Genomic DNA, 72,089 nt, shown 5'->3' on the forward strand with positions numbered 1-72,089 from the left:
TCCGGCAGATCGAGATCGGCCATTATTTTATGTGGTAGATGCTGTACATCTTTCGAAGTGTATCAGAAACAATTTGCTGAATCAGAAAAATGTGGGGACTTGCTTTTTCTACCCACGCTTTGCGGTTTCAAACAATGATGTTCGTCCTGAATGCTAAATGACTGCCTTATTTAAAAATTTGAGAGATTTACATAAAGAGGAGTCATCTCTACTGATAAAGTCTGAGTATGGCTTGACATCCAAGGCACTTAATCCGAGCAACTTGGAACGGCAAAATGTGCAGCTGGTACTGCAGGTTTTTAATCCGCACGTAGCCACAGCCATGGCAGCTCGCAGTGGTGAAGCTGATTTTCAGCATGCGGCAGCAACAGCAGATTTCATCAAAATCATTCTTCGCTGGTGGAGTATTGTCAACGTAAAAGCGCCAAATAAAGGCTTCCATCATCGTACTGTTTACGAAGAACCCATGTCTTGCAGTACAGATGACCCAAAAGTAGCTTTTCTGAATGGTTTCATTACCTCGATTGATGTCTGGGAATTTTATGGGCATGACACTGGGGTCCTTACCCAAGACACACTGAGTGCCCTAAGGCTATCTGCTTAATCCTTACTGGCATTGGCAAAGTACTGCATAAGTGAACTTCATTTTAAGTACGTCCTACTAGGGAAAGTTCAAACGGATCCTCTCGAGAGTCGTTTTGGACAGTACCGGCAAATGGCTAGGGAACAGTACCACATATCTGTTCGACAGCTTTGTGAGACAGAGGGCCGGATTCGCCTTCAAAATGCCCTGCCAAAGATGAGCACTGATGACTTCAGAAACATCGAAGAGGCAAACAGTGTCAGAGATGTAGGAACCTCCTTTGGTGTTCAAGTTGTAGACGCTGACCTTGATGCACTCAGAGAACGAATGCCAGTTATTGGTTATGTTGGCGGGTATTGTGCGCATGCTACAATGAAAGTTTTAAAGTGTGAAAGTTGCCGAGGGCACTTGGTTGTTACCGGAAGTGAGACGGAAATGGAAGAAGACACCCATTCCTTCTTCGCACAACTGGACCGAGGTGGACTCAAGTTTCCCTCTGCCCTTGTGATTGCAATAGTCATGTACACGGAGGTTGTAGTTACAAAGCTTGTGACACCCAGTGCCTGCACACAATTTATCCATGGGCCCAACCAAAGGAATGTCTTTTCGGCAACTGACGCTCAACTCTCTACCGAGGCTTGAGGAGATAGATGCATGTGAAAATGAGCATGCCTACGAGCTCCTTGTCACACTTGTTGCAAACTGTGCAGCAAACATAATGCTTAACAACTTATGCAAACAAAGGAATGATCAACTTCATATTATAAAAGAACAGAAGGCAAAAGCAGAAAAGCCCAAATCTTTCTTGAAAAGTAATTTTTCATAACTTGTACACCGCACATTTAATTACTTTAAATTGCACTGCAGGTATTTTATTGCAGTTTCCTCATGTGATTTCTTTGGCGAACTTCTTCCTGTTGTAGTGCAATGAGCCTTCTTTTGTTTGCGTCATGCATGCTTTCTAGCCCAGAGTTTAAATGACAGTTCTTTGTTTTCAATCTGAAATTTTAATATATTCTGGCAATTCAGTGCAATGTTGTTTTTTTACTGAGCTGAACCTCAGACAGTGCCTGCTGTGGTAGGTGAATGACTTATTTGTCACACCTTTTGTCTGTATGTGCTCTTCTTGTGCAGTGTCTATTATTGTACTATTGTTGCAGTGTCTGCATGTATTATTTTATTAGTGTCTGTATTATTGCGCAATGCAGTTTTTTCAGTGGATTCCTTGTGCATTCCTGTACCTGCAGCAGTGAAATAAGTGGTTCTTTGTGTCACTTATTTATTATAACCTAGTCCACAGTTTAGTCACAAGTGTGTTAATTGTACTGTGGTTTCTTTGCATGTCTTCGACTCTACAAAGTAATATGTTGTGTTTTATTCCATTGAAGGGCGGCCACCTACTCTGAAAAATGGATGAAATAATATTTTCTTCTAACCTACAGTTAAGCTGCGAGTATGGTTTTCGTTTTCTACCTCTTGGCATTGCAATGTGCTATGTTCTGCTTCCTCTCATTCATCTGAAACTCGTACCGTGCCACAGGGCCTACTTTAATATAGAGATTGGTATTGTAACTGTGGTGCGTATGTCTAATTGGTGCAACAACTTGTTTCGGCTGTCAGTTGTTTATGGTTTTATAGCACGCAGTATAAAAGGCAACATCCGTCTACATTACAGCGCAATATCGTTTTCTTTCTGTCATGTAATTTGGCCGCGAACGATGTGTGGTCGTAAAAATCTGTAAATACGCCTACAGACAGAGTCTGCTGTGATAAATAAATATGTATAGTTCTGCCCGTGATCTTAATTATTTGTCTTTGCCCTGATAAATCGCGCGGACCTGGCGGTCGACGAGCCTGTCTGTGGTATCAGTTCCCGCGAGGCGAGCGCGCGGCAATCGCTCGCTGCCCTCAGCCGGCGCGCAGTGAGGTCGTTGACGTCGCGTCCCGTTACGCGCAGGCCTGAAAGCTGTTCAGGTGGTAATGGCCTCCGCCGCCGCCGCCAACATGGCCGCCATGGCCGACGAGCACTGCTGTGTTTATTGCACGGAAATGTTATTATCGTGGAAATAAACGCTTAACCAGACATGAAACGTCACTTCTTTTCAGGAACACTGTTTCAGCCCTCGGTTTCAGCGTGAGCGTTCACTCCTGGCTGCAACACTCCGCCGTTTAGATCCTCGGCCCCTTACTGAAGCCAAGGTTCTGGGTCTTTGGAGTAAGCCTTCATCGCAGAGGACAGCTTTGAAGGCACTTTTCAAGTTCTTGGAGGACTCAGGACTGAGTGCGAGATTGTGAACTATCAGTGTGTGCCCTGTGTACCCTGCAAGTAACGGCCAACGGACATGTGGAAAAGTGATCATATCCCTTTGTTCTCTCTCCTTTCTATCTCTCCCTCTGTTCCCCTTCCCACGTGTAGGGTAGCATACCGGGCGCTGCCTAGTTAACCTCCCTGCCTTTCTGTCTTTCTCCCTCTCTCTCTCTCTCTTGTCATTTACATAGAGAAGCAGCAAAGCCAATGCAAGTAAACAGTTCTGTTCCTTCAGGTCCACAAACGCGTAATTAGGAAAACATACGACTGTTCAGTAGCATTTAACACCGCAGATATTTTGCCGTTTATTGTTACATTTACCATCATGATCAAATTTACCATGCGAATACGAAAATTACGAGGACATAAATAACCAATTTGACTGACCTTGCTCATTGAAAGCCCGGCTCACACGGCTTTTCCCAACAGACACTCTCGGATATTGGGTAGATCAACTTGTTGTTGCCGACATGACACGTACCCACGACAGTGGATTGGCCAGGGTTCAGTGGGGAGACCCCACAGAATAGGCTAGACTGGTGCCAAGCTAATGATTGTGCCTTGGGTGAAATTTCAGAGTAATTAAAAAGAAAATTAAAAAAATATATCGGCAGAGAATATCTGAGAATTATGTCTCATCATCTCTGGATTTCGTTTGTCCTTTTCTTTCCTTTTTTTCAGCTACCTGCTTTTACTTCTTTCTTGAACCAGACCAATACCCTTCGTTAATTTTCTGTGCAGAATGTTTCTTGCCGCTTTGCAGGCAGCTAAAATACACATTTTCGTATTTATTTCTATCCATATGGTGCTGTCGCGACCGCACATATAGCACAAATACATGGCAGGATTTCTGCGATCACAGTTTTATTCTTGCAGGATCGCCTGTCTTCCTATGCGTGAAGGTTACGTGATTGCGCAGCATGTTTATTTGACTTGTTTGACATTTTATATACAGCAACTTTAACTTAGGTATTTAAATTTATTAGAGAATATATGTATATTTAAATATCTTCTTTCCATGTTTTGTGTATACTTGCAGTGAACTTTGTTTCCAGTGACGCTTTTTTGCCCTTTCTCAAGCTGTATCTTCGAATTCATGATACTCCATTGTAGCTTCGCATTTCTAATATATATTTTGCAGAATTCCTGCTGTTTATATGTGATCTCTGTTGCGACTATAATTTCGGAGCAATTACTTACAATACTAGGCCGGTGAGAGCTGCGTCCACGCAATACGTTGGAACGAAGGACAGCGTCGCTGAGATTTTTTTTCTGGCCATTGCATTAGTGCAAAATCATAAACAAGGTTATTGAATGACAAAGATTCGTTAAATTATTTGTCCTCAAACTTGATTATTCATATCAGGGACACGCACTGCTTTGCTGGTTTCCAACTTATATAGATCTAAAATTCATGAGACATTTTCTTTACTTACTAAATAAACAAAAAGATGGAATCATTTATATCAGTTATTTCTGCCACGGTTTTTGTGGCATACGAGTATGTTCTTTTATGAAAAATACATATTTTACTTGTCTTGACAGTGTCTGGCGTTCAAAAATTCCTCCACTTTCCATCTAACTAGTCACGTGACCAAACTAAACGTATCAACCTAGGTTTATACATTAATTACATTTTTTGTACATGTAAAATGCCCGTGAAGAAAGTTTCTTATAGCAAGCATTTACTTTAATGCTTACTTACAAATTGCAGCGAAAGTGATGCGTACATTACAGCGAGCCAATGAGCAGTGGCCTGGCTGGGTTTGCGCTGAAAAACACGCACGTCAACCAAGGTCTGATTCGGCGAGCACAACTGGCAGCAGCGTCCAGCAGACTAAGGGCAACCGACCGTTCTGCAAGAAGATGGACGAAGCCATCTGAAGACCGCAGAAGACCAGCGAATCTAGAGCTCAATAAAGCTTTTCGCTCACAACTCACTGCCTCCCTGTGCATTTGTGACATACGTTGGAACCAGTATCCCCATCCCCTTCATAGCTGGATGGATGGATGGACATGGCTGAGCACTTTAAATCGGGCGGTGGCTCACGCCACCTAGCCATGACTAATGAAATTTTACTCTTACCTTGAATTTAGCCAGCAATCAGATAACCTTCGCTTGGTTATTTCTACCCGCTTAAATTTTACTTTCCCTTAGCAACAACCACCACCACCACTACTTGTCTTATTATTAACCTAGTACAGAACGATGCAAATATGACATTTCTTCAAATCCTAGCGGTGAATATTTTGTTTGCGCGCATGCAGGCGTGAGACTTTCTGGAATCTTTGCTAGGCAGATGAATACTCACAACATAGACAAATTACAAAACTATTACATCCTTGTAGTAAAAAAACCGACACCATCTTGCTCAACAGAATAATTGTACCACCAAGCCGCCCGTATCGCAGAGTGACTGTTGGTGTATTCGGCTGACGGCACTCGTGGAGTTTTCCACGCACTCGTGCAGTGCCCCACGTTCGGCTGGATGCCACTCGTGCAGTGCCTTACGTTCGGCTGGGACGAGCACGACACGAGTGCGCGCCACCGCGCCACCGTGGAGACCGACGGTGGTGCGCGGTGCAATCCCGTCGTGCAGCTCGCGCTAGCAGACGTCGCGGCCGGACGATGCTGTTGGCGCAGACAATATCACTACACAGTGGCCGATAGGAAGCATCAACGAAGTGGAAAAAACACGAAGCATCACAAGTGGGCATATTTTAAAGAAATGTTGAATGTTGTAGCGGCTGCGATGCATTTATTCGCGCTGCTATCATGCAGCCACTGGCCGGCGAGCGCTGTGCCTTGACCGTCTGAAAAAATTAAAGGTTCGTCAATATTTTTAGTGCGGCGAACGGCAAATGCGGTTCATCTGGCACGCATGCACTTTATGACATCATACTTTTTGTCAGCGTGAGCATAGGTTAAAAGATATATCAATACAGTGACAATGTGGGGAGCTGAGATTGGATTGAGGATCGTCGGCAAATATTTCCGGAAGTCACTATAGCTGCTCTAAAGCGTATGCGTCAAAACCAGCAAGCATAACGCCGTGGTGTGTCTGACAAACCTGCACAAGCACAGTCGCAGTATTTCATGAGCATGGTCGTGGTTCCCGCATTGCCCACCGTTGCTATGAACGCCGGTCCTGCGCGCTGTTACTGAAGAGGTTGTTGCTAACTGTACAAATTGCTGACTGCAGTCGGCGTCGGCCGCTCGTAAAAATGGCCTCTGAGATCTGTGAAGGTTTCAGAGGCCACGGTGAACAGAGGGCAGAAAGAGCAACGGCACTGTGAATGTTTCGCACGTTCGGCTGGGGTGCAAGTGGACGTGCCACTCGTGTAGTATTTGACGTCACTTCCTAAGCACCGGCACGCAGGCAGTGCGGCTCAGCCGAATACACCATGCGTCTACATGCCTGAATTATGCAGGAAGGATAGCCTACATCAACATCCGATGGATACCACCACATTCGAAATTCTAATTAAGATCGTAAAGTATTCCTAGGATACCTCGATCGCAGCGACGCCGGGGTGAAGACAACTTCAGCGGCGCCGCCATAATGAATCAAACGGGATCAGCGGCGCTAGCGTTTGTAACGGGCTGTTCATGCTCTAGGCGCGCTTCAAAGTGCTTTAACTTGAACAGCCTTTTGTAGCGAGAGCTACACTGGGCTACCAGTCGAGCATTTCGTGGTACATGGGAGAGGCAAGTTGTGATTCATTATGGCGGCGTCGCTAAAATTGTTTGTCTCCACCCGGCGCTGACATGATGCACAAGTTTTAATATAACCTTCTTGCAGTGTTGCCAGATGGCGCGAAGGGCCGTAGCCAAAGTATAGAAAAATTGTAGCCCAAAAATAGCCAACCACAAAATCAGGCCAAGAGAGTTAGTAGCCAAAATGCAGCCAACATGGCCCATCGGAAAGTGAGAGGAAGTTTTTTTATTCGGAACTAAAAATTCGAACAGAAAACAATAAACTTGTGACTAAAAATACCTACGGTTGACTAGAACAAGTGAAGCAGCAGAATGCGAAACATATCGCATTTGTAAAAAAACGAGTTGACTAGGCTATAAAAATCTTACCCGCGTTGACACATGGCGACTCAAGGAACATGTTTCAGATTACCGCACACCAGTTTATGCCCTTCATTCATTCACATCACTACTCGTACATGACAGCACTGTTAAACTTCTCCAAGAAACGCGGGCTTGGTTCAAAATTGTTGCAGCACCCGTACTCCTTTAAGCCACATCGCACATGGAGTATCATTTCCAAAGTACGCACGCTTAATTTGTTTCGGTGGTCTGTTTTAGTTACGGTGACCTGACTGAAAACTCTCTCTACAGCGGCGTTTGACACTGGCAAGCACAGAAGTGCGAAGGCAACTGCCGACAAGTTTGGAAAGAGAGGTTCGCCTGCACTGTTAGTGAGTTTCGTGACCGCTCGCCAGAATTCACTCACATTGTCACTCAGTGCGAGAGACTGGAGCATCGACTGCAAAGTTCCGTACTCGTTTTCAAGGGTTGATGTGCTATTCGGTGCTGCAACAATGGAAATGACTCTTTGAAATGTACGAAACGGCGTGTCACGAATGCATCTGGGCCTCAACAGTTTGAAGTTCTGGAGTAGCTCTAGGTTGTCAGGCAGCCTTTTGAGCAGTGATTTGATACACGCCACAAGGTACACACGACAGCGGTCCAGCATCTGATCCTTCTCGCCGTCTGAAAGCGAGCTCTTGTGAAAGGCGTCAGAGAAAACGGTTCCGTAGTTACACGCACGTACGTGTAGCAAGTGCTTCTCCCAATCTGCTGTTGGACAAGCATGCTCCTTCAGGACCACTCTAAACAGCATCGACCTGACATGCATATCTAAATCTTCAAAAAGCTTAACTGGATCAGGATTTTCCGATTGAAATAGCCTACTGACTCTGTCGAATTCCGAGATGATGGGCTGAATGAAAAGCATGTACAGATAATTTTTTTCGTCTCGAAACATCTCGTGCAGTAGTCGTGCTGTATAACACCGCTCTGTGCTTTGAGCTAGCTTAAAATGCAACCGCAGCTCCGTCCACTGGTCGATAATGCGATTCACAGCTACAGCAACACTCAGCCACCTCGTGTTCGCTATGCTGACCAACCTGATTGGGTCAGTCTCATTGATAGCAGAGTAGATAAGGCGATACTGCTCTCGTCGTTTTGGTGAACATGAAAACCAATTATAGCACTCCCGCACAAGAAACTCAATGTTAGCAGGAAGAGCAGCGGTTGCTTCACTGCAGGATAAGTGGAGGGAATGGCAAGTACACTTCGCAAGAATCAGTTTTGGGTTTTCCTCTTTTAGCAGAGAGTATAACGAGTGGTGCCGGCCGCACATCACACTGGCACCGTCCGTACCAATGCCAACACATTTAGTTAAATCTAGGTTGCATAACTCAAGGAAAGATTTGAGTTCCGCAAACATGCCGTTAGCAGACGCATCAGTGATACGAATCAGTCCCAAAAACCTGGTTTGAAAATCATCTGCTTTCATAGAAAAGTACCGAACGACAACGCCCATCTCTTTTTCGCATGAAATGTCCGTGCTCTCGTCGATGATAAGTGAGTAGGGCTGCTCTCCGATGTCTTCAAGTAGCATCTCGCGGAAGGTAGGTCCAAGAACCTTTGAGACCAGAGCCGTGCACTTGGTGCGTCCTAGCGTTACTCCGACCGCGACATTTGACTCGGGAAACGTACTCGCCAACAGCGGAGCCAAGTGATCCGCAGAGCACAGCGAGCTATGCACGGCGACATGCGCTGCCAGGCGCAGCTCTGCAATCTTCAACTGAGTTGATGTTGGTTTCGAAGGCCCGGGCTTGAAGTGCGACTCGATGGGCCTGGTTGCAGCCGCAAGCTTCATCGATTTCATGTTTTGAATGTGCTTGTGCCTCGTAACATGGACCTTGAGGTCCTGCACGTGCGGCCTCAGCTTGCACTTGCATGCTTTGCAGTATACCATGTCGATGGCGTCTCCGTTGCCCTCCTGTCTCGAAGGCATGATCCAGTCTATTTAAAAAATAGTAAACTGTGAATTTATGCCATAAATCTGTCGTAAACTATAAATCAGCTAATAGCAGATACCTACCTTTGAAATCTGGATTCTGTTCCCATTCTTTCTGGTATTTCCTCGGGTATTTTGCCCACTTCCCCATTGTAAACAGGTGAAGAGGCGAGACAAACACACAGAGCGAGCACAACAGCAGCAGCTTTCAAGCATGCATGGTTTCACTAGGCACTATAGTTTCACTTTCAAGCAAGCGAGCCGGAGAGCGGCTTTGGCTAAAAGCGCCGTACGCAGAATCCCTAGCCAACAAATGCCGCGACGGTCACCATGGAAACACGCCACGTAGACGGAAGCAAAGAATGCAAGCAAACCGCGAAAAAGCTGCAGCAGCTACTAATAAAACGTAGCGCACTTCCCAAAACACGTTTTTTTTTTTTTTGCCATTCAAATGTTCTGGGAGCGTATAGCCCAAAAATAGCCGCAACGCCAAATTATCTAAAAAGCAGCCAGGAAATATTTTAAGTAGCCCAATTTGGCTATAAATAGCCCAATCTGGCAACACTGCCTTCTTGATGCACACTAATATAGATAGATGGATCGATGAATGGAAGTTAGAAGCGTCCCCCTTTGAAACGGGCAGTAGTAGTTGCCACCATGCTCAGTTTTTACTTTATTTTTGTTTATTCTGCTGAAAAGTGTTAACAAAATTCAACATTTTCTTTAAAATACGTCTTTCTACACTTTAAAACTTATGTCACCTCTCTGCTTTTGAACCACCAATCCTCCAATCGCTTTCCCTGATTAGTGGCGCACCCAGGCGGCGCCCTCATGTTCTAACTCGTAACGGTTTATGAATAGCCGTATGTCCGCGAATTCAAATCCCGCTGCACGTCAGTGACGTCAGTCGCAGAAAGCACCGGTCATTCAGTAGAAAAAACCAACACATACTTGCAGGTTGCGGATCCCGGCAGTTTCTCCGTGCTGTTTGCCTGCGTTACGGTATCGTGAAGGTCATTGTGGCAGTTGTCGCAGCTGCATTTTACTGCTGTGAAGTGCCATTTGGCGTCCGAAAACATGTGAGTGCTGTTGAAAATATTTAGCGCCAGACCGCGTTTTCTTACCCGCCTCTCTATTGTAAACCTCGTAATTAAAGACGAAAAGTACAGCTTCTCAACATAATGAGATGTTTGTTATCGGGGCGGTCTCGTTTGATCAATGTATTTCTTGGACTTTTGGGTCAACGCAGTTTTCCAATTTGAAATTATTGCTACAGATTTCCGATGTTTCACGCAATGGTGGGACTGTTGAAAACACGGCTGATATAACAATCAGATCTTGTCTGCAGTTCGTATTTTTTCTGTCTTTGTTTCAATGCGTTACCATTTTTTGACTTGCAGGTCTGTCAAGGAGTGGTGCCTCAAAGACTTTGAGATTGGTCGGCCGCTGGGGAAGGGCAAGTTTGGCAATGTGTACCTCGCCCGAGAAAAGGAGACAAAGTTCATTGTGGCTCTTAAGGTGGGTTGAACTAGTCTGAAGTACCTTTTGACGTTTCAAGTATTTGCGCAACTTGAGAACATACTGTGGATGTGGATATCAAAATGGTGGTTTAGGTTTGGATTATGGGGGTTTAACGTCCCAAAGCTACTGAGTCTATGAGAGACGCCGTTGTGAAGGGCTCCGGAAATTTCGACCACCTGGGGTTCTTTAACATGCACTGACATCGCACAGTACACGGGCCTCTAGAATTTCGCCTCCATCTAAATTCGACCGCCGCGGCCGGGATCGAACCCGCGTCTTTTGGGCCAGCAGCCGAGCGCCGTAACCACTTTGCCACCGCGGCGGCTAAAGCAAACACTTAAATATTTCTAGCAGTTGCCATTTCATTACATCAGAGCTGGTGAAGGAACAGTTGAGAAGTTGCAAGTTTATATATACATATATAAAAGAAAAATTAAAATCTGTCGATGGCCTTCGATTTCTTATTACAATGTTGGCCCTTTGAAATCTAAAGCAGAAAGGTTTATAAATTAATTTTAGTTAATTAATCGTTTCTTCACTGCACTCTATCATGTACATAATGCCCACTTTGCTGTACAACCCACCTGCACAGACCGTACTGATGTATCTCTCAGAGTTACAAAAAAAGCAACTGTAAACAGTTAAAGAAAATGCCCGGTATACCCGTTTAACTACATTCATATAAATGGGCGGGGACAAATAAAACAAGTTGCATATAGACACTAAATTGGTGCTAAATTTTGCTTCTGTAACAAGGCTGTTTCACTGATAACTATTTAAGGCGTGAAGTACTATTCACTTCTGAATATGTTGTGTTGTACATTTAGCATCTTAATGTTTGTTCCATTGCACAATTCAGCATGTTGCATCATGAATGCTTCCCTGTGAAATTGTTTTTGAAATTAGTAGATAGATGCTGCTAGCTTGCTTTCTGTAAGAAACTAAATTTCGTCTGGTGTAAGCCACAAAAACTTTGAAAGTGATTCTGATGGTCACAACCCATTGCATTACCCTTCTAGACACTTAAGTATGCAGTTGTGTGCGTAGTGTCTGATTTGTGTGCTTATAGCCATGAGAGAGAGAGAGAGATAAAACATTTATTATTTCATTGAAGTGTTATTGCCATGGACAATACTGAACAAATGAAATGCGAACAAGAAAACTGAAATGCCAACACCAAACACAAACACATTAGCTTTATGAGAGGAAGCACAAACAAGGCTAATTAACATTTCTAAAGACACAATATTCACACCTTCAAAGTGAAATTAACCTGTTCTGTTATAGAGCTTCCCTCGGCTAAGATCTCCTCACTTTGTTGTTTGTGTCATTTGTCTTGTTCACGATTCATTTTTTGAGCATAGTGCAGTTTTGAACATAGTAAACTTTCAAAGCGAACATACAGATTTTCTGAAGCTGTGCTAGGCCTGGACATGATTTCTTTGTTTAAGGCAAATTCACTTCTATTTATATTGTAACTGGATGCATTATTTTTTACATTTGCATTACCTTTGACAGGCTGAAGTGCTGGCACACATGTGTATATTCCATTCTGATGGAATTAAAAACAGTTGTTGTAGGTAATTTTCACTCGCTTTAATTATGCAAAACGCCCGCAGGTTGCGAGAGTTTGACATAAAAGAAAAAGATGAAACTTACTGCTAGAGGCGATGCAAGTTGACTCACAACCTGGGACTTTGGTGTCTGCATTTGTGTGTGTGTGCATGCATGCATGCATCAGTAGATGGAGCCACAACCCCAGTGTGCACCAAACACATGTTGGATTGACATGTGCACCGTGAGTTCTGAGGAGATGCTCCCCCATTATTGATCCATGGCAGGGCACCAGCCTATGTAATGTACAGTATGTGATGAAACCATTGTTCTGTGAACGAAACACAACACATTTCATGCTGTTGTGCACTCTGTGGCAATGGGCAACTGCCGCCATACTGTCCCCCTGAGCGAAGAATGAGCAGGGGTACTTGTGCCATGCTCCCTCACCCCTCTCGCAAGTGCGTCTGCTCTCGGTTCCACCTGCATTAAGTGACCATTGGTGGCATGTTCTCAAGAGCACCCCCTCTCTGACATGCATGTTTCTTATGGCTCAGGTTTTCCCGGATAACAACTGCTTTAGCCAGCAGGAGCATTAGAGCTACATTAGAGCATATACTGCCGATGCAATGCTAAGTCAGCGGAGGCAACACACCACTGTGGCCCCTGCTTTTTGTAGACGGCACCTCCGGCCTGACCTGACCGGGGAAAATCTGCAGTCACCTTTTGCTGTCCTCTCCTTCACTGTTTATTTTCCTACCATCTTTCTCAGAATTCCCCTCTCTCCTCCTCTCTACTTGGCTTTTCCTTTTTTCCTTGTGGCTTGGGTTAACCTTGTGTGGCTAACTACCCTGTGTTGTGCCATATTGGGATATAGCTAGGATGCACAGCTGGCTTCAACAGGGCTTGCTTTCAAGGTCATGTCCGATCCCCTCGTTTGGCTCCATGGTGGGTGGCTGGCATTGTGGCCAAACTATACACACGTTTCGTGGTTCCCCCTTTCCCACAAGATGATTGCCGTCACAATAGAGGGAGGACAAAGATGAATGCGCAGTAATTACAGCAATCGACGGAAACTCTCAGAAAATTCCACGTTCTACACCATGAAGAGACAGAAAAAAACTGTCCGAACAATATCTCCATTCTTGGTAGCAAAAAGCCTGACTGCTGCCTTGGGCATGGGCTACAAGGTTAAAAATGTGCCTAGTGGTGACCTGTTACTCGAGCTGAAAGATAATGCCCAATATTCAACACTGTCCACCATAATGTCGATTGGGGAAACCCCAGTTTCAGTAACTGCTCACAGATCCTTAGACACCATCCGGAGGGCAATCTCAGAAGCAGACTTTTCGAACTCACCGAAGAAGAAATACTGGACGGTCTCAAGAACCAGAATGTCATCAATGTTTACTCTATCACAATCAGTATAGAAAACAACGAACTACTGACAAAGCATCTTGTCCTCGCCTTCAACTCAAGTACACTCCCCAAAGCAATAGCAGTTGGTTACTTGGGAATAGATGTCTGCCACTACAAATTGAACCCGCAACAATGTTTTAACTGCCAACGATACGGTCAAGACTCAGAGTTGCCATGGCCGCAAAACTTGAGCGAAATGCGCCTCACATGAGCATGCTTCTGAGAACTGTGAAGCGGCACCGTGCTGCGCTAAGTGCGAGGGAGATCACCCCACTTATTCAAGCTCTTGCCCAACATGGAAAACAAAAAAAAGCTATGAAAACAAAGGAAAACATTTCGTTCAGAGAAGCACATCAACGACTCTTGCATTCCATTGGCATGTTCTCTTTCAATTCCAAAACAAAATTCTCTGATGTCGGGGCACCTCACCGGGGTTCGGCACCTGCCCAGGCCACATACAGTGAGCGTGTGGCAGGGCCATCTGTGCCCCCAGCAGACGTAGCAAAGGCCGCCCTGCCATCTCTATAAAAGGGCCCACTGACCCTCGAGTCAGCAGCCCAAAAGATTCTTCCCCCCCCCCCCCCCCCCCCCCCCCCTCCTCCCAATCGGAGGAGGTGTGCATCTCGCTCACTGCCGGCTTCCCCGCGAACCTCCAGCGCCTCCAGTGAGGCAATGGACACAATCTCCAGCAAGTCCACGATGCAGTGGTGGCGCAGCTCACTTGAGCTTGCCAGGAGACAAAAAACTTCAGTAATAGGCCCCAAGAAGCCAGGAGCCTATTTTCCTAACCGAATCTCCCAAAAAACAGTAAAAATGGCATTCCTAATTCATTAGAACTGTCGAGGACTACTGAACAACTACAGCGATGTAATAGACCTCTTCAAACTCAGTTTCTCCCATGGCTCTTTGCACAGGAAACAAACTCAGGACCTAAACATAAAAATATTTTCTAGTAATATAGTCTTCCGCTGTGACAGGGAGCACTCAAGTAGGCTCCCTGGATGCGTCGCTATTATAGTGCAGAGCGATGTTGCAACTCACGAAGCTGAGCTTAAAACTACATATGAAGCTGTTGCAGTCATTGTTTTACATTTTAAATCACGTACAGTATGTTCTATGTACCTCGAGCTACACTTAAAAGTAACACTCCATTATTTAGAAGCACTTTTTAAACAGCTACCAGAGCCATATCTCGTAATTGGAGGTTTAATGCCCTTTCTGGTTTTTCGAGAAATGAACAAACTGTCACTAGAGGTCGTAATTTAATTTTATTCTATGCAGTAATGTCTGCCGGCTCAATACAGGGAAACCCATGTACAGCTCTCCAAGTTCTGGAAGAGTGAGCTTCATAGACGTGTATTTTATTTATTTTATGCGGGGTTTAATATCCCAAAGTGACTCAGGCTATGAGGGACGCCGTAGTGAAGGGCTCCGGAAATTTTAGCCTTTAGCCACCTGGGGTTCCTTAACGTGCACTGACATCGCACAGTACACGGGCCTCTCGAAGTTCTCCTCCGTCGAAATCCGACCGCCGTGGCTGGGATCGAACCCACGCCTTTCTAGTCAACAGCCGAACGCCATAACCACCGAGCCACCGCGGCGGCCTAGACCTGTCTTTTAGTACACCTGCTTTTATCGATTTTAAATGGGATGTTCTGAATAACCGCTTCGGAAGTGATCACCTTCCTGTGGTAATTAACTTGTCATCACCACCATCAATCATTCCAAGTAAACCACCTCATTGGAAGCTCCTTGTAGCTGAGTGGGTGCTATTTCAGGAAAAGGTCACACTGGAGAAACTTTTTTCAAGTGATCTCAGTGTCGATGAGCTCAACAAAATATTCACATCCTGTATCATTACTGCTATGCCTAGCCATTCAGTGTTCGGGAGTGGTACGACAAAACCACAAGGTTCGGTACAAAAAAGATTGCAGAGAAGCAAAAAGAAACGAAATATAGCCAGGGGAAATTATTCACAGGTATCAGACAGCTGAGAATGTTACAAATTTCAATAAGGTGAGAGCAACCGCACGACATATCCATCGCAATGCAGAGAAAACTTCATGGAAAAGCTACATATCATCCATAAACAGTTCCATAACATCCAAAAAGATGTAGAAACAAGTTCGTAAACTAAATGGCAGCTTCTTCCGTTTCACAGTTCTCTTTCTCACAGCCCCTTTTCACAAACAAGTATAGAGGAACAAACTGACATCTTAGGTGAATAGTTCTCTAGCGTTTCTACTTCTTCTTGCTTCACAGAATTATTTTTAAAACACAAAAACACAGCAGAGAAACAAAGACTTCCAACAAGTGGCAGCACAAACTAGCCGTACACTAGTTTAATTACAGTTGATGAAATAAACAGAGTTATATCTGCCGGCAAACAGACTGCACCCTGCTCTGATCAAATTCATGCTGGCACATCTTTCTCAGCCTCTGTAGAAGCACTTTTGAAAATTTTTAACCAAATATGGGTGTCAGGAAATATACCCAAAGAGTGGAGAAAGCCCGTTATTGTACCATTTTTGAAACCTGGAAAACCACCAACTTGCCTTAGAAGTTACAGGCCCTTACAAGACCTTATAACCCTTACAAGCGGTCTAGCTAACTATTTTGAAAGTGTTGCAAACATTAGGCAGATGTTTGTTCTTGAATCTCATGAATTTCTTCATATCCATCAGTGTGGTTTCAAAAAGCCCGGTTCATGAACTCAACATCTTGTCCGCCGTGAAAATGCTGTCCAAAAAGCTTATACTCAAACTACACTGCCTTGATGTATTTTTTGATCTGGAAAAAGCCTACGACACTACATGGAGGTTTGAAATCCTATGCGGCCTAGCAGACCTAGTATCTATGGTAGGATGCTCAACTACTTGAAAGATTTTTTGACTGGTCGTTCATCTCATGTACGCCTTGGTTCAACACTTCTCAGGAACTTTGTTCAGGAAAATGGGGTACTACAGGGGTGTAGTTAAGTACTACCCTGTTTGTCGTGAATCTGAATTCCATAGCTAAGATCACTCAAAAGTCCACTATGTATTCTTTATATGTTGATGACCTTCACATTGTATGCACATCTTCCTGCTTGTCAACATGTGGGAGACAGATGCAACTCACACTGAACAAGCTAGCGATTTGGGCTCACAGAAATGGGTTTAAGTTCTTCCCACAAAAAACAGTTGCTGTTCTTTTCTTGCTCAAAAGAGGCTTACAGATTGATCTCAACCTGCACTTAAATGAAATCATACTTCCAATAAAAGAACAAATTTTTGGGCGTAACATTTGACAAAAAACTCTCATTTCTACCACATATAAACATCATCAAAAAGAAAGCTTCTCAATCCCTGAATATACTCAAAGTACTGTCACGAAAACGCTAGGGATAAGATAGAACATGTCTTTAACAAATCTGCAAGTCTGTAGTCCGCTCTACCGTAGACAATGGATGCATTGTGCATGGGTTATGAGACCATCATACCTGAAAAAACTGGATCCTGTACAAAACCTAGGTTTATGCCTCACAACCAGCGCATACAGAACATCCCCCATGAATGGTCTGTGTTGAAACCAATGAACTCTCCCTTGCAAACAGAACTGTGCTCACATTCACATGTCCTGAAAATCCTTTCACTGGCAAAACACGTCTGTTATACCATAGTTACCTAGTGCACCTCCAGAACACTGTTCAACTGTAAAACCCAGTCAATCAGACCTCTGCTTCTTCGCTTTGAGGATAGTTGCCAAAACATGGAAACACTGGACACCTTCGATGATGTCGCCTCAAGGCACGACCCGCTGTCCCCATGGTACAGCCTTCCCACTGTATGTGACTTCATATTAACACACTTTCGAAAGAAACAAACACCACACTAACACATATTACAAGAATACCCGGCACTACAAGAAAAAAATGTGTGAGCTACACAGAATTTTATACTGACAGCTCAAAAACAGCAGATTATGTCGGAAGCGTGGCAATACGAGAGAACTGGTAAAAAATATTAAGGCTGTCAAACTGTGCATTCATTTTTACTGCCGAATATTGTGCAGTCTCTGTAGCTATAGGCAGAATAATGAATGACAGTATTGAAAACAGCTTAATCTCCATGGATTCACTTACCCTGCTCTCGGCACTACATTCCAGAAACCCAGTCGAACCCATGGTAGGAAACATAATGCACTACATAAAAAAAGTCACAACACAGGGACATAGGATAAAATTCTGCTGGTTGTCCAGCCACATTGGAATAGATGGGAATGAAAGAGCAGACTTATGTGCTACGCAAGCTCGCAGTCGTGAAATCATGAAAGTCAACGCATCCCCTAGAGACTGCATGAGATTAATACACTGTAATTTGGTGACTAAATGATAGGAAACTTGGGACAATGAAGTGAATAACAACTTCACTTCGTAAAGCCCATAGTAAAAAGTGAATGGGAAACCTGTAGGGACCAGGAACATTTCATAGAAGTAATTTTATGCTGTCTCCTTATTGGACACACACAGCTCACACACAATTTCCCGCTAACAAAAGAAGACAAACCTGTTTGTGAAAGTTGTGGAGGCAAACTAACGGTTAATGACATTCTATTCTCATGCACGAAACTCAAAAACTAAGGACAAAGAACTTTGGTCAATTTTATAATGAGCGCTTCCCTTGTCATCCAGCGTTGCTCTTAGGTGACAGTGCAATTGTTAACATTTCTTGTTTTTTTTTAGCTTTTTAAGAGAGGCTGGCTTTTTTGATAAACTGTAAATTTGACCCAGTGCCTCACTTGATTTTGATACACCTCAGCCACTTTCTGATTCCTGAGAAGAAGGCTGAGGTCTTTATTTGATTGGTTGAGAGCCTCAAGATTTTTGCCCAGCCAAGGATGGCCGGTGAGGTTGCCCAACCTCCTTTAAAGCTTTTACTATTAGCCATTTCTAAAATTTTTTCCTCTTTCATTACTAGCAAGTACAAAATAACTTTTTAGGCCCTCTGTTCCACAAGTGCTTTTTCACATTTTTTGTAAAATTCCACGGAAAAGAGTTTTGGTATACCTTGAGCTTGGCGCATGGTGGCCTTAGATGCTTACGCGCCACTATACCCAACACAAAGCAATGCTAAGCTGGTGTTGCTGATAGCTGGCAACAACGTCAGACACTTGGTTTTAACGTGCTGTGGCAGTACCATTTAGCCCACAGATAATCCCCATGAAAGAAAAGTTATGTGGAAAACGTCTCTGCAGGTGATGTTCAAGTCACAGCTGCAGAAGAACAATGTGGAGCACCAGCTGCGGAGGGAGATCGAGATTCAGTCTCACCTCAGGTGAGGCTGGTCTGCTTCCTGTGTGCGGACAGTGAATAACAGTGCAGAGACAAGGGACAGAGGAAGCAGACAAGATCGACGCTGTCTTCTTCCGCAGTTTCTTTTCTCTGGGCTGTTATTCACAGTCAGTGTGTAGTACCAACTAGCTCAACTCGCCGTCTTACTGAAGTTTACTTCCTATGTGCATAGCTGGGGGATTGAGCTGGCTGGGGATAGATTGCAGCGTATTGTGCTGCATTGCATGGCACTTGATGCATGAAGGTTGTTGCACCACTTGTTTTCTTGCTTTTTTAATTTCCATTTTGTCCTCATCCTTATTTTGTGCTTCTTGAGCAGTTTACTGATCAAAGGTGAGTTCTTGAATGTTTTTCTTGTTGCATTCAGATATTTGTTTACTTTCCTTGTGCAGTAAAACACGTTGTTGGGCTAGGGTGTGCGTTGCAGGCTCCCATGTTCTCTTGTGCCTGAGTGCGAAGAAAAGCACCAGTGCCAAGCCATGACAAGGGAGGCCACAAGTGGTCTCTTATATGCACCATGTGGCCCACAGCCTAAAAAAGGTTGCTGGCATGTATGACAAGCTTGTAGTTTTCTCAGCCCCGAGAAAGCTGAGTGGCTTGTGCGCACATATTGGGCGAAGGAAGAAACCCCAGTGTGAAAAGAGGCATGGCAAACCCTTTGTCGACTGTGCAGTTCGTGTTGTATGAAATACCACTGACTTGCAGCGGTGTCTATATAAGCCAAACGGGTCGCTGTATTAACGATAGAGCGTGGGAGCACTCTAAGTCGCTAGAAAAGGGAACTGGGTCCAATTTGCCCCTACACTGCAAAGAGCGCAAATGTGAGCCGGTGCTTGATGGTATCAAGATTCTGGGCAGGAGTCCTGATAAGACAGTGTGTGAGATTCTAAAGGCCTTTCTGATTGCAAAGAAAAAATGTGCATGCTGTAGTGATTGTTCCATTGTCTTTCGAAGTAAGGAAATCTCCTTCATAGAATCTTTTTCATTTGATGATGAATGTGTGTGTTTTAAGAATGAAAAATTCTGTTCTGCATGTTGTTTTTATTGTTTGATACTTATATGCTGAAAGTGTTCCAATTTTTGCTCTTTTTTGGTTTTATTGCATATGACTGTTTTTTGCCATGATTATCTGATGCTGCTTTGCAAAGATGATTTTTTTTTTTTTTTTTTGACTAGAAGTAGACACAGTAACTGTGACATCATTTGTAAGATAGAAGGTGTTGCGGTCACTGTAAATTTTGTTTCCACGACGAAAGGTTGATGTGAGAGGGTCATGTGACTAAGTGGCCTATGTATATTTGAGCCCTGAACTCTCGAATAAACAGCTCATAGTTCAGCCTTTTTCCTTTCTTCCCCTTCTTCTTAGTTTACCTGTGTGCGTCTTTTTTTGCTACCTTAATTTCTTAATAAATAAATTTTCTTGTACAATTAAACTTTGTTGCTTTGGAAGAGTCACAATATAATTTATCAGAAAGGATAATGTGTTGCACGTGATAGCAGTGTCTACAACACATTCAGGCTCAGTTCGGCAGTAGGAATCTTGCAGTTTCCGTGCGGCCTCTGCAATGTCCTGAGCCAGCAGGCGCTGCTAGGCTGTTTAATTGCCATAGAAGTTGCCGGAAAAAGAATCTAGGTAAAAAACTAGTCTGTTAATTGTATTATGAATGAACTCTAGTTTCAAATCTCCTCCAAAGCTGCCGGTTTTTTTTTTTTCAAACAAAACTTTTCATTGGGCATCATGAGTCCTTTTGCAAATTCTTTGCTTAGTTATACGGTCACCACATGTGCATCTTGGCACCTACCAAACCTTGTACTGTGTGATCTTGCCCTGGATGGCTTCACTTGTAATTAGGTAGTGTGCGTCATCAATATCTGTCTCTGGTGAATGTTCCATTTTGCATTTCAGTTATAGATTATGGTGCACTCTTTCGGGAAGCCATGAGAAAGTCCCTCCTTAGTATCACCAGTGGTGGGTAAGGCTGTGCTGTTTGTGGCAGACTGCACCATTGCATTGCTGTGTGCTGCTTCATTGCTGCACTTAAGCACAGCTCCAACAACAAGAAGGGCCACACCCAGGTTCTCTAGCTGCAGCTCTGTGCTAGCTGATCTTGCATGTAATGACCAGTGGGAAATGGTGCAGTTCCTTACTGACCACTAGCTTAATTCGATTCAGAGCTGGTTCACGGCACCAATCCTGAAAAAGTGTCGCTGGTGGCAGCGCAGTGCGTCAGCAGCGCCGCACCTTATTTGTGACAATTTTGAATTGAGCACGTGCAGGCAGGTCTTGTCGTCTGCTCGCTGTAGAGGTGTTCAGTGGTTCAGTTCTCTCTTGTATTTTTTGTGTGCGGTCGATTTCGTGCATAACTAGACTTGCATAATCCATGGAGTTCGAAATGGTCGACGACGAGGATATCACATAGTTCCTTGTTATGGAGTAGTTCTACTCTTCTGACAGTGCAATACAAGGAAACCGACTCCTTGCTGTCCTTTGCCACAACTCACTTGGTTGGACCGATCACAGCCGAATTCTGAAGTGCTGTCATGAATTTCGAATGTTTGGGGCTCTTTATACTCTCTAGAGAGTCGTTCGAAGAACTTTCGGCGCGTTTCAATGCCCTGTTCCCACAAATTACCGTCGAGAGCCCACCTCGCTCATTTAGCTCTTTATAAGCAGTTTAAAAGCTACCTCGCTGCTTAGCGTCAGCCCCGGCATCTCCGTAGCTGCAGCAGGATGTCTAGGCAGCGGCGAACCAGCAGGCAGAGGTAACGGCGCCGGCAAAGCACGCCCGGATTCGCCCTGCCCATATTTTTCCAACAGCCCACACATCATTGTTGCGCCGTCTGAAAAAAAAAAAGAAAGTTTTATGTGAACTCGCACGCACACCAACAACTTAGCTAGCTGTTACAAGTAGCAGGTACAACAAAAAACAGAAAGTTACCTGCTGTCGCGTATATTTCAGCATCATTTTCTTGCAAAATGACATAGGACCCGTCGACGGCAGCGAAGACCTCCCTCAATTCACCTTCAGTACTTACGAGCATGTTAGCGTCGTTTGCTGAAAGCTGTCTGCACGTGCACAACTTTTTTGCACCTCCTTGATGGCTGGTGCCATGGTACCTTGCAACAAAGCGGCACCACGGCTGCACCCCAATCAATCGCGGACGGCGGTGCAGAGGGCGCTGTGAATCGAGGGCTTTGGTGCAGCACAGCATGAACTGTGCAGGAGGTGCAGTGAACCACGGCTGAATCAAATACAGCTACTGTGTCCCTGGTGCAGGCACCCAAACATCCTGTGCTTGTACAACTGGTTCCATGACGAGACGCGCATCTACCTCATACTGGAGTATGCACCCCAGGGGGAGCTGTACCGCCACCTCACCAAAGCGAAGCGATTCACCAACCAGAAGGCTGCGACGGTGAGCACCCTGTGTGGCCCTTTCCACTGTGATGTCTTCTATGTGATCCCAATGAGACTACGCAGCTTTAATGCCATCCAATTTTCCTTCTTAGAAAAAATCTCTTTTGTGGCTCTTCCTGGGCATGATGCTTGTCCGGTAGCAAAAGGTGCACTTATTGCAGAGAAAATTGCATTTAAAAGCTTCCGCCACTCAATTAAATCTGTTGACACCTACACCGGAAAGAATTCCATGACCACTGTTTCGAAGTGAAAGGCTGTGTAGCCTAACCTCTGGAATCAACGTCCAGACAATTGTTGGTGCACCACAGTTTACTTGCGAAGTTGCCTGGAGATGGTAACGTCTATATTTTATTTTTAGACACCTTTGAAGCAGTGAGGAAACATCTATGCATGTACTTAAATAGGAAATGTTCCAGTTCCCCGGAAATCTACATTCTGGTTGTACCGCAAAAATGCATCCAGTTTATTGAATGTTGCGAATGTGCTTTAGTCTTCTGCTCTGAACTGAAACATGACAATATCTCCATGCAGATGAGAGCTGTCATCTGATGGTACAAGATTCAGCTCACATGTGCTACCCATCCTTCACTTTTTAAACAATGCATGTGGCTAACTGAGGCCAGTGAACTGAAGTCCTCCATAACTTGCTCTGTGTCACTTTGCTGTTCCCAAGAGGCCTGTCAAGTATGTCATGCAGCTAAAACCACATTGCATAGTAGGTAAACCGTGGTTGACCGCACTTTTCGACAAAAGTCCAAGAAATACATGGTTGAAATGGTGCCACCACCTCCAAGCGTGACCCATGAATGCTCCCCTGACTGTGACACCTTTGGTGCTTTGGTTTCGGTTATTTGTTGCTCCATGCAGTCCACTGGTGCTGGCAGCTTGTGACATTCAGTGCCTCACAAATAATCCCTGTACTTGTAGCCAACAAATCCATGTTTTGGCTGAGTTTTTCCTGCAGAAGTTTGGAAATTGCCTGCACTTTTTTTCCTGTTTTGTTTTATAGTATTTCCCTATTACACTACAGGTTGCGAGTACTTTTGTCGGTTTTTATACACTCTATTTCAAGCAGGAGCAACCCATCAAATATGTTGGCCAGCATCACCATCCAAGGCTACATGTTAAAATAAATTTTTTAAAACCGGTTTTAAGCCTAATTAAGTAAGCCTATTCTTAATGGAAGCAAAGGAAACAAGCACACAAATGATTGCTGAACTTGATCTCATACGGGACTTTTGCAAGGCAGGCTAGTGTTAGCTCCACACGGCTATTGTAGTTACTCTGAAATTGGTCAGTTCATCATGTAGGTTGACATTCTAGCTTCCTGAACTGGAAAAAAAAAAAAAAATTTTGGGTTGGATTGTTGTATAGGTCACCCAACAAAAGCTCCAAGCTGCAAGATGTCACTGATGCACTGGCGCTGTAAGAAATGAGTCACTGGAGACAGGACAGTACTTGCATATAGTGCAGTGACAATAGTAAAGACACGTGAGAAGATAAATAAAATCAAACTGCCATCTTTTTATTCTGTTAATTTCCGGCAGGCAATATAAATGCCTGCAATGTTACTGGTGTTTCACCTTAAAGGCACTCTGAAACACCTGAAAAGAGCCCGTCAAAACTCGTTCAATCATTACGTTGCACTCGCTGCGGCAGCTCAGTGGTTAGCACACTCGCCTACTGAACCGGAGTTCCCGGTTTCGAACCCTGCCGTCTTGATGAAGGTGAAGGGCAGAAGGCGCCATCACATTAAATGGTTGAAATTATTCCTCCACTAACCTCTTCTTTGTTTCTTCTCACTTCCTCATATATCCCTCCTCTTAAAGGGCCGTTCAGGTGTCCATTGAGATGTGAGACAGGTGCAGATACTTTCCTCAAAAGCCAGTTTTCACTACGTTATGTTGTCGTGAACACCTGGGCCAAATTATACACTTCTACACATAGCAGAGAGCCCACAATGCTGGTGAGCTCTTTCTGGCGACTTTTTCATACTCGCGCCCTCCCTGGCATGCTGTGTGTGCTGGCCAAGAGATGACTGTTAGATTCTTTCTCGGGCAGCTACCTTGGCCACTGCCAGTCAGCCTTGTTGTTCTGGCGGGTCAGGAAGCTCTGCCCATGGGGGAACTCCTGGGTCCATCCGCAGTTGTGGGGACCTTTGAACAATCAAAAAATGATGAAAGGAGAGGGAAAGGCACACAAAGGGCTGAAATTCAAATTTTGGCATAGTTTTTCTTTTGAAGACGATGTACAGTCAGAGATTTGTGCCATCTACCAAGCATGATAGCATAGCAGTGAACCGAAGTTTCTCGTTTCCTGTCGTGCGAAGCTTAACCTCGTGAGCTCTCCTCACGCTCACTGTTGTGTTGCTCGTCATGTCGAAGTAGACGAAAGTCTGGTCCGCATTGCCGATTTGGCCGAGCAGGTATCGCCGCGAGTCGCTGAGCTTGAGGTAGTGCCTATGGAAGGCGAGAACTTTCTCCTCGTAAGCAGCAGGCAGCTTCTGGCATACACTAGTACGCTGACGAAGAGAGAAGCCAGCCCTCTTCATAAATTTCGAAGCCCAAGCCCTGCTGGCTTTGAAGTCTGTTCGGAGTATTCCAGCTTCCGCAGCAAAGACCTGGGCTTGTCGCGTGATCATTTTGCATGTCACTGGAAGGGACCGATCATGTATTTCGGTGACATACGCTGCAAGCTTGACCTCCAGCTCCAGAAAGCGTCCCGACTTCGGCCTGCGGAAACCTCTTGACTTGGAGTCGCAATCGAAAATTTTGTCTCGCTGCTTCCGCCACTCCCGCACCAACCGTTCAGAAACGTCGAACTTGCGGCCCACCGCGCAGTTGTTGGTTTCTTCGGCGTAAATGATGGCCTCCCTCTTGAACGCTGCAGTGAATGAGCACCGAATGCTTTTCGAACCTGGAGAGCTCATGGCGAAACACACGGCCAGCAGTCGAGTCAAAAGCACCAACTCCAAGCACCACCAAACAAAGAGTGATCGGTGTCGGGGCGTCGGCTCTTTCCAGCAAACATCGGCATTCCCCAGAAGCGCCGCTGTTACGTATTGCGCAACCAACTGAAATAGCGGCTCTTCCATCAGCTAGCGATACTCCCGGGCGCTGACGCAGACTCCGCGATTGGAACAGCGGGACAGCGGCCCTTCCCGCTAGTGAAATGAAATGAAATTGGTTTTGGGGGAAAAGAAGTGGCGCAGTATTTGTCTCAAATATCAGCGGAAACCCAGTTGTAAAGGAAGAGATAAAGGAGGGAGTGAAAGAAGAAAGGAAGAACGAGGTGCCGTAGTGAAGGGCTCCCGAATAATTTCGACCACCTGGGGATCTTTAACCTGCTGTACTGACATCGCACAGCACACGGGCGCCTTTGCGTTTCGCTTCCATCGAAACGCTGCCGCCGCGGTCGGGTTCTAACCCGGGTATCCTGTTCAGTAGCACTGAACCATCCCAGTGGGTAACGGTGTGCGCAGTAAAAACAAAAAAATGAAATATCCTGGCCAAAAAGCCCGCGGAATTCCTGAATGCTACGCTTGGAGCCGTAGAGCAAACAAAAACTTCTAACATCGCAGTAGCGTCCCTGATAGCTTGTTTTTCTTGCTTTTATTGGCAGTTCAAGGAGTCAACCCCCACACTTCAGAATTGTAAATTTCAAAAAAAGGGTTGACTTACAATCGTGTAAATACGGTACGCGCGCTCTGGGTTTGAGCCCCACTACTCTGGATCAGTAGCCCAGTGCCCTAACCACGGAGCCACCACGGCAAGTTAGCTAGCACTAATGTCTTCATTTCAGGCAAAATCAGCGTACTTCACTTAGCAGATGAATCCTTTTTTATGTCAGCTAGTGAATGTCATTATTTTTTCTGGATTTCTTGCATCATGTTCATTTTTGAAACGCAGAATTTCCCCGTAGGGGGGCGTCTGCAGCTTGCAGGCGTTGGTGAGTGGCGACACCAGGGGTTCCCGCGCATCTGCAGGGACATCCCTCCAGGGGGATGATGTTGAACAGTGCATCACCGCGGACCCGAGCACCCGCGCCTAGCCGTGCGTGGCATTGCCATGTGTGGGGAAAGGGGGATCCTGGTGGTTGAGCTGATGCCGAGCGTTTGGACCTTAAAGGCCCCTTGGCGTAGGCAACACACCACTTTGGCCCCAGCTTCCTGTAGACGGCACCTCTGACCTGACCCAACCGGGTGAAATCGGTAGTCGCCTTTTCTTGTCCTCCTCTCCATCTTTTACTTTCCTGACTACTTTTACTTTTCTGACTACTGTGGTGTCTCCTGCTCGTTTCCCAGTTTTTTGTTTCTTTTTCGTTTCTTCTTGGGTGGCTAGGGTTAGCGTTGTATGGCGAACTACCCTGGGTTTCGTGATATTTGGTTATAGTTGAGGTGTACAGCTGGACGTGGGCAGGACTTGCGTGCAAGTTCCTGTCCCTTCCCCTTGTTGGGCTCCGTGGTGGGTGGCTGGCACCATGACTGAAAAACTAAATTTTTTTTATGGCTTCCTTCCATTCCAAACCTGATTGCTCTCTAAAAAGAGGGTGGAACGATGAAGATTTTTTTCAAAAAACAAAAGTGTCATTCCCAAAATTTCATGTTATTCATAGCAAAGCTGAAGAGCAACAAGCAAGACTGAGTTCCCCCTTCCTGGTGGCAAAGTGCCTGACAGATACCTTGGGCTTTGGGTACAAGGTATCAAAAATGGCTAGTGACGACTTACTGCTCGAACTACGTGACACCGTCCAGCACTTGAAACTTGCGAGCATTGTATCGATAGCGGAGTTCCTGTCTCCATCACGTCACACCGATCTTTGAACACAGTCCGAGGCGTCATATCAAAAATTGATTTTGTTCACCTCTCATGAAAAAGAAATGCTTGAAGGCCTTGCCGACCAAGATGTCATAAATGTTCGGCGGATAAAGATCCGGAAGGATAACAAGGAAATAGATACAAAACACCTGATCCTCACTTTCAACACTAGCACTCTACCTGAAAGCATTGAAGTCGGGTACCTGAAAATAAATGTAAGGCCATATATACCCAACCCACACAGATGCTTCAATTGCCAGAGGTTCGGCCAAGGCTCAGAGAGTTGTCGGGGCCGCAAAACTTGCGCGAAATGCTCTTCGAAGGACCACCAGTCAGATGAATGTGTTGCTGCCCCGCGGTGCACAAATTGTGAAGAAGCCCATGCTGCATACTCCGGGGCTTGTCTGTCATGGAAGAAAAAAAAAAAAATAATTACTCTGAAAACCACTGAACACATCTCTCAAGGAAGCAAGAAGGCGATACGCCGAAACAAACAGATTCTCCTTCACTGCAAAAACAAACTTTGCCGATGTGGTGCGTGGGCGCGGCACATCACACCAGGCTTTGGCACCTGTCCAGGCTGCATGCAATGGGCCTATGGCAGGGCCATCTGCGCTCCATGGTGGAGTAGCTGACACTACTCCGCCAGCCACAATGCAGGCTGCGCAGACCCCCGGGTCAGTGGGCCTCAAGACTTCTTCCCACAGGTCGAGGTCTAACTCAAAAGTCAGCATGCGTCCTGCACGGTCATCCAGCGCCTATGCAGAGGTGATGGACACGACCCAGGGCAGCCCCGTGCCGTCCACGTTGGACGGACGGCGGAGCTGCTTGGATCCATCAAATAATGTGAGACTACGAGTCACGGGGCCAAATCAAAGTTAATCTAATTTTATGTGCACACACGCACACAACATTAAGATGGTTTTCATAATACACTGGAACTGCAGAGGTCTCATAAAAACTATAACAACATAAAAGACATTTGAAACACAATTTCTCCTATTCCTTAATGTGTGCAAGAAACGAATCTAGGCCCTCAGCACACAAAGGTGCTAAAGAAGTATACTGTCTTCCGCCGTGACTGAGAGGGGGCTTGCGTACTCTCGGGGTCGTAGGCATCATTGTACAACCTGGAGTAGCAGCTGGCGAGATCAAACTGAAAACTAGATTCGAAGCCGTAGCAGCCACTGTGGCTGGTTACAAAACCATTACACTTTGTAGCATATATATCCAACCACATCCCGAAGTAACACAACATGAATTAGAGAACCTTTTTTAACAGTTACCGGAGCCATACTTGATAGTTGGCAATTTTAATACACACTCTTGTTTTGGGGGCAGTGAGAAAATCATAGCAGAGGTCAGGTTATTGAGGATTTTATACTATCCAACAATATTTGTTTATTGAACACCGGTAAACCTACTTTTTGCTCCCCTAGTTCGGGAAAAATAAGTGTTTTAGATTTGTCTTTTAGCTCTCCACCAGTTTTTAGCGATTTTAAATGGGATGTTTTAGACAACCCATATGGAAGCGATCATCTCCCTGTTGAAATCTGCCTGTCATCCCCACCATCAGTCACCCCGACAAAACCACGGCACTGGAAGCTCAATTTAGCAGACTGGCAGCATATTAGAACAGCAGCCGCGTTAGAAAATATTGCGTTAGAAAGTCTTAATGTCAAAGAAATAAATGAAAAGTTCATAAATTGTATTGTTGCTGCCGCACACTTGGCTATCCCCCAATCTTCAGGAATAGTACAACGCAACCATAAAGTGTGGTGGACACGAGATTGAAAACGAGCAAAAAAACAACAAACTAAAGCTTGGGGTATATTTTGCCGAAACCCCACACAGGAGAACCTTATAAACCTTAAAAAAGCAAGAGCAAAAGTGCAGTACGTACGTCGAAATGCCGAAAACTCATCTTGGCAGCGTTTCATTTCCTCGATAAACAGCTAAGTCTCATCAAAAAAAATGTAAGAGGCAGTACACAAACTGGATGGTTGCTAATCTCCGTTCACAGTTCCTCTTCTGACAGCCCCTTGTGTACAGACAAATATCAAAAAAACAAGCTGACATATTATGTGAACATTTTTCCACGGTATCTAATTCCTTTCACTATACAGAATCATTTTTAAAATATAAAAACAAAGCTGAAAGATAAATACTGCCGATAAAGGGCAGTGCTCACAAAGCATATAATAGCCCATTTACACTACCAGAAATTAACAGCGTACTTTCTTCCGATAAACAGACTGCACCAGGACCACATGGGTCCATTACGAAATGCTCGCTCACCTGTCCGAACCCGCTGTAGACTCGCTTCTAAAATTTTTTATCAAAATATGGTTATCAGGGGAGATACCGGAGGCTTGGAAAAAAGCCATTATTGTACCGTTGTTAAACCCGGGAAAGGTACCTACCTCCCCTGGCAATTATAGGCCGATAGCCCTAACAAGCGTACTTGCCATATCCTTTGAAAGCGTTCTTAACATTAGAATAATGCTTCTATTACAATCACGTGATCTTCTTGACATCTATCAGTGTGTGTTTAAAAAGGCATGCTCTACAACCGACCATCTAGTCCGCCTAGAGAACACAGTCCGAGAAGCATTTATACACAAGCAACACTGTCTTGCGGTCTTTTTCGATTTAGAGAAAACCTATGACACCACATGGAGGTTTGGCATACTGCGGGACCTTGGAGACCTCGGCATCCGTGGTAGAATGCTGAAATGCTTGAGTGACCTTTTGACCAACCGTTCATTTCAAGTACGCCTGGGTGCCACTCTTTTCTAAGAATTTCATTCAAGAAAACGGCGTGCCTCAGGGGTGCATTTTAAGCACAACGCTTTTTATAGTAAAAATGAATACCCTAGCAAAAATAATCCCAAAATCTATCATGTATTCAGACTATGTCGACGACCTCCAGATTGCTTGCACATCCTCTAGTGTTACATCCTGTGAGAAGCAAATACAGCTGACAGTAAATAAACTAACAACATGGGCAGATGAAAATGGTTTCATGTTTTCTACGCAAAAGTTCATAGGTCTTCTGTTCTCGCTTAGAAGAGGACTGCACACTGATCCATCCCTTTATCTAAATGAAGTCACACTACCGGTTACAGATGAGCACAAATTTCTAGGAATAACTTATGACAAAGAGCTCACATTCCTACCACACATAGACACCCTCAAAAAGAAAGCTTCTAAATCTCTGAATATACTAATAGTACTTTCACGAAAACACTGGGGCTCCGATAGGACTTGTCTTTTACAGATTCATTGCTCTATAGTACACTCTACATTAGATAATGGATGCATAGTATATGGGTCACCAAGGCAATCGTACCTTAAACGACTGGATCCAGTGCATAATTCGGGTTTGCATCTTTCCACCGGTGCATACAGGACGTCACCCATAAACAGTCTTTATGTGGAAACCAACGGACCATCACTTACAGACAGAACCAAGCTCACATGCTCGTACGTTTTAAAAATCCGTTCACTGCCTAAACATATAAGTCACCAAATAGTCACAAAGTGCCCATCTAGAACACTATTTAACAACAAACCATTAGCTATACGGCCACTTCTGCGTTTTGAAGAGATGTGCCAAAACCTCGGCGTAATGGATCCATTACCTGGCATTGCTCAAAGACGAGGTCCACTGCCTTCATGGTACAATTTTCCTGCAATCTTTGACCTCACTCTTACACATTTCCGTAAAAAGCAAACTCCACAGCAACATATAATACAATAATAGAAGAAGAAGAAGAAAAATTTTATACTGATGGATCAAAAACATATGCGTAGGAAGCACAGTGGTGCGAGGGAGTTCGGAGGAAATAGACTACCACAGTGTTCCTCCATCTTCACCGCGGAGTGCTACGCAGTATGTGTGGCTATAGAAAAAATACTAAGTGAGAACCTCAAAAATGCTATTAATTACACAGACACCTTAAGTGTACTTACATCTCTCCGTTCTAAAGATGCCAGCACCCCTCTGCTTGGTTTCATCATACACAACATAGTGTCTGCCACAGCTAAAGGACAAAATATAAAACTGTGCTGGGTCCCGAGTCATTTGGGAATAAAAGGCAATGAGAGAGCAGATGTGTGTGCTGCTAAAGTTCGTGGCAAGGAAATAAAAAAAGTAAATATACCATTTAATGATTGCATGAAATTAGTAGCAAGGAAACTAAGGAAAAAATGGCAGTCGGCTTGGAACAATGAAGTAAATAATAAACTGCACTTGGTAAAACCAGTTTTAGGTGAATTTAAGTCGTGTGTGCACCAAGAACGTTTCAAGGAAGTGATCATATGTCGTCTCCGAATAGGCCACACGCACCTTACGCACAACTTCCTACTAATAAATCAAGACAAACATGTTTGCCACTAATGCTGAGATGAACTCATGGTTAACCACATTTTATTCTCTTGTGTGCAACTGGAAAAGCTAAGAAGAAAGTATTTTACTCAATTTTATAATTAATGCATACCTTTTCATCCAACACTGCTCTTAGATGATAATGCCATTGTTAACATACCTTCTATTTTTATCTTTTTAAAAGAAGCAGGCATACTTGAAAAACTGTAAATTTTGAACCACTGCCTCACTGTATTGCATGATACACCTTCAGCCATTTTCTCATCCCCGAGAAGAAGGCTGAGGTCTTTCTTTGGTTGGTTAGGAGCCTCAGGATCCTTGCCCAGCCAAGGATAGCCGCTGAGGCTACCTAACCTACTTTAGGGCTTTTACAGTTAGCCTTTTCCAGATTTCTTCCCCTTTGTTATTACTAGACAGTACAATACTTTAGGCCATCTACACCATCGATAGTATTTCCCATTTGTAAACATTTTGCACAAAACTTATTATATTCTATACCTTGAGCCTGGCGCTTGATGGCCTTAGCTGCCTATGTGCCATAAAACCCAAGCCAACAACAAAAAAAAAAGAAACATTTATTCCATTATCCCTAGGGTGTTTATTTTCAAAGTTTTGAGAGTGTGCATGTAAACACTTAATCATTGGTGTTTTCCTCAGAAAAACTTGTGAATTGGCTTTCTTGAGGCCTGGATGTGCTATTTAGGCTGCAAAATTTGTTTTCAATCCAAATGATAAATGATGCCTGAAAGGGTTAAAGGGACTATGCAATGAATTAAAAGTCGCTTGTAAATGTTTTCAATGTGTACAAATGATGCTAAGGAGCATTCACACTAAGTGTGAGCGTTCGGAACTGAGCCGGCAATTTATTATGAATTTTGAAAAATCGTGTTTTTCAAAATTCGCGGGCGGGTGGTGTTTTCGTAGTGACGGATTTTGGAACTAAAATCGTGAAAATAGGCTTCACTGGTTCAGTGATGTCGGCAGGCCACAACACGCTGTCATTAGCTGGAGCCACGGCAGCCACGACGCCACGGGCACACTTCCGGTAGCCGTGAAAGTCGTCTGCTCGTGCCGCCGTGCGACCCCCTCGGGCAAGCGCGAGCCAGGTCACTGCCTTCGCGCATATGGTGGTTTCAATTTACCTCTGGCGCCTCTTTCTGTCGGGAGTTCCGGAGCCACCCGCAGTGTCTTTTTCACCTGCAACAACAGACAACAAGCAAGGGAATCTGACATGCGCTGCAATCCAGAAAGCTGAAGAGAGACCGCGGAGACGCTGCCGAAGCTCTGCTGGGGTGCTGGGTGCGACAACCGGAAGTTGCAAACCAAACGTCAGCGGATGACGTGTTCATGGGCGGGGCCCAGTCCCAGAGCTGTTATCTTTCTTTTTTTTCTGGTGCCCCACGCCCCATGTGTACGAGTTTGGGGGGGGGGGGGGGGGGGGGGGGGGGGGGGTAGTTTTTAATCTTCTATATTTTGGTTGTTATTGATGCTGGCTCAGAAATTCTTGCGCTGGGGTGACGAGATCTGGAATGCCTATCTCTCGTCTGATTTATGTAACGTCAATTAATTTATTGCATAGTCCCTTTAAGGCAGCAATGAAGACAAAATGAAGTTCAAAAAACGAAATACAAGTGTCGCCACCACCTTCGTAAGCAAACCGCGGTAATTTTTGTGTACTGATTTTAGAGCCCAGGCTGCACCACCATTCACATCCAGACAGTGATCAGAGAGTCCTTTTCAGTACTGGCGTTGTGAGTTGTTATTGAACGGCAGGAAAATTTTAAGTACACTTTTCTCAGCAATAAATGTCTCTTTTCCTCGTGAAAAAAGCATAAACATACAAAGAAAGAGCCGCAGAAATTTTTATTAATGGACACCTGCTCCAATTGCGTCAATTTTATACAAGCGCAACTTCTTGCGCCAATTTGCTCCAGAACGGCCAGAACGACTTCCGCATCTGTCCTCCGGCAGCAGTCAGGAACAGCGCGATTATTAGTTTTTCTAAAACAAAATGCAGCCATTCGTTATCCGTGCAGTGGATGCCTCCCGTACAGTTTGTAATAATTTGTCATGCACTTTAAGGCGGTTCAAGCAAGTGGTGGCACATGCGCGACCACTTCCGAGTTGCAGCTGTCGTCGTTGCTGACGCTGAGGAACTGAATGGGGCTGAGTGGGCCGAGCAGCACGGCCAAGACGCTCAAAACATTGAAGGGGAGGCTGAGGGCGCGGCGAGCAAACTCGGGCGTTAGTGGGACGCTGAGCCATGTTGATTCTGAGAGCATGGCGGATTTAGAGTAAAGATAGATTGGAACAGTTTTACTTTTACCAGCCCGTGGTCGACCGCGACACTCTGAGTCGGCAGTCACTCAAAATATGTTACTGCTGCGCGTTTGGGAGCATTTTCGCTCGTGCCGCCACGGTGGCTGAGTGGTTATGGCGCTCAGCTACTGGTCCAAAAGACACGGGTTCGATCCCGGCCACAGCGATCGAATTTCGATGGAGGCAGAATTCTAGAGGCCCGTGTACTGTGCGATGTCAGTGCACGTTAAAGAACCCCAGGTGGTCGAAATTTTCGGTGCCCTTCACTACGACATTTCTCATAGCCTGAGTCGCTTTGGGACGTTAAACCCCCCATAAACCAAACCTAAACCAGCATTTTCGCTCGTCATGAGTGTTGACGCTGTGATACATAGTTCTATGGTAGCATCATCAATGTTTTTGGTTTTACGGGAAATCCTGCGCCGTGCTGCCGTCAGATTCGTTGTTGCAGAGTATATACTTTTTTTATGACTGCTACCACTGTTAAAACACCTATAGTGCCTATTACTATTGTATTCATTAGGTGGGTTCAGTATGGGGTATATCTGCTTCAAATGTAAGCTGATCACATTGAGTGAAACAGTTGCAGTACAGTGCTCGTATTCATTCAAAGCGTGCTTCCATGATCAGTTTTTCTGCCGAAATTTAGATAGGCCTGCTGCAAACTGCTTCAGGAGCCACCATGATGGTACAATGCTTACGGTGCTCACCTGCTGACCTGAAAGACGCGGATTCAACCTCGGTAGAGGCAGTTGCGTTTTGATAGAGGTGAAGTGCTGTAGAGGCACGGGTATTGTATTAAAGAACTCACACTATTGCATGCCTCATAATCATAAAATTGTTTTGACACATAAATTTCCAGCTATATTATATAAACAGCTTCACAATAAAATTTTATCTTCTTCAAATTGCTCGAAAATGAAAATTAGTTTGCTCGAAGAGGCTCTGAAGTACAGTTTTGGCTGCGCCAAACTGCTGCAATGTGCAAATTTGCCTGAGCCATATTGCTCCAGAACACAATTTTATTCGCTCCAAAAATTCCTCCAAAATGACTTTTTGTAGTCCCACCCCTGCTAAGAAAAAAATTCACTGGAGTTGTCCTCTGTGTTACTTTATCCTTAAAACTGTGACAATCCAGGGCCAGTTTTAAACCAAAGATTCCCTATTAAAGGGAACATTTTCCATATGGAACATAACTATGTAAAGGATTTAGTGCAAAATACAGATTAACGACAACGGGGGAAACTCATTGTCCTTTTTCCATTGCCTTTGTCTCTGTTTTGTGCACTAATTTCTTTGCATAATGCAACACAAACTAGCCTGACAGCTCGCCCTTCGGAACATCACTGCTTGTATCCATGCTGCCTGGTGGTACCTGCATTGCTTATTTGAATGATGATTGCAGGCTTTTGCCACACTCGAATATAGCTACGACCTCTTTCTGTGCTCCCTTAGTACTTTGCAGGTGTGATGATATTTGTGAAGAGAAGTGGTGTGCTGTTGTTGTGTAATAGTGACCACACTCTAGACACTGATTGAGATGCCACCGCAAGGTGGTGCTGTTTGCAACTGAAAAGCATCGTTGCCTCACTGCATTAGCTTATTTGGTGCCTATGGGCCTGTTTCTCCTTGTGCAGTACATCTACCAGCTGTGCAATGCCCTCAAGGTCTGCCATAGCCATAAGGTCATCCACCGAGACATCAAGCCCGAGAACCTGCTCCTGGGATGCAATGGCGAAATCAAGATTGCCGACTTCGGCTGGTCCGTGCACGCACCGTCTTCCAGGTAAATGTGCCAACCAAGCACAGCCCAGCCAGCAGGTCTCGTTTCTTTGTACTAAGGGGGATTTCAGCCTTGTTTTGTGTGCGTCTGTTTGCTTTTGCTGTTGCCCGGCACATTGGTACATCTGGCATATGGCAGGTTCCTTCTGATCATGAATGTCAGTTTACCAATATTTCTCAAGAGAAAAGTGTACAACAGCTGTATCATACCAGTACTCACCTACGTGGCAGAAACGTGGAGGCTGACGAAAGAGGTTCAGCTTGTGTCAAGGACAAGGCAGTGAGCTATGGAAAAGAAAATGGTAGGTGTAGCGTTTAGAGACCGGAAGCAGACAGAGTGGGTGAGGGAACAAACGTACGTTAGGCATCCTAGTCGAAATCAAGAGGAAGTAATAGGCTTGGGCTAGGCGTGTAATGCGAAGGCAAGACAACCGCTGGTCCTTAAGGGTAACTGAGTGATTCCAAGAGAAGACAAGCATAGCAGGGGGCAGCATAAAGTTAGGTGGGCGGATGAGAGTAAGAAGTTTGTGGGGATACGGTGGGTGCAGCAGGCAAAGGACAGGGTTAATTGGAGAGATGCAGGAGAGGCCTTTGCCCTGCAGTGGTCAGTCAGGGCGTAGTCAGGCTGATGATGTACTGTGATGCCTCAGTTGAACATTTTCTCGGGGATGTAAAATGCACTATGATTGAGAGGCACGTCAAAAAAATTGCGCTGTTTTGTGGTCAGTGTATGTGGTGGGATTCTAATGCACTCATATTTCCTTTGTAGTTGTGCTTTCCTACAACTACAACCACCCATAAAGTAGGTCATCCATAATAAGGAATAGATTACAGATAAAGAAACATTGCATTTTGTGATTAATGACTCGTCCTTCTGTACATTCTAATTGACTGTGGAGTGAAAATGGACGAAATCTTGAGAGCTCCATGTGCATTATCTTGATAGCCTTTATCTTTAAAATGATGCAGTGCTGTTTGAAATGCCTAGCGGTCCATGAGATGCATACGAGATGCACAATGGCATCTCATGACTTGACGATGCAACCCACAAACCACTAGTACATATTTGTAGTACTCAGTCAGCTGAGAGCTACATAGCTTTCAACATTGTGGATGCTGTATAGTTTTATTTCTTTCACAAACATTCATGCATTGCAGCAAATGGTAAGGTATTTTCACTGGGCACCTTGGCAATGTGAGGCATGAAGCAACAAGGAAAGGTTCATCAATGAGGCATTTGTAACTTGCCCTGCCTTTCGCTGGTGCCCTGCACTCAAAATGTAGGACTCGAAACATCTGCTTAGTCCAGTTGGTTCCCATCATTGATCGTATTAGCGTGACAAATGTACATGGGGCCCGATGGGCTCTGTGCATTTCGACACTCAGTTGTGTAAACAGCGAGTTTACATATTAACATGACGTCAAATATATCTGAAAAGTTTGGTTCCTGAAAAAATTGTCCATAGTCCTATTTATGGGGCATGAATTTATAGTAGGTGTTCACTTGATGTCATCGCAAGAGGCGCTAGTGACTGGCATGGCATTCACCATATTTTTTGTTGCATGCACGGACATCACAGCCAGCCACGACATTTAACTCGTTGTGATCTGTGAACCGTGGGTATCTTTCGCGTCTCGTTGTAAGTATTTGCTGTGTGACCTTGTACTAAGTGAAACAGGCAAGAGTGGACATGTTGAAAAGGTTTGAATTTGTTAAAACATACACTGATACGACTGCGGAGGTGCAGGCGTAGTGTGCAACTTCATACAGGGCAACTTCCACTCGTTGAATTCAGTTATACAGAGGCCTCTTGCATGTTTTGCTACAGACGCAGAAATCGAAGCGTACAAATCTGTGAAAGGGGGCAATTTTTGACAAGCAGGTGAGCCTGAGAGCAATGCTCGAGGGTGCTGACAGACAGCAGCAATTTTTGGAGAGGTAATTTGCGATGAGTTGGTTAGCTTAGCTAGCCTAAATTGTCATGTCTATATACAGTCATGCCCCATTGGACAACTCAAATTATGGACAGTTTTTCTGGGGATGAAACTCTTTCGATGTATTTATGCCTCATTAAAGGGACACTGAGGAGAACTCTATCAAATTCTTTTTGTTAGCAAAATCTGATAGTTCGGCATTTCATGGCTTTGTTGCCGCTTGTCCGGGAGCGAAAGATTCATTTATTTCAAAGAAATTTGGATTCGAAGTTGAAAAACTTTTTCCCGCCGCTCCAATCCGAACTCGAGAACTCTTATGACGTCACAGGACGGAGTGACTTGAAACGTGACGTAAACGCAGACTCCGTGATTTCTGGTGGCTAGCGGTGCGGTCTAGCAGCTGCCGAAATGAAACCTACCGCCTCCGCACGTTGAAGGCATTTATCGGGGGTCGGTATCGTCGCTTTGTTTACGTTTGCACCGGCGTCTTGCCAGCGTTACAATGGATCCCGTTCCCGAACCCGACGACGTAGTTCTCGCAAAAACTCCGGCCTGCATCTCAGTGACCTAAGCCCCAAAGAGCGTGCGATGCTTTTGAGGGAGCACGGTTAGGTTAGGCGCCAGCGGGTCGTTTCCCCCTTCCTCCATGAGCAACCGTTGCAAAATAAAAACATAACCCCAGTGCGGGGAGTCGCGAGGGGACAGGACAAGGTCGGCGCGTTGCGCCTATCGGAGGCTGGCCGGGGCTTTGGAGCCAACGGATTGTGTTTCCTTGAACGGCGCGGCTGCACGTTGCAGCAGGCGTCGTCGAGGTCTCCCACAGTTGCAAGGGCCAAGTTATATATTTATTTATTTATTTATTTTTGCCACAAAAAACGGATGGGTGCTCAAGAGTGGTCGCGTTTGAAGTTGGCGGCTTGAAACTAAAGCCAACGCACGACGCTTCAGCGGCTTCCGCTAGATCAAACGGGTATACTAGATCGGGCTCTCTCGCCCACTTGCATGTACCTTCACATGTGTACTGTCAATGGATTAAATTAGCCAAGAGCTCGAAAAGAACAGCTCCGCCCAACTGCCGAAGCTATTGAATTACGTCACAACGCACACTTCGCCGCGGAGCCGAATCGGTCTAGCCGGGCAGGCGGTGGCTTGCGCACTCGGCGCAAAATCGAGACATGCTCCAAGTCTCCACCAGTGCAATCAGAGTGCGCCGAAGCCGCCGAACGCATCGGCGGTCAAGCGCAGTTGGAGTATAGAGGGTCTCGCTTTGGCCGACGTGACGTACATCGCCGTGCAGTGCGCGCGCATAAACGCACCTTAACAGAGCCTGCGCTTAACCGCTAACCAACGTATTCGGTGGCGGCATCTATGGGAGCCACTGAAACCCCCCGCCCACTCACTGAATAAAAAAAAGAAATCTGTGCCGAGGCTCGGAATCGAACCAGGGCATTTGGCGTTTGAGGCGGAGACGCTACCACTCCGCCACGACGGCTCAAGGTGCAACTATCAATAAAGGCGCATCTAGTGAGTGCACTCTTCCGATGCAAAATCTCCTCGGTTTCGCTACATATGTCCTGGCCTAACAGATCTAGGCCATCAGCAATTTTTCTTACTGCCTTGTACCTTGCCTCCCGTCCCTAATAAACGATTTCCGTTAAGAGTAGTTTGAAGTTGACTGGCACAGCCGTGAATGTTTCGCCGGGCGAGCGTGCGAAGACACAAGTGCTCTTTATACTGCGAACTGCCTTGTGTGATCACCGAGCATTGTGCCATCATAGTTTTTCATCGACCGTGGCGATCATCTGATCATCCTTAACAGGCTCCTTCAAAGGTTAACTAGCACTTGAAGCGGCATTTGGAGTTGCTCTGCTGTTCGGCGTTTGTATATCTAGGCGCGTCAAAAACAAAACCACTGGGCACGCAAAGCTCTTAGACGCAAAGCGCCATAAAAAATCGAAACTCTCCTGGCCACCTGTGGCGCCGCCAAGCATCGGTTTTCTTTGCTTCCAACATTCAGGTTGTCTTTTGTCTGCCTTCCTTGTGTGATAAAAGTGCATTATCGGTTTTAAAACAAAACTTACTTCAATATTGAACCGTGCAACCTTCCTTTGTCGGCCTCAGAGATTCGAGACTCCATGTAGGAAGGAAAATCCCTCCAAGGTGGCGTCTCTCGTCCTATGACGTCGCCACGCTTGTACTTGCGAGATTGGCTTGTGGCGGCGATACCTGTATTTTGGTTCTTGCTATTTTCTACCTTACAAGAGCTTTGTTTTCAGTAAGAGCGGCATTTTTGTGATCAGGAGCTGGTATTCTATCGATACAAGCCAACTTCAATTTCTCCTCAGTGTCCCTTTAAATGGAAACTCGCTGTCCAGACAATGGACTGGGTGAAAATGCACAGAGCCCATTGGGACCCATGTATCTGCGTCCTGTTAATGTGGACAGTGATGAGAATAAAATAATGAGTGCCTCCGCTAGATGTTGAGCCCATTATAACTTGAGCTCAGAACACTAGCAAAACACTATCAGAACTAGAACACTAGCTTTGCTAGAACATTAGCAATAGGCAGGTGAATGTGCAAATGCCTTAGTAGTGGCCTTTTTGTAGTGCGTGCCTGCAGTTTCATGCTTTACAGTGGCAAGGTGACCGGTCGACGTGCCGTACCGTTCAGGGGCGTTATGCGGCTTCAGCCCCCCCCCACCCCCATGAAAATTTTTTGAACTGTCATGCTTCGCTGACAAACTAACCACCGGCGCTGGAAGTCATTCCGGATTTTGTCACCTACACTGTCTTTTTCAGACTAGAAAGGACATTTTGTCCCAAACATTGCTAACTCGTGTTCAATTTTGTGGCAACACCCGTGCACCTGGAGTCATGTAACGCAAGGGGCCCCATCCTAGCACAAACTTTCAAGGGAATATCGATGGCTCGCTGTTACGACTAAAATAAAAATCGGTGCAATTACTCGCAATGCATGACCGGTGACAGCTGCTGCTGCACAGTACACCGGAGCGAAGGACAGTGGCATTCAGATTTTTCCCTGGCCGTTGCATATGTACAGAAATGTAAAGGTTCTTGAACGACAAATATCCATTAAAATATTTGTCCTCTACTTGCTAATTTCACGGCCTTTAAGTTTTTCATATCAGCGGCATGCACTGCTTTGCTGGTTCCGGACCGATATAGTTCGACTTTTTGTGATGTTTTCTTTACTTATCAAATGCCTGAAAACATGGAAGCATTGGTGTCAGTTATGTCTGCCACGAGTGAATGATAAGGAGATAGTTGGTATGACATGATTACAAGACATAAAATTGAAGAGAGGACAAGACACAGAAGAGAAGCAAACAGGACGAGCTCGTCCTGTTTCCTTCTCTCCTGTGTCTTGTCCCCTGCTCAGTTTTATGTCTTCTAGTCTTGTCTGCCACGATTTTTAGGACATACGAATACATTCTTTTATTTTAAAAAATACATGTTTCACTTGTCTAGACAGTGCATAGTGTTATCTAGTAAATAATGGCATTGTCAATGGCAATGCACTTATTATTATTGCGTTTGATCCTTCCACAAATTTTATGAGGAGGCCACGCTGCAACATGAGCAACCCCCCCAGCTAAGGTTGCCCGATTTCCACCTCACTGCTCGCCACTTATGCACAGAACGGTCTGTAATCTTAATATTTCTTTTTGTTTTTGTTCATGATTCGTTATTACGGATGACTCCCGTTACGGACACTTTTTCTTGGGAACACAGTGTTCATGTTAACGAGGTGCGGCTATACTTGTAAGTGATAAGTTACTGTTGAGTATAGCGGAACTGCTGCTTACTGCACTGCTACTGACCTAGAATCCAGACCATATGTGCATTCGAGCGCTATGTTGGTAAAATCAACATTTAGTCACTTATCGCTTAGTCTGCCATTTGTGCTGTGGCACGTGCCTTAGAGCATTTGTTTTACTGTTTTGTTGCACAAATAAAGCAACCTAAGATGCTTTGCTTTGCGAACGGAATAGCATGTGTGAAGCTCTGGCAGTTCACCCAAGACAGCTACTTAAGATATGCATTTCTGCAGTACTAGCTCTGGAATTTGGGTCAATTAATTTTGCGCTTTTTCTTCGCTAAGTATCCTGTATGAGTAGCGCACACATATCAATTCCTATGAAATGCTAGAGGCTGTGTTCTTGCATACCATGCAGCCGCTGGCTTTGCTGTCAAGCAGTTACGCAAGTTAGGGTGACCGTCTAACTGCATCGTTAAACATACAGCGCTGATATACTACCTCTGTGCAGTGGAGTACTGCTGCAAACTTCTTGCACACATAGCATTCCACAAAGAAAAGTATTGTACTTAATTAGCAACATGCAAAAACATTGTGAATTGCTTCCGAAACTCGACACTGCGCAAACTGGCGTGAAGAAACGGTCATGCAAATGGTGCACTAGCCATGATGATGCTCGCACCCTCAATAGCACAGCCTCAGTAAAACCTTCCTGTTGACAGGTTTGGGTGAATTGGTTGGTTATGTTAAGTGCTGTATTTTTTTCATCCTTTTAAGCGCAGGTTAAAAATTTTAAGAAATGTGTATTTGGGGAATATTAATAGAACTTTTTTTTTTTTCTAATGTTTGTATCTTCGAATGCTACAGGCATGCTTTTCTCTTTATTAGTATTCATGAACTAATTATGTGATAATTGTTTGAAATTGTAGAACAAACAAATGAGGCAGTCTTTCCACAAGCAGCAGTTATTACTCTAAAGGTAACAGTGAAGACCCAGTTCTCCCAGGTAGCTTTTTCAAGAAAAGCGATAAAGGATAATCAGTTCTTGTTGGCCATTTTCACAAGTCATCATTTCATCCATTGTTGCAGGTCAATGCTAAGCTGGATGCTTTTGGGAGCAGTTGTCGAAAGGTATTCCAGTTTGCAATAGTGATAGAAGGGCTGCTCCAATTGTGCCGAGCTGCACCACGAACACACTGCTGCTCCGCTCCATCTTGTCCCAAACAGGAATTTTAGTGATAAACTGCGCCAGACCTGCGCCAAGACAAGGCTAAATGAAAAACAAAATATATCGGGCCAACATTGCCATCCACTTCGCTGAAAAAACGCTGCACTGTCAAAAACAAAACTGAAAACTTGGCATATGCGAATATTTGAGCACGAATCGAGTATGTTTGTTATTCCATTTATATTCATTCGAGAAATGGATATTTAAAATTTTCCGAATATTAAAAAATTCTTGAGTATTCAAGAGCAACCAAATACCGCCAACTTTAATTACTTTGACTATGGCTATACCACAATATCTGGACAAATTATCCAAAAATCCAGATTAAACTCTCAGGAAAAAATCTGCAAAAGCATCATTTTTGCTTTCTTGTCCGTTGTTCGGCGCTTGGACCATTCACATTCAGACGTAGCTAGGCTTGTATCTCCTGCGAATATTAGCAAGTGGACTTTTGCCACACACAACAGGATGAAAACATGTTGGTCGACCACCCATTTCAAACAAACACAACACGAAACGCATATTTCGTGTTTTATACTTCCGTAATATGTTTCATACTAAATGCCCACACCCATGGCACTCGTCCCCTTGCGTGGAAAACACTTCAATCATGAGCTCTTTCATTATGTTTAGCTCAACTTTGTGTAACCGGGAGAGCCCACTTGTGCAATTTCAAAAGAAAATCCAAAAGGAAACCCGAGTTTCAGTGTAACCGATGAGGAAAGCGATGGTGTAAAAAATCGCATGGTGCATTGTAACCCGTGCACATATGATATGCCCGTAACGAAAGGCATAATGACATACGGAATGCCCCTGTAGCTTTGCTAGGTTGTGTGCTTGTAGCTTTTGGCCGCGCATTCGCCAACTGTCCAAACACAGGTCTGCGGCGCTTTCACATGCCAACAGGTGCGGCACTGATCATTTCTTCATTGCTTTAGAAGCAGTCTCACCGTTCTGATGCCATTGTAAGCTACCCTAACTGGCGTCGTCGTCGTTTTTCTAGCACACACAAACTGCATGCTCATCACGGGCTGTTCACTGTTTTTACAATAGGGCCTCCTTGTTCAGCATATGGTCAGCATCTTTTTACCCAGGGGAGATGGGGGGGTTGACTAACTCTACCCTCGGATAATGTGGGCATTGCTTCTTGTCACTTGAAATCCGAATTAATGAGGTTTTACTACTCAGCATGCTATTTTTAGCTGCCAGTCATGTGTCGATTCATGGATTTCGTTTGCTCTCTCATTTTACATGTTGTATGCTGTTATGCCATCTAAAGAAGCTATATACATTTCGGTGCACATCATTTCTATATAGTGCTCAGTCAGTGTAATTCCAGTTGCAAAGACCATAATACACTGTTTGTAAAAAACAACAATATTTGCATGTTTATCTTTACCTGATATTTTTTTTTTCATACTCAGTAGTTACTCTATATTAAAATCCATCTTTTTCCTTCATACTCCAAAATTTCAATATTGTCACTCCACTACAGAGAACGAAAGTGTGCCACTGTGCACCCAGCATTTATTTGGCACTTGCTTGCATTTATTTCACTTGGCCGCTCGAGTGAGATTCGCTGTGCAAGCTCAAAGGAAATTTCTGAAGCTATTTGTGGCTGTCTCCATCCATGCTCCCTTTTATTTTCTCAATATGTGATTCGTGATTCCACGAACCCCTCCCCCCTCCCTTCACCCACACACATCTACACACACACAGTCACTGTGGTGGCTCAGCAGTGATATGGTGCTCGGCTGCTGACCCGAAAGACGTGGGTTCGATCCCAGCCGCAGCAGTCGCATTTCAATGGAAGCGAAATTCTAGGGTGTTGTGTACTGTGCGATGTCAGTGCATGTTAAAGAACCCCAGGTGGTCAAAATTTCCAGAGCCCTTCACTGCGGCGTCGCTCATAGCCTTAGTCGCTTTGCGATGTTAACCCCCCATAAACCCAACCACACGCACACGTGCGCACACTGTATAATGCGAAATGTGCACGCGTCTCATGACGCGAGACTGTTTTCACTTATGTGAGTGGCAGCTATGTGCCGCACCTGTGCGAAGCCATAAGCACTCGTGGATGTGTAGTATTTAGCTGCATGGAAAGAGGTGGCAGAGATTGTTGGAGAACTGTCCATTGTAAATTGGACAAACGAGGGAAAGTTTTTCTGACTTGCTGAACAAAGCTTCTATATTTGAAGGTTAATGGTGCAAACTGAACAGACCTTTCGTAGTCATGTCTTGAACAATGTTTTTTTTTCTTTTTTGCTTCTTGCTTTCATGGGCAATAAATCTTGCTAGCACAAATGACCTTCTTCGAGGCATTTTTATGTTTAAATAGTAAACAAACTTGTATCAGCACTTGCTCCAAATGTATCTCTAGCTGCTCCAAATTAATATTTTGCCCGCTCCAAGCCATGCTCTCAAAAGTGAAATGCTGCTTCCATCACTGTTATTGTCAGCCATTAAATGTTGATTATCGCTACGAGCCATTGTTCGTAGCCATTGTTATCAGTCATTCTTGTGGGCTCTGTTAGTGAGGGTATTTTCCAACTATTTGGAATTTGTCCATGAATTCTTCAAGGTTTCGACTAACTTTGTGTGTGCACTGTTGGGTCCAGAATCAAAGAAGAATGTTCAGTTTACTGGCAAGTCTCGGAAGCAAGCATTTAGAAAATGGTGAGGCACATGGTCCTCACAAAAGTTTATTATTAGAGTATGTGGAAATATGCGTGGTGTGCTCATGTAAAGACTTCACATGCCAGTCTGTGTCATCAGAGGCCCAGCATCTTTACCTAGCATTTCCATCAAGATTTTAGACGGCCAGTAACAATGTAGTCTTTTTTTCTCTCTCAGCTAACTTCAGGCAGCCGTCTGTTGTTGCCCACTGAAATGCAATGCTATCCTCTTGTGTTTGCCCAAACTGCTCTTCTGCTTGCCCATTTAACAAGCTCATTCTTCTCTGAATGTAAAGCGACTGTTACAGCGTTCCTTTGTCATGTGCCCACACTCAAGTGTGCGGGTCTTGTGGTTGGGTTTGCAGACGAGAGACCATGTGTGGCACACTGGACTACCTGCCACCAGAGATGATCGAGGGCGCTGTGTACAACGAGAAAGTAGATCACTGGGCCCTGGGCATCCTCATCTATGAGTTCCTGGTTGGCAAGCCACCATTCGAAGCACGCACCACACAGCAGACATATCGGCGCATTTGTGGTGCCAAAGTCAAGTTTCCGCGGCATGTCAGCGCCGATGCTCGTGATATCATTGGAAAGGTAAGGAACATTGCCGCCAAGCCAGCTGACGGAGGGACCTGTAGTGCACCTGCTTGCTGGCAGTGCTGTTATTTGCTTGGTTTCGCCAAGCTGTCACATAGCCACACCCAGCTGGAGAGAATATCCTAGTGACATTTTGGTGGGACACTCCCACAAATGAAGTTTATAGTTATAGGCCAAAGCAAGACCCAAATCAGAGAGGCACGTCTGTCTTAAAGGTGCACTAAAGAGCAATCTGAACTCATCTTTTTACCACAGGAACTCGATCTTCACGTTCCGAGCATTCTTAGAAACTTCGAATTATGGTCCTGTGCGGTCAATTTTTCTAACTTAAATCGGATTAAATGCCCTGGCTCCCGCATTTTTTTTTTTTCACTCAATGCTGAAGGTAGCAGCAGTCAAATAACGCGTTGAGTGCCTTTCAGCCAGTCTCGTGGCGGCTTGCTGCTCTGCCATCGGTGAAGTGATATGTAAATCTCGAAGAGTCCACGTGTATTTTTATTTCCATGGGCCTGATTTGCTGCTGTGTTGTCTGCGACTGAAACTATATATTCACAGAAACCTAGAAAACAAAATAAAAGTGAAAGCAAAGCCACCACGGGACTGGCGTAAAGGCACTAGATGCGTTGTTTGACTCCTCAAACCTTCAGTGTTGAGTTCGAAAAAGGCGGCAACCGGGTCGTTTAACCCGCCTTAAATTAGGGAAATCAGCCGCACAGGACAATAATTTGAAGTTTATAAGAATGCTCGGAACATGTAGATGGAGTTCCCACGGTAAAAAGACGAGTTCAGAGTCGTCTTTGGTGCATCTTTAATCACAAGTTGGTGAAATGCTGCAATCTGATATGCTGGTCTTCTGAAATAGCGTATTTACACGCATAATTTGTGCACTTTTTATTCAGAAATTAGGGCTCTAAGAAGGGGGTGCGCAAATTACGCAGGGATTTTGCAAGCGCGACTTAAAAAACTCCACAAAGGTCATAACACGCAATACAGGTATAGTGTATGTTGCTGCGTATACGTCAGCACCCAGACCCGCACCCTACGCTGGCCGGCCCCCGAAAAAAAGTTCACTCTAAATAAAAGGCTGCACAGCCTCCTCCCCCCCCCCCCCCCCCCCGCTCTTGCGGGATGGCATGAAGGTGCATGCACGAAGCTGAATAAGACGCTAAAACAGCGTCATCGCTTGCGGACCAGCCAATTGTTCGGTAGTTCTAGATTCCATAAGTTTGCTTTCGCAACTTCGTCCGAGAAAGCAACCGCGAATCAGTAAATCAATTATCACACCACTCAAATCTTTAACACTACCGCACGAGCGTCGACCAAACTGCTTGTTGGCGCCTTATCACGGCGTGGAGCTGAGAAGGCAGTGAGAATAGCCACGTGCGCACAAGTTTTCCGGCACAGCGATTTTCGTCTATGGGCAAACTTGTGCGCACGCGGTTATTCTTGCTGGCTTCGCGATCCACGCCATGATAAGGTGCTGACAAGCAGTTTGAAACTTGCCGTATAGCTGTGATAGCCCATCGCAAGACACGACCGAACAACCAAACATAAGCCGTCAGAGCCACCAAGAAAAGCGTAGCCGGCAGTCGAGTCACATGCATCAGCCAAACAAACAGCGGTGTTGGCTCTTCTATCAGCTGCCGATCCTTCCTGGAAGCACTGCTGGCCGTTTCGAGTGGCGATGCCACTGGTGCCTCCGCGATTGTAACAGCGGCCCCTGACACCACCATGAACGCCCAGTGCACAAAATATTCAAAAAGCCTTCCGAACAAACACACGGAATAGCCGAATGCTACTGGGTAGAGCCATAGGGTAGAGCCCGCGTGCATGATGGTGGTCTAGTGCAGCGCGGTGCGTAAAATATGCGAGTAAAAATTTTTTTTGTAAACCTGTGTGATAATTTAAGGGTGCGCAAATTATGCACGTAAATACGGTAACCGAGAATATTTCTTTTTCATGCACCCTCTTCCTCCAACACTTAATAATGGCACAGAGGCGAGGCAAGTCTAGAAAGTTGAATTTATCTTTCGCTCTATTTCATAAGTCACAATCCTGCTTCATTCCTCTGGGGGACAATAAAAATTTTATATACAGTGTAATTCTGGACAAAAGCGTTTTTCGATGGGAAGGAGTTTATGAACACAATTTTTTCATATATTGTGTAAGATTTCACTATAACAATGAATATATTGGTAGATGTCCTGTCAGCAGGCTTGCATTTTTTGTCAACGTTTTTGCTATCATCAAAAATGTTCCCATTGGTTTTCTGTGGCAGTTTTAACTGCTCATTGTGAGTGATGAAAAACTTTAAAAGAAAGACTTTTCTATGCATTAGAAGAGTGACCACTAACAGTAACTTACAGTATTCCAATATTCAAAATTTTTGCCAAGAATGCTACACATAATGGCACTAGAAAGCTTTTCGTTTGAAAACACCTAGGCCACGATGAAAATAAGACAGTCTACTTCCCAGTCAAATCTTTTTCGCGGATTAAACCCTCCCTTGGTTTTGAGAAAAGGAAAGGCGCATAACTGGTTCACTTTATCGGTGGACGCCTCAGGTGCACCAGACTAAAAGCTTGAGTTGCTGGGTAGCCTTCTTTTTCCTCCTAGACCGCTGGTGTCTATCTACAAAGTGAGCCGGTTATGCAACTTTCCTTGCCTTTAAAATCAAGGGAGGGTGCAGACTGTGAATAACATTAGACTGGGAAATAGACTGTCTAATTTTCTTCGTGCAAGTGATCCCAGGTGAAGGCAAGCACTGTGCAAAATACAAAGCAAATAGAATTGAGTGGCACTCAGGAGTACCCTATGCAACGCCTAAGATTTCCTCTTTATTCTTGGAAGCAGATGTGCAGTCCTTGTACTGTCTCTCTTTTTTCTAGGGCACAACTTCTTGCAGCTCTGTGTGAGCATCTTTAGGTCGAATTTCTGAAGGAGTGTAACCATGTGCACAGAGTATTGGACTGCAAAGCTAGTGTGTTATTGTGGATGAAATATTAGCGACCTCCAGGGCCACAAAAGAAAAATTACTTGAATAGCATTGAAAGCTGTCCTAGGAAAGACGATGGGCACTTATACGAGTTCCCGCTGCATCTCTGAATCTGCCTTTTTCGCACAGCTTTCCTGCACGTGCCACACTTCTTCTCCTCTGTCCCCTAGTTTAAAACAAATTGGTTGAAAAATCGCCAGCTTACGCCACGTGTTGGTGACAGGTGCAGGTGATGGCTGCGAGTGTACATCTGCACTTCGCACGTACAGTTGGCATTGTGTTGCAATGAATTGTGCCAGTAGCAGGCACAGCAGAACCTCACTCATTTGTTTTCAACCAGTTTCCTGGGTAGCAGACGAATTTTCACTTGCTTCCTAGATGTGAAAAAAAAAATTGCAGGTTCTAAGCTGCATGCCTACGCTGAGCAGAAATTAATTATTATGGGGGTTTTGTGATCCATGAATTCTTTTCCTAAATGGCACAGACCATTTTCAATCGAGCACGTGAGAGTGCCTGTACTCTACATCGGCTTCCTTTCTTTCTTGGAACAGTTGCTGAAGAGACTGCCTGCTGACCGCATCTCTCTTGATGAGGTGCTGACCCACCCCTGGGTAACAAAACATGCGGACACAACTGTCGAGTGCAAGACTTTATGAAGAAAATGTACAGCATGAGCACAACTACATGTGATAATTGTACGTGCCAAGTGTGCTGTGCGTTTTATTTACAACAGACACTATAAAGGTCACCTTTATAGCTTTTAATCAAGGCTTTCCAACTTTGTCCTGTGTTTTGTTTTCGGAGCTCCAATTTGGCTCCCCGCAGGGGGGCGTCTGCAGCTTTCAGTCGTTGGTGAGTGGCGACGCCACGTGCGAGCATCTGCAGGGACATCCCTGCAGGGGGATGATGGTGAACAGTGCATCACCACAGACCCGAGCACCCGCGCCTAGCCGTGCATGGCATTTCCGTGTCCGGGTAAAAGGGGATCCTGGTGGTTGAGCCGATGCAGAGCGTTTGGACCTTTAAGGCCCCTCGGCAGAGGCAACACAGCACTTTCGCCCCAGCTTCCTGTAGACGGCACCTCCGGCCTGACCCGACCGGGGGGAAATCGGCAGTCGCCTTTTCCTTTCCTCCTCTCTATATTTTACTTTCCTATCGTCTTTCTCACAACTCTCCTGTCTCTTCCTCTCTTCTCGTTTTTTTTGCATATTTCATAGGCGGCAAAAGTTAACTTTGTGTGGCGTAACTAACGAGTTGCCCATATTTGGTTATAGCAGTGGTGTACAACTGGCGTGGGCAGGACTTACAAGTTCCTGTTCCGCCCCCTTGGGCTGCATGGTGGGTGGCTGGCACCAAGGCCGAAGAACACGCTTTTTTTATGGCTACCTCTCTCCTAAATATAAAGTAACAAAACTAGCTATTGGTGACCTTTTGCTCGAACTGATCAATATCATTCAGATTTAAAAGCTGGCAAGCATCGAAATTTTTGGTGATATCCCTGTCTCCGTGACCTCACATAGATCTCTAAACACAGTGAGTGGTGTCATTTCTGACAAAGACTTCTCGCAACTTACCAAAGAAGAAATGCTCGAAAGATTGTCAGATCAGAATGTGACTAATGTACATAGAATCAAAATTCGTAAAGAAGACAAGGAAATTCCGACAAAGCGCCTGGTTCTGACCTTCGCCTGCTTCACCTTCCCCGAGTCAGTCGAGGTAGGATATGCAAAAATTCCCGTCCATCCTTATATACCTAACCCTCGACGCTGCTTCAAATGCCAGAGGTTTGGCCACGGCTCACAAAGCTGCCGCGGTCGCGATACCTGCGCCAGATGTCCCTTCAATAATCAACAATCAAACGAATGCGATGCTGCACCGTGCTGCGCAAACTATGAAGTGACCACGCCGCTTATTAAAAAAATATATAACATTTAAAGAGGCAAGACAACGTTGCGCAACTACTCAGGGCACATTCTCTTTCACTGCACGTACAAACTTCGCCGATGTGGTGCGTGGGTGCGGCACACCACAGCGGCCTTCGGCACCTGCTCTGCTCACAACTAGTGAGGCTGAGGCAGGGCCATCCGCGCCCCTGGCAGATGCAGTGAAAGCTGCTATGCCACCCCCAAAAAAGGGCCCGCTTCCCCCGTTGTGGGCTTCCCTCGTTCGGGAGAAGCCCACAACCTCCCTGCCCGCAGGCTCCCCGCGGAACTCCAACGCCTCCAATGAGGCGATGAAAACAAGTCAGAGCTCACCTCCGTCGCTGCGGAGGCAGAACTCTCTTGATCGCAAAAAGGAAAAAACCTTAATAACAGGCCCTCAGGAAGGAGGGACCTAAGGTCTCAATACAATCCCCCCCAAAATCATCATGGCATTCCTTATCCTCTGGAACTGCCGTGGAATTCTAAATAAATATAGTCACGCAACAGATATCCTAAGTTCTCTATCTCCTGTAGCACTGTGTCTGCAGGAGACCAACTTGGGACCTTCTCATAAAAATATTTTTAAAAAATATTGCCGACCAGAAGTTGTCCATGTAGTCCGTCTGAAGCCGTAATATGCACGCTAAAGGCCGCTGCATTTCCATGCTCTATTTTCGCAAGATCCGTTTTTTTTTCCTTACTAGTCGCATTATTTGTTTTAATGCATCAGGTCGATGCTTCTTTGAGAGGGGTGTAATGCCGCGAATATTTGCAGTGTTTGTTCGTTTTTCAAATCTGCCACCACACCAGTTTATCGCTTTGTTTGCCACGCAAGACGCGACTAGATTTATCTCGATTGATCGCAGCCAGGCAGAGCTGATTCTACGTTGTGCTGGAATGTTCTAGTAACTTTGCACGCTTTATCTCGAAAGTTCACTATCAGCTTTAAATTGAGCAGGGCCGACAGCGGCGAGCATTCTGTTCGACGACTGCCGAGCAAGCTTGTCGCTTCGCCGCCGCCGAGTGATTCAGTCCATTGTGGGTGCAAGTCAGCCCAATAAACAGTTTTCTTTTATAAGAACTTTCGTGCGTCTTCATCGCTCCTTCGACTGCCGTCACCACTACGTGACAATATAGTCTTTCGCCATGACCGTGAGCAAGCAAATAGGCTCTCTGGAGGCGTTGCTGTTGTAGTTCAGAGCGGCGTTGCAACCCATGAAATAAAGCTCCAGACCAATTATGAAGCCGTTGCAGTCACCGTCCTAAGCTTTAAAACAATTACCGTATGCTCTATATATCTTCCACCACATCTCACTGTTACACTACGAGGCCTAGAGGAGCTTTTTAGGTAGCTACCAGAGCCATATCTGGTAGTCCGAGATTTTAATGCTCACTCCTCATTTTGGGGGAGTGAACAGACAGACACTAGAGATCGAGTTTTAGAAGATTTTATTCTGTGCAACAACGTCTCCTTGCTCAATACAGGCAAACCCACATATTGCTCTTCGTCCTCAGGTAAGTTGAGTTGCATAGGCTTCTCATTTAGCTCTCCATCTGTTTTTTACCGATTTTAAGTGGGATATTCTTGATTACCCGTATGGAAGTGATCACTTTCTAGTGGTAATTAATTTTGCATCACCACCACCAATAATCCCAACAAAACCATGCCGTTGGAAGCTGCACTTAGCGGACTGGCCACTATTACAAGAAAAGGCCTGTCTGGAGAAAATATTTTCTGATAATCTTAGCGTTGACGAACTAAATGAAATTTTCACATGTATCATTGCGGCTGCACGTCTAGCCATTCCTCAATCATCAGGCATTGTACGATAAAATAATAAGCTCTGCTACACACAAGGGTGCAAAGAAGCAAAAAAGAAACAAAACCGCCTGCAGAACTTTCTGAATATATCCCACTCAACAACATCATAAAGCTTAAAAAGGCGAGAGCAAAAGCACGTTACATATGTCACAATGCTGAGAAAACTTCATGGAAAAACTATGTGTCGTCCATAGATAGTTCAGTTATATCGAAGCAAATGTGGGAACAAGTCTGCAAACCTAATGGCAGCTTTACTCCTTTTACAATTCCTTTCCTAACAGGTCCATATACACAGACAAGCATTAGCGAACAGGCCGACAAACTAGGGGAACACTTCGCCACAGTTTCTAGTTCCTCGCAGTACACACAATCATATACAAAGTACAAGAACACAACAGAAAAACAACGACTGCCAACAAGTGGCAGTGCAAATTAACATTATAATAAATTAATCACACTACAAGAAATCCGTACAGTACTGTCAGCAGGCAGACAGACAGCACCAGGTCCAGATGAAATCCATTATGAAATGCTTTCTCACCTCTTTGAAGACGCTGTAGAAGTTCTTTTAAAATTCTTCAATTATATATAGCAGTCTGGAAAAATGCCAGAGGCGTGGAAAAACGCCGTGGTTGTGAAATTCCTTAAGTGTGGAAAACTGCCAACTTCGGCTGGCAGTTACAGGCCAATAGCACTTACAAGTTGTCTTGCTAAAAGTTTTGAAAGTGTTCTAAATATTAGATTGATGTTCATCCTCGAATCGCGCAAACTTCTTGATATCCACCAATGTGGATTTAAAAAAGCATGCTGTACAAATGACCATCTCATCCGTCTTGAAAACACAGTCCGTGGAGCATTCATACACAAACAGCGCTGTTTGGCAGTATTTTTTGACCTTGAAAAAGCTTATGATACCACCTGGAGGTTTGGGATTCTTCGTGACCTTGCAGATCTAGGTATCCGTGGCAGGATGCTGAACTGTTTGAAAGACTTTCTTTCTGACCGCTCATTTCGTGTACGTCTAGGTTGCATGCTTTTGAAAACATTCATCCAGGAAAATGGCGTACCGCAGGGGTGCATTCTAATTACCACACTCTTTATTGCAAAGATGAACTCAATATCGCAAATGATTCCAAAGTCCATCATGTATTCCGCATATGTTGACGACCTTCAAATTTCATGCACATCTTCCAGCTTGCCAACATGCGAAAGACAGATACAGCTTACACTGAACAAACTAGCGATTTGGACAGACCAAAATGGATTTAAGTTTTTTCCACAAAAAACAGTTGCCGCCTTTTCTCACTGAAAAGGGGCGTGCTCACTGATCCCACCCTGCACTTGAATGAAACTGTTCTACAAGTAAAACGAGCATAAATTCCTAGGCATAACTTTTGACAGAAAGCTCACATTCTTACACCACGAAAACACCCTCAAAAAGAAAGCTTCCCGATCTCAAAATATACTGAAGGTACTCTCATGGAAACACTGGGGGTCCAATAGGTTATGCCTTTTACAGATCTACCACTCCGTAGTACGGTCCACTTTGGACTATGGATGCATTGTGTATGGTTCTGCAAGACCATCATACCTCAAAAAACTGGATCCTATACAAAACCCGGGTCTCCGTCTATCGACTGGTGCATTCAGAACATCCCCCATTAACAGTCTATATGTAGAAACATATGAACCATCTCTTGCAAACAGAAAAGCAATGCTTACCTGTGCATATGTACTGAAAATAAGATCCTTACCAAAACACCTTTGTTACCCCATAGTTACCAAGTGCACATCTAGAAGGCTATTCAATAATAAACCGCAATCAATCAAACCCTTGTTATTATGCTTCGAAGATGCATGTCAAGAACTGGGAATACTAGTAGATGCTCTACCTAAAATTTATACGAGACACGACCCATTGCCACCATGGTACTGCCTTCCTGCTGTGCGTGACTTGAGTCTAACACAGTTTCGTAAAAAACAAACACCACATGAACACATACTACAAGAATACCTGGCTTTGAAAGAGAAATATTCAAGCTACATGGAGTTTTACACAGATGGCTCGAAAACTGCAATGTACGTTGGAAGTGCCGTAGTACAGGGGAAATGGGAAAAAATAGTAAGGTTGCCAAGTTATGTATCAATTTTTACTGCCGAATGTTATGCAGTGTGTATGGCTATGGACAAAATAGTACATGAGAACATTGCAAACAGTAATATACACCGATTCCCTGAGCCTACTCGCAGCGCTGCAGGCAAGGAATGCAGTTGAACCCTTAGTAGGCAGCATCATACACAACATAGAAAATTTCAGAACACAAGGACATATGATCATGTTCTGCTGGGTCCCGAGCCACGTCGGCATAGAGGGTAATGAGAGAGCAGACTCGGCAGCAGTGTGAGCTCAAAATGGTGAAATCAAAAATGTGCACATACCTTTTAAAGACTGCATGAAGTTGATACATAACAAATTAAAGAACAAATGGCAGAAAGAGTGGGATAATGAACTGAACAACAAACTACACTTCATAAAACCTACCTTGGGGGAATGGAAGTCGTGCAGACACCAAGAACGTTTCACTGAAGTAATCTTATGTCGCCTTCGTGTAGGACACACATATTTGACACACAACTAATTACTCACAAAAGAAGCCAAACCTGTTTGTGAAAGATGCGGGGAAGAGCTCTCACTAAAACACATCTTATTTACATGTTCGAACCTAGAAAAGCTAAGAAAGAAGTATTTTAGTCATTTTTATAATCAATGCATTCCATTTCACCCAGCGCTGCTCATGAGTGATAATGCAACTGTTGACATTTTCGATCTTTTGAACTTTTTACGAGAGGCTGGTTGTCTTAATACACTGTGAATGCCTCACTTTTCTTAGATAAACCTCAGCCACTTTCTCACTCCTGAGAAGAAGGCTGAGGTGTCTATTTCATTGGTTGGGGGCCTCGACATCCTTGCCCTGCAAAGGATAGCCGCTGAGGTTACCTGACCTTCTTTAAAGCTCTTACCATTAGCCATTTTAAAACTTTTTCTGCCCTTTACCTTCACTAGGTAATATTAAATCACATTTTAGGTCCTTTACGCCGCCGTTTTGTTTTCTTTTTGTATAAAATCCAGCACAAGGCAATTTTCTATACCTTGCGTTTGGCGCATGATGGCCTTAGCCGCCTATGTGCCATAAAACCCAACACCTTATTTGGCATGAAACAAGTTATGGCAGTGACTGCGTCACTTATATTCTGCATTTCAGAGTACATACCATTTTTTTTTTGCACTTGGTGCACAGTGTATATTACTCCATTTATTGTTTTATTTTAAATGTGTATTTAGCCGTGCATCCTTTCCCAGTCGTATGCCTTTTTTTTTTTCGAAGTGCTTGCCTTTTATGAAACCATTGAGCTCCAAAGCAGATCATTCTTATTTACTGTAAAGTTTTTCTTGGACAACAATAACAGCATGTAATAATGTAATATAACCCTCATGTAAAACCCCTACACAGGTGCATTTGAGGTATTGAAAATAAATGCGTGGTTTGCAAAATTATGTTGTTTGTTCAGCTAATACTGAGTTCAGTAAAGCAACGTAAGTACGTCACGTGCAAAAATTTTCGGGGAAGTGGACGCTTCGTTGTCATTAAATCGAGCCTGAACATTGACAGATTGTCCTGGATAGTTCACGAACAACGTTTATTTTGAAATAAATCTGCCAGCTTCATTTTTTCGCTGTTTCAAAATCGTGTTTGTCTTGTTGGTTGGTGTTTTGGGGAAAGGAAATGACCAACCAACCAGACGAACACGAGACGCGTAACGAAGAGCGACTCCCGACCTTTAAGGGGCGAGTGATGGCGCTGTCGGCACATCAGTTGCGAAACTTTTTTTTTTTTTTTGGTCCAGCTTTCGTCACCGACGTCACATCCAGTGGCCGTGGGATGCCAGTCGGTCATGCTGCCGAACCATCGCCAGACTACATCTACAGTATCCAGTACACTGTACTACAGCCTTCCTGAACACTGCAGCCAGACCGCCTCTAGCTTACCGCTGCCTGTGTTAGCTCGCATCGTGTTGGTTCACGCCCATCCAAAGCCTCAATATGGTACTGCTAAGGTACTGCGTAAAATGGTTTTGCAACTGATGTTCCAACAGCGCCCCCTAAAGGTCGGGAGTCGCTCTTCGTTACGGGTCTTGTGTTTGTCTGCTTTCGTCGTTCTTTCGCCGACAAGAGCTGGTGGTGCCAGTATAGCTGTTCTGAAACTGTCTTCGATTGGGCGTTCTCGCATACGATGCGGAATACCGATTAATTCGCGCTGATTAAGGAAAGACCTTTACCACCGCCAAATGCCACCGCTGTTCGAAAACTGAGCGCCCGCGAATAAGCGGGCAGTTCAGCCGCGATTTTTTTTCCGATTTTCTCTGAGCGACGTAACACGCAGTATATGTATATATGGCGAACCGAAAAGACACACGGACAGGACACAGAAGCTAGGAGAGGTGCTGATTAAAAAATAAAATTAATAAGCTTCCTAGAACAATGAAATTTTGTGTGCTTTCACTGTGCTTCCTGCGTTTTTCAGAGCGCTATTTAGATTTCTTGTAGCATGCATGCTTTTTGCTCAGTGCTGCTAAGCAAGCATAAAACAAAGGCCTTTTGTGCACATGCTCTCGCATAGAAAATTTTCACTGGGAATGAAGAATTTAATTGAATTTGTATTGGGGGAAAGGAAATGGCACAGTATCTGTCGCACATATTGGGATAAAGAAGGACTGAATGAAGAAAGAGGTGCCGTAGTGGAGGGCTTTTGACCACCTGAGGATCTTTAGCATATGCACTGACATCGCACACGGGCGCCTATCAAGCACTGCCGCCGTGGTCGGGTTCGAACCTGGGAAGTCCAGGTCAGTAGCCGAGCGCCCTAACCACTGAGTGAGCCACCACGGCGGATATCAATAGCTTGCTTTGTAGCTTACGAACTGTAGAATGCAGGTAACTAGCAAAAATTTGCTCAGAAAGATTCTTGTGTGGTGAAAAGGTTGATTTTATCCTTTTGTTCTGGGTGCTCATTACTGTTGTATCAAACCTCTCTAAACTAATATGAGAAATTCTATAATTATGGATATATGTCTGCAAGCTGCACATTCTAAAGAATCTGTGTGCCAAGTTTCGTTGTGATACGACAAGTAGAAGTACAAAATACAATGTGTCCAATCTTGAAATTTTGATATGTTTCACTTCCATCAAAACGCAGCCGCCACGGTTGGGTTCGAACCCGGGAACTACGGATGAGTAGCCGAGCGCCCTCAGTGGTTAGGGCGCTCAGCTACTGATCCGGACATCTATTCATAATTTTAGAATTTCTAATATTAGTCTAGAGAGGTTGGATACAACAGTAATGAGCATCCACAACAAAAGGACATCATTTCTTCTTTCACTCCCTCCTTTATCCCTTCCCTTATGAGGCCTCGGTTCAGGAGACATATACTGCATCATTTCCTTTCCCCAAAAAGCCAGTGTTCAATTTTCAGTAAAAACTGCAGAAGGAGAAAAATGCATTTCAAAGTTTGAAAGTTCTGTATTCAACAAAATGCGACCGAAATTTGCACTAAATTTGGCATGGAGAATCATGGGCTACACAGCAATCATCCCCCATCACTAGAATGCCCCAGCGCCATAGGTTAATCCCTCATGGTCCTTGCGAGCAGCGTCCTCCATTGGAGCCTCCTTCTCCATGCTTGGGCGGTGAGCGCTTGCCTCAGCAGTCTGCCATGTAGACGTCTCTTGGATGCGCGTTTTGTCACTGAGCACAAGGAATCCCTTGGATGGGAGAGTGCCAATTTCTTCCAGTACCTGATCAAAGCTTGTATGTCCCCTATTGAACCACAAGGCCGCAAGGGCTGTGGCCGTTTCAACAGCGGTCTGAGATGCAAACCTCATTTTAGGACACAGCAACCAAATTTTGCAGTTCAGCGATTCTGCAGCATTTTGCATCTTACCTCGTACGCAACGAGCCAGCAGCTTGTCATCTGTCAGCCGCTTATGCATTGGCAGCAATGCCTTCCCTTGGGCTTTTGTCAAGAGGGGCGTGTGGTCTGGTGGCGGCTTTCTAAGGGCTTCAGCTCGCCTGTGTTTACGTCGTTATGAAGCACCCTCTGGGCAATATCTATGGCTACTAGCTGCATCGCTGGGCACGAATGCAGCTAGGATGCCCAGATACTGCAGTACATGATAGCATGAGCATCACCGCTGTTGTTAGTTGCTGCTATTAAGGTGAAAGCCTTTCTTGTCTCATGAGTGTGCGCAGGAAGCGTGTACAATTAAGTGTCCGCTCCACCTGTCAATCAAACAAAGTGAAAAAAGAACAAATCAGAAATACAAACATTCAACAAAAATAAAGGGAAATATAAAAAATGAAAAATGGAGGAAGAAACGGGGGCAGGAAACGCTTTCGCATGTCCGCTCGTCATTATCGTCGTCAGCCTTACTACACCCACTGCAGGGCAAAGGCCTCTCCCATGTCTCTCCAATCAACCCTGCCCTTTTCCAGCTGCGCCCACCAACCTCTACCATATGGTGTGGGCATGCCAATATAATCCCTTAGTTGACCCCATTCCCAACCCCTCGGAGGAGCAGTGGGAGGCTATTCTGCTCAGCGATGATCCTGACCGTCAGCACTGGCTGGTGGGGAGGGCCAGCGCAGCAGCAGCAGCCAGTGGACTACCGGACTAGGCGGTCCACCCACATGTTCGGAGAACATTGAAGAAATAAAGACGTTTGTAATCAATCAATCTTAATCTCATCCGCCCACCTAACTTTCTGCCACCCCTGCTACGCTTGCCTTCTCTCGGAACCCCTTCCGTTACCCTTGAGGATCAAAGGTTATCTTGCCTTCGCATTGCATCCTCTGCCCAAGCCCATTTCTTCCTCTTGATCTCGACCAGGATGTCATTAACCCGCGTTTGTTCCCTCACCCACTCTGCCCGCTTCCGGTCTCAACGTTACACATATCATTTTTCTTTCCATGCTCGCTCCGTTGTCCTCAAATTGGAACCCTTTTCTTTAGCCTCCACGTTTCTCCCCCGTAAGTGAGTACCAGTAAGATACAGCTGTTGTGTACTTTTCTCTTGAGAGGTATTGGTAAACTGCCATTCATGACCTGAGAGGACCTTCCATATGCGCTCCATCCCATTCTTATTCTTCTAGTTATTTCCCTCTCATGACTTTTTTGGCAGTACACCTGCAGTTTCTGTATCGTGGGGTCATTCAGCTTCTCCCTCACGGAAGCAGGGTCTTTAGTTGCCGAAGGGCTGTGCCGAGGGGCTTTGCAACATGGTTGGTGCAGTCCTATTTCCATATGGTTGCAGCACCATACACCTAAGCCTCGGATACAGCAGTGCACGCTTTATACTGCCTCCATATACCTCAAAAATGTAGTGAAGCGTAGTGGTGTCTCGTACAACGGCGTTCTCTGCCAAATGCAAAGTGCTGCCTCCTTTTACCTCGTTCGAATCCGACCGCGGCGGCCGCGTTTCGATGGAGGCGAAATACAAAAGGTGCCCATGCGCTGGGCGATGTCAGTGCATGTTAAATATCTCCAGGTGGTCGAAATTATTCCGGTGGTGGTAGTTGAAAACATTTATTTAAGGCTATTGACTGGAGAGAGTGGAGACTGGCCTTAGGGGCCAGCCCTTACAAATTCTGGGAGAGCTAGGTCCCTAGTCTGGGACCCCCGTGGCTTCCTCGGCAGCTCGGGCCCTAGCGAGGAGGGCTCTTTAATTGGCTCTCTAACGTCGCGGCACCTCTTTCTTGTTTCACTCCCTCCTTTATTCCTTCCCTTGCGTCGTGGTTGGGGTGTCCACCGAGATATGTGAGACAGTTACTGCATCATTTAATAATAAGAACAATAATAATTGGTTTTGGGGGAAAGGAAATGGCGCAGTATCTGTCTCATATATCTTTGGACACCTGAACCGCGCCGTAAGGGAAGCGATAAAGGATGGAGTGAAAGAAAGGAAGAATGGTACCGTAGTGGAGGGCTCCGGAATAATTTCGACCACCTGGGGATCTTTAACGTGCACTGACATCGCACAGCACACGGGCGCCTTAGCGTTTTGCCTCCATAAAAACGCAGCCGCCGCGGTCGGGTTCGAACCCGGGAACTCCGGATCAGTAGTCGAGCAATCTAACCACTGAGCCACCGCGGCGGGGTCATTTACTTTGCTCAAAAACCAATTTTCATTTTTTTTCGCACATGGGCCGGTGGAACGCCTGCCGAATATCTTCTTCTTCACTGCTCAATATTGCGTGCCGACTGCATGCCAAGCAGTAATTCGACAACACTTCAAAATCGAGGCACAGTCCACTATCAAGGGACACAAGTGTCCATGCTTTTGCCATGTGCCGTCGTACATAACAGCTAGCGGCGCCTGCGCCGCCGACTCGCGCCTCGATCTCACAGGCCGTCTTCAGATTTTGCTCGGCAGTGTTCATGGCCGCGGAATGCACTTTTTAACGCGACAGCGTTAAGGAGCTCGTGTCGCAGAAAAGCCGGTGTCGTCGGCGTAGGCGTCTTTGGCCGTGGGCGAAAAATGGATCATCTCGGCGGACACCTGAAACGCGCCGTAAGGGATGGGATTTTTACGCGACAGCGTTAAAGATTGATTGATTGGTGGATCGATGGATTAATCGATCGATCTATTTTTCCTTCCCTTACAGCGCGATCCGGCTGTCCAGCGAGAAATGTGAGGCAGGCGTCATTTCCTTTCCTTAAAAGCAACTGTTCATTTCATTTTCCTTCCCTTACGGCCCGGTTCGGGTGTCCGCCGAGATATGTGAGACAGACGTCCTTTCCTTAAATTGTCCAACGGGCCACGCGTCGCGCCGATCAGGTGATGGCGTTTCGTGTACTCCTCGGCAACCATGCGACACGCTGTCGCGTCTCACTCTTAAAGACGAAGCTTAAGCGTCCTCCAGTTTCTTTTTGCGATTCCATGGAATTTCTTTTGGTGCATCGGTTTTGGAAGGTCGATGATAGCCAAAACCGCACAAGCTGATCGTAGTCGGTAGCCGGGTAGCCGTGGAGCCCCCCGAGCACTGTGGGAAAGAGGAGCGTTACGGGGAAGTTGTTGACCATTACAAATTGGGACGTAGGCTGGCGCCCCCACCAGACCCAAAATTAAATGTAGAAGCTGGCGCGTGGAGTCAGCTACAAGCTAATACATTTATGAACCCGGTATGGGCTTACCACGCGTACCATGAGCTGAGGTTGCATGATAGATGCACACACTGGGGCGAGAGGGACCCTCGACCAAATAATTTGGGAGTGCTCAAAATCTACCGGGGCGGGCAAAAATATTTATAGTAGAGAAGCCTGGAGACCCTGCTAAGAAGCCCGGACGCTGAGCTCCAGCGCACGACCATCCATCTGAGGGAAGAGGCCGCTACCATGTCAAGGACTGCCAGCCAGCCTCTAACCGCGGACGCGCAACTTCCAGTCTTCCAGGCCTCCGTGCCGGGGGCGGGGACAAACGTCTTTTCTGATTGCAATAAAAGTTGTTCAATAAAAAAAACACCGATTGCGTTTCGATACCTGGGCGCCGCCATCTTTTTTTGTTTTTACCCGAGCGCCGCTTACCGCCGATGCCATCATGGGCTGATAATCTGCAGCCCGTGGGCTGCAGACGAAACAGCGTGTGGTTTCTAGCAGTGTCATCCGCCCGTTTTATTCCTGCCAAGCCTAAAAATGGTGCGTGGGGGTTCACCTCGTGTTAATCCTCGTGTGTGCTTTGCCATTAGCGCCTGCAACAACCAGCGGGAGCAAGCGACCATGCTTCGACAGAGCGAACGATCAGCATTGGTGAGTGCCATGCTCGCAGTTCACGCGTGTAGTTTTTGTCGCCGGTTGCCTGTACGGCAAGCGTTGCACCGTGTTGCATGTTTGAAAAACGAAAGCGAAATGTACTGAGACTCAAGATCGCCTAGATGAATCGATTAATTATCTCGTATTTCGTGGAGCACAGTTTCTAATTAACGCTTGCGCTGCCTGCCTGGACATGGCGAGTGTGACAATTTAGATGCAGAGCTTACGACAGAGTACTCTGTTCACAAACTGAGCATTCGGGAGACAACAGCAAGCTCTGTGACCGAAACGAATCCACGTCTGATCATTGCAGAGTTTGCTTTGCGGCGATACGCGCGAAGAAATTGAAATTCGCTCCCTCCTGCCGCTCGCGTAGGGCTGTTCATACTACGAGCGTTACATGCCAGTTCACTGAAAGCAACACGCATTCTTGCCTACTCTGCTGCCGCCAGTACTTACTGGCCCACAATTACTAGAAAATGTGTAATTACACGGGCTAAAAGGTTGTTACGCTAATGGAACGCTATTGCCGCTTATTGACAGGCCGAACAGCCGCACTTGTGTTGAGAATTCCAATCTCAGTCGGGTAGGGGCACTGCTCAATTCGTTGCGTTTGTCTTATATCTGGCATGGTCATGCATATAGTGGATTTTCTTACAGTGCATGCATTTGATGTGATTTCCCGCGCATGCCGTATATATTCTTTCTTCTTACGTTGCCGTGTTGGCATTTTTGAATGCTCACTTTGCAGTTGGGTAAAAGTTCCTGTCTCCACAATCATTCATGCCATTGGGCAAATGAAGTTAGTATTTTTGTACTAACAGCATGTTTTTTTTTTTTTCAAGTGGCGATGCCCACACGCTCCCGATATTCGTGAACATGCGGCGTGGCGAAACGAAGTTGTGGCCACACTTGCGAAGTCCTTACATCGTGTACTGCTGAATTAAAACAGCTTTGCTAAGACCATCCAAAAGCTTGATCTCTTAAAATTAAACCAGGCGCTGTGCTTCGTTCCGCGCCCGACATTAAGCACGGGAAATGATTTGCTTCTGTCTGAATTTCATTTACAAAATGCGCTGATGCGTAAGCTTGTTATTGGCGCAAGTATTTTCTGTTCGCCAACTACGTCCACTACCAATGCAACTCGGGGCCGGGGCGGGAAAGCGGTGAAGAAACACATCGCAGACACGCTGAGACCTTCCCATAACATGGTACGCGTACATACTTGCGGCTTTTTTTTTTTTTACTTCCGTCGACTATTGCCACAACCGGCAATAAAACATTTATGTCTAGAGGACGTTGGCTTTCCGTACAACATTGCAGCTTTTGTTGTACAGACGCAAACACGCGCTTGACCGGTGGCTAACCAGCCGAACGTTGCTCCGCGCGCCGGATTATCAGTCCAGTGTAACGCTAGTTCTGAAAGTGTAAGTGTAGCTAGACACTAGCGCTCTCAGTGTAGCGGCCAAATCGAGTGTAAAAGTGCAGGAGTGTGCAAGCCTTCGTCTGCTGCGGCGGCTGCGGCCATTGCTCCACGCATTTGACATGTGCGCAGCGTTGTGTTTGTGGTGATAAACCTGTGCGGTGTGGAAAATGGAGCACCTGGTGGCAGCGGCAATGGAGCTCGTTGACTCGGACAGTGATTACGAATTTAACACCACCCTTTATGTTGCCTTGTGCAAAGTGGCGCGGGTCGAGCGTCATCCAGTGAACGGCTACTTCTAACTGGTGACAACAAAGTACTTCGACTTTGAATTTAAGAAACTGTTTAGACTTTCGCGTGAAACCTTTAAGGGCTTGTGCAAGTGGTTTCAACTATCACCGTATTATCCTAAATGTGTTTCGGGTCGTCCTCAGATCACAGCAGAGAAAAGTTGCTTGATTACATTGTGCTACCTTGGAGCTCAAACAAGTATGTATTCAGTTGCAGCTGATAGATTCGACGTATCCGAGTCATCGGTTGTGCTGTGCACACAAAGGGTGCTAAATTTTCTGCACTCAATCAGCGAAGAGGTAATATGCTGGCCAAGCGCTGCTGACATAGCCCGCAGTAAAACGGCCTTCCTGTTGAAAAGCAGGGAGAAAGGTCCCCGCAATACCGTCGGATGTATCGATGGCTGTAATGTCGAAATTCTGAAGCCTGAGGAATCAACTGCATCATACATCATTAGGAAGAAATTTCCTTCGATAATACTTCAAGGTGTATGCAACGACCAAAACAAGTTTCTGGATGTATTTATTGGATTCCCCGGTTCAGCACACCATGCTCGAGTTTTGCGGGAAAGCACATTCTTTGAGGAAGCTGCGGCCAAATGCGGCGACTCTTATATACTCGGAGATTCCGCATATCCCCTTCTGCCTTGGCTTTTAACGTCATACAAATGGCTCAAGCTTTCCAGCATGGAAGAAAAGATTCAACAAGTTTCACAGCCAACAGAGAGTTGCCATTGAGAACACCTTCGGGCTTCTGAAGCAACGTTTCAGACGATTATACCTTGTCGACGCAAAGACAATCATGCAGTGTTTTTCGTATAGTCATCGGAGCGTGTGTACTTCATAACCTGTGTAATTCTGAGAGGGACTTCATTGCAGTATTTCTTCCTCTCCTGCCCGCCCGCTCCTTGTAAAATGGTGTATACAGGCTTTACAGCGCGGTACCATGGGGGCTGCCATCTTTGATCACGTGATCACGTCGCCATTACACGGCGTGCGCCTCCTCACGACGGCTACCACGCCGGATTGTTCGGTTCCGAGAGGCAGTGTTTCGGCTGATACGGTTGTAAAGAAGTGGGCAGACGACAAGTATGGCTTATCCAAAGCTTCAAAGGAGATGTGAGAGTCCTAATTTGATCAATTGATTCGTCAAAACGTGATCGGGCTTCATGTCGCGCAGAGCCGCTCAGCTCTCCTTCGAGCCAAGGGATGGATCACCTGAATGCTTGTCTTTGCATCCACTAAAAGCTTTGCTGAATGTTTTTTATTGTTATTGTCTAAAGCGGCAAGGTTTAATGCTGCTGCGGCAGCGCCGGTCGTGGGCATGTTGTGTACATGCATGCAGACACCACTCTAAAACGCTTACATGCACGTTGTACCCATTTGTATACATCCTGTCGGCGGTGCTAAGGGAACCCAAAATATTTTCTTCTGTTTGTTAAACACTGAAAGGTGACAAAAATAAACACACAAATGTGAACTATATCATGGTAGCAGCACCATGCTTAAAGGAGTCTTCAGGAGCTGGTGAGCATTTCGAAGGATTCCCGGATATTATTGCAAGAAGGCGCGCATGAAAACGCGTTAATACTACACGAAGTTCACAATGATGTCAGTGTTAAGTTAGAAGCCCACGGAGCCGATGGGTCGTCCCCCCCCCCCCCCCTCCCGCACCTGTTCCTGGGAGCAGTCATGCCCATGGGAAATAGAGGAATGTACGACGTAGCGCGACGCCCGCGCGTAGGATGCCTCGATGCCGGCTACAGGCACTAATCCTTTCGGCTCTGGCGCCGAGTCACCCCTGCTGATGAACAGGGGGCCGACGACCTTGTCCCGCTGAAAACATTCCTTTGCTGTCAGCGGAGAAGGCACATCCAATGCGTGGCACTCGATGGAATGCTCATGCAGCGAGCTGCGTACGCGGAGTCACGCGCCCTGCACGTTCCAGGAGGTTCGGGGTCCACTGGGCTCGGACCGGGGAGCCCTGGGCTCCGCCCACTTGCACATACGGAGCCACTGCACTGCTATTGGTTAAAATTGGGCGAGAGCTAGCTTACTAAAGCTCCGCCCAATTATCGAAGGGGTTAAAAACCAGCTGGAAACAATGACTTGGGACGAGCGCGCCGAGTCTCAAGCCCTGCCGTTTTTAAGCCTTTTTAAAACTGTCCTTTTTAAACTGCCTTTTGCTCACCTGCCTTTTTATGTCGATCCCGTCTTGAATAAATCAGTATGCTTGCCAAGAAGTTGGAATTGCTGCCCCAACCGGCAGTGTGTCGCCAGACGAGCGGACGAAGACCGCTAATCCCTTCGTACTGCTAACATCCGTGCATCGATCACCGGCCAGCGTGCCATCACCGTCCACCGCTCGCGACGAGCAACCGACCAGCCCAAACCGGCGGTCCCGTCAGAAGGAGGGCAAGAAGTTTAACTGTCAGCCTCACATATAAAATTGTGGTACGCTCTACGCTCGACATGCGGGCATGAAAATGCTCGAGGTCTCGTTGGTGGCGAGTAATCAGCTTCACTCTGAGCGCTGGCCTGCGGAGTCACTTTTAGTAACTGTCTCGCATGGACCGCGAGGAAGTGACAACCACCCAGCACACCAGCCGTAACGCAAATGCTTTATTCCGAACGTGGTCCACGAAAACCACGCTGCTTGGACCGAAGTTCAACAGTAGCACCAAGACGTCATGTAATACACGGACAGACGGTAAGCGTTGTCCGCTCGTGCGCCTGTGCTCTGCATAATCTGCAGTAGCGGTATGTAGGACCGTAAGTCATCTTTCTTTTCCATTCCTAATTCATCCTCGGGCGCTCCTGTTACTAATGGCCGCACAATCGGGTCTCGCTACACATGCATACGCAACTGCACAGCTTATGAAAGCGCGAAGTGACGGTTTCCTGGGGCGGAACAGCTTGTTCATGAGCCTATGTAGTGCGCTTATCCTCGCATATTTTCCAAGATCGAAACCTTTCTTCCTATATTGGCTATCTAGCGCAGGCTAGCGTGTTCGTTGCGTTCGCCCGTTCGGAAAGGGTGCATGCCGGACGGGCGCGAACAGGGGCAGCTCGTCCTTGCGCAGTCCGGTTCCGTGATGATCGCAGACGATCTCAATGTCGCACTGTTACCTCTCTGTCGCAATTCTTGCAATCCACAGCACGTATTTCCTCTGCCTCTCCACATATTTGTAGAAATGTGTTCCACATTGGGCAGCCACCCGCGACATTTCCACTGCTGCGTCGACGCATACACGCTGGCGACTTAGGAGGCCCGTAATGGCGCCATGTTCCTAGCGCCACCTGGCCTCAAAGGGAAGAACCGCGCGCTGTAAACGGTCTTCCGCTGCTTTCACATTAGTAGCCAAGCCGCCGCGTGAGCTCCCGCTCTCCTAACTTCGCTGTTCGCTTTTGTCTCCGCTTGCCGCCGCACGCCTCGAGGTGTGTGATGAAGACAGAACATATTCGGGGCATTTACGCTTTCCACATCAAAATTCGAGAAACGACGAAAGTCCCTTGAGCTTTCGAAGCGACTCACAGACGAAGAGTTGGCGCTGGCCACAAGCAGGAGACGTCGCGCCTTGCACGAGCAGTGTCAGCGCATCGATGTCACGCACGACAGCGCCGGCAGAGCTACCACTGCTTCTCTCATCGTTTTTGAAGAGCCCAATCTTCTACTCAGAGGCACTGACAAAGTGACCCCCCCCCCCCGCCATCTGAGCATTGTGAAGACCATGGTAGTTCACTATAACCGTGGTGACGACAACCACGTCGTCTGCTTCGGCTTCATCTCTTTTGTAATAATGAAACAAGACGATTTAGTGGCATATAAAACCATAACTTTAGCCGGGCACGTTAAAGACGCCTTGGCTTCTCGTCTCGTTGTGTTCCTATAGCTTTGCAAACTTTCAGGGAGCCGATATAGCGAGGGAACGCTGTGTTCCGTAGTGGAAGCTTAAAAGCTCGTTGTTCGCGCTTCCTTAACCGTCTCTACATGCATGCCGGGACCAGTTATTACCGCTATCTCACTAAAAGCCAGTTTTGGCGGCTTCTAAACGTCAGATCACGTATTTAACGGCGTTATTTTATGAAGTAAACGGAAATTTGCACACAGGCCGAGGCTGCCAAATTCAGCAGGTGTTTCAATTATTTCTGAGAATGTCAATCACTAAACCCTTTATTCCTTAACACAGCTGCTGAAAAAAACCGGGGGAAAATCTCCTAATAAGGTGCTTTTCTCCTGTAGTCGGTGCTGCAAGGGGGCCCGTATTTCGCGAAATTTAGTGCTGTTACTGCCTCTTGAGGCACGACGAAGCGGACCTGCAAACTACATTGCACAGCCGCATATTGCCCTTGTGAAGAATTTTATCAAGCCAAACTACCAAGGGCCAGGCGGCACGTCGTGTTACTGCTATTTCACAATGTGGAACCATGGAAAGAAGGGCTTTCAGTTTCGGCCGCTGTCTAAACCCCGAGCCCTCTCGCACCCCACGTGTAGAGCGCACGCGAACTTATCTATACGTAGACGAAACCCAAGCAGGGAACATCATAGCGACGCGCGGCTAGAAGCAGCCGAACCCGGCGCAGATGATGCGAGGCGCGAGCCAGCGTGGACCACTTGTGCAGCAAACTGATCCCGTTACCAAGCGCAACCAACGGCGTGGTAATTTTTTTTATATAGGGATATTGTTCGCGCCTCTTAGATTAAAGCGGCGACGTAACTGGGGCCACATCCCCGGAGCAAGTTTTCCAACTCTCCTTATCTAAAAACGTTGGCACCGGGACAAAAAATATTGTGGGACTATAGAAAGAACGAAAAATAAAGTGTCCCTGCCCGTGAGCACAAGAAGAGGTGGTGTGTTCTCCGTCATTGACTAGCCCAGTGACGTGACATGTGTGCTGCCGCGCCGGGTAAAGCAGTGGCAGTGCTGTCACATAACCGACCTGCGGCTGGAAGAATGCCGTGCCCAAGTGACGTTCTAAGACATTTTAAATGGCTATTTCAGCGGTGATATGAATTGCAGTGAAGGTTAACCTTTTATGCTTGGTGGTAAAGTACCCAAATTGTGTACTGCTTTTTAAGTGCGAAAAATTATTTATCTCACCAGTGGGCTTCAATATATACGAGGCAGGACATACACAACTAATAATAATAATTTCTTTGTTGCTGCCCTTGTGTTGAGATCTTAGTTCTAGGAAACAGCTGCTCCGACCGAACAAAGAGAAGTGGTAGAAACTATGGGTGTAGGGAAAAACGTCCCTGGAATAAATGTCCCCTGATGAAGTGGCCACTAGGAAAAAAACGTCTCCAAGCGAAAAATTGCCCAAAGAATGAATTAGACGAAATAGCCTGTCGGCAATTGCTCCGCCTGAGTCACTGATTTAAATGATTGTGGCCCTACCACAGTTCCATAAGGGCAGTGTCCTCTAAAACTTAAATAGTGATTATGACACTGATCGCCGCTCATTTCGGGACCCTCCTTACAAAAATGGTCTATAGACAGTCTATAGACTTCTTATAGATTCTGTTGACTTCCTATAAATATTTCTTTTTGTCTATTCATAGTCTACAGACTGTCTATAGGATTTGTATTGCCTATGACTGTTCTTTAAGATTTGTATATAGAGAGTCTACAAACTTTTAGACAGAAGTCTATGGGCAGTCTATAGACAGTCTAAAATTTTTTTTGTAAGGGGGGCCCTCAGGGTTCTCGATGGCGGCCATTATGTTTGTCTCAGCACCGTCGGGGGTATGGAAGCCCGGAATCTCTTCGTTGTTTAGTCATTTCCACGCCGATGGGTGAAATTTCTGTAGCGTGCAATGTTGTACGATTGTTAGTCACGTGTCCTCCACCAAGAGTGGCTTTGTTTACCCACCTGTAGGTACCGGAAACGTATCGTGTACCAAAGCAGTCTAGTATGTCTCGGGCAGCTTCTGGCATTAGTCTCTTGTGGAGCGGTTCGCAATTAAAGCTGTTCTGCAGCCATTACATTTAGCACAGCGCCAGCGGGGATAAGTATCCAGTTTGGAACGCACTGTTTACCGGTACTATACGTAACGTATACGCTGAGCCTGGGGAAAGCGTGTGCTCATTGTAAAACTGGTGGGTACCAGGCAGCGCACCCCCCCCCCCCCAACCTCTCTCTCTCACATGTGAGGAAGATGCTCAAACCACACGGGGTTACGGGACGTTTGGTGGCATCGTTTGGGGGCACTTTTTCCTACTTCTAAAATGGGGACCTTTCTTCCGGGGATACTTTTTCCAGGCACATTTTTTTCCGGGGACATTTTATCCAAAGACGTTTTTTCCAGGGATGTTTTTTTTTCCCGAATCCCCTGATGACATAGAAAGCGCGAATAGCCGTGAAGGAATACTGAATCTGCCGCTTCGTTTCTATGGATGCGCGTACATAAATCAAGCCGCGGGTCAGAAATGCGGATAGTGCAAACTATTAGCGTGCACTTGATTACACATCATATTTCATTTTATGGCACTCAAGAGAGTTGCGGCGAACGCCCTTTTTACACACCTGGCGCAAAACATACTGAAAATTGATCAGTTCCAGTTTGTAATGCTGATGCTGAGCGCGTGTTCTCCAGTGTGAATGTGACAAAAAATAGATGGGCAACAAAAATGAAGTTGGATTGGCTTATGGTGATTCCACGTATCAGGCTAGGTCTAGGGCTCCAAGTCAAGGCAGCTTCGATCAATGTCCTACCGAGATGGCTAAATTTTACTGAATTACCTCTGCAGGGTCACTATCTACGTGCACTGAAATTTAATGTTTCATTTATTTAATTTACAACGTACCTGTGGGTAGAAGACCTAGCAAAAGGTTCAATTTTTTGTTCTTTATTCTGTTCATTGCGTTGATTGAAAATGCTATTACTTATTGTTCTTTAATAACAACTGCATTCACTGCTGCTCTATTTGGCTGTAAATTTGGCACTAAATTTAAATGGCATGGCTACTTATAGCTTGAGGGGAGAGCGAGAGGAAACCCCCGTATACTGCAGAGCTAATCTGCTTAGACATGCGGAGGCATCTCAGAATTGTCAATATACCTAAGGACATGCACCCGGAGCATGACAAAGAAAGGAGAAGACATAGAGCTCGAACAATAATGAACAATCTTGCCCGGGAGCCGCCGGGTAACATAGCCTTCTGCGACGCAGCCTGAGGGTTCGTTGGCGCCTCCGTCATTGCCGCCGTTGATGGGAATGGGGAGAAAGTGACTGTAGCATCGATTAGCACTAGGAATGCGTTAGTGGCAGAGGAGGCTGCTATTGCCCTAGCGTGCATCAGTACCAAAACCAAGATCATTTTGTCTGACAGTAAGGTAGCTGTTCGCAACTTTTGTAAGGGGGTGGTCTCCAGTCAAGCCGCCAATTTACTAAGAAGATATCCCTCAGGCAGAGAGGTCTCCCTCATATGGCTTCCTGCTCATGAGGGCATTCCGGGGAATGAGGCTGCTCACAGCTTTGCTCGAGAATTATACATCCGAGTTGCTCTGGAAGTGCTCATGAGTGGGAATAAAGACCCTCTCATAACGTATAAAGAAATAACCGAAACACCTAAACTGGATAGGAGAACACTCTCACTTCCAGATAGGTCGCTCACTCCAAAGGAGTGCAGGGCCTGGAGGAGGCTTCAGGTCAACAGATTCTTTCCGTACTCTGTACTACACGATGAAGACACTGGGGGGCCTGAGCTCTGCAGTAGCTGCCACAGAATGACTTCGCAAAATCGCTTAATTTGGGAGTGTCAGGATTCTCCTGGGGCTAAAAAATCACAAAGCTTCCCAGACCTTGCCACCTGGGAAGAGCTGATGCGGAGCCACTACCCGGATCAGCAAAGACTCCTCATCCGTCAGGCGGAGACAGCTTACTACAATTAAGACATTCTTGACCTTGGCTACTGATCCGGAATTCCCGGGTTCAAACCCGACCTCGGCGGCTGCGTTTTTATGGAGGCAAAACGCTAAGGCGCCCGTGTGCTGTGTGATGTTAGTGCACGTTAAAGATCCCCAGGTGGTCTAAATTATTCCGGAGGCCCCCACTACATCACCTTTCT

The 72,089-nt window shown here is 45.7% G+C and overlaps 1 protein-coding gene across 1 annotated transcript; it reads left to right on the forward strand.

Annotated features, from left to right (window-relative positions):
• The first annotated feature begins 9,822 nt into the window (after positions 1-9,822).
• LOC144114646 (aurora kinase A-B-like) lies at positions 9,823-49,467 on the forward strand. Its single transcript, XM_077648514.1, has 7 exons — positions 9,823-10,011; positions 10,333-10,450; positions 18,662-18,741; positions 22,037-22,175; positions 35,341-35,489; positions 45,468-45,699; positions 49,249-49,467. Coding segments are annotated over exons 1-7 (825 nt in total). The 5' UTR covers positions 9,823-10,009; the 3' UTR covers positions 49,354-49,467.
• The last annotated feature ends 22,622 nt before the right edge of the window (positions 49,468-72,089 follow it).

This window comes from Amblyomma americanum, chromosome 1, assembly GCF_052857255.1.
Source record: "Amblyomma americanum isolate KBUSLIRL-KWMA chromosome 1, ASM5285725v1, whole genome shotgun sequence".
Classification (NCBI taxonomy): domain Eukaryota; kingdom Metazoa; phylum Arthropoda; class Arachnida; order Ixodida; family Ixodidae; genus Amblyomma; species Amblyomma americanum.

Coding starts and splice junctions, on each gene's coding strand:
- LOC144114646 (XM_077648514.1), top strand. Junction 18,742..22,036: donor GAGATTCAGTCTCACCTCAG/GTGAGGCTGGTC, acceptor TCCCTGGTGCAG/GCACCCAAACATCCTGTGCT. Junction 45,700..49,248: donor CTCGTGATATCATTGGAAAG/GTAAGGAACATT, acceptor TTCTTGGAACAG/TTGCTGAAGAGACTGCCTGC.